This window comes from Mercenaria mercenaria, chromosome 8 (assembly GCF_021730395.1).
Source record: "Mercenaria mercenaria strain notata chromosome 8, MADL_Memer_1, whole genome shotgun sequence".
NCBI classification, from domain to species: Eukaryota; Metazoa; Mollusca; class Bivalvia; order Venerida; family Veneridae; genus Mercenaria; species Mercenaria mercenaria.
The window spans coordinates 27835580-27907668 of record NC_069368.1 but is presented as its reverse complement, the minus strand read 5'-3'; the positions used below and the strand labels follow the sequence as shown (position 1 = coordinate 27907668).

The 72089-nt window shown below is 34.6% G+C and overlaps 1 protein-coding gene and 1 long non-coding RNA gene across 2 annotated transcripts; both read left to right on the top strand.

Moving 5' to 3' along the window:
- Window positions 1–32205: 32205 nt before the first annotated feature.
- Window positions 32206–52215, top strand: LOC123566709 (uncharacterized). The gene is made up of 6 exons (XM_045361028.2): window positions 32206–32362; window positions 40730–41309; window positions 46145–46303; window positions 47660–47860; window positions 48321–48390; window positions 48835–52215. Coding segments are annotated over exons 1-6 (3849 nt in total). The 5' UTR covers window positions 32206–32360; the 3' UTR covers window positions 51672–52215.
- A 237-nt stretch (window positions 52216–52452) lies between these two features.
- LOC128558989 (uncharacterized) lies at window positions 52453–58658 on the top strand. The gene is made up of 2 exons (XR_008372008.1): window positions 52453–53383; window positions 54669–58658. It is a non-coding gene; the product is annotated as an uncharacterized LOC128558989 (long non-coding RNA).
- Window positions 58659–72089: the final 13431 nt, after the last annotated feature.

Here is a 72089-nt window from a genome sequence, read left to right as displayed (position 1 = left end):
ATATCTGTACTTGGTCAGGATTTTTATGGACATAAGTTTTTTGTGGACTAAGATTTGTTTTAGGAATTACTTCCTTTGTTGTTAAAAAAATTATTTTTACTTTGCTCCCATCCTCCTCTGATGTAACCCTTCGTGCGTATATTGCCCCGCTTGGCGGAACTGTTGTTCAGTTTGGTAGATCAAAACACTACGTACTGAAATGCCCGAGGAAGGAACGTTTTGTGTTATATTAAGTGCTATGTACAGTTAGTCAGATTACTTACTATACGCTTTCATGTTTGTTTACTATTTATTTCGGGTTTAACGCCGTTTTCCAACAGTATTTCAGTTATGTCAAGGCCGACAGTTAACCTAACCTGTGTTCCTGGAGTTTGTACCGATACAAACCTGTTCTCCGCAAGTAACTGCAAACTTCCCCACATGAAGTAGAGTCGTAGTACTAATAATTACAGAAACAATACCTTTTACCAAGTCGTCAAAAGATCACATACCCGGCCCGGGGATCAAATTCCGACCCTGCTATCAGTAGATCTGTGATCTCCTTATTGAGCTAAGCGTGCGGGAAGGAAGAGTAGCTTATCTACTGCATGATGTCCCGTTAGGTCATAGCCGCATAATATGCGCTCAAAACAACAAGAATACGATACTACATTGTTGAATAAACAAAATACGAAGGTAAAACGTCTACAATATGATGATAACAAGAACTCGTAGAACACGAACTGCCCCACCCCCCTTGATGCATTCAGTAATTGCACAAGGAACAAAAATTGTTTTGTCAAAAAATAGAGGTCATCTGCTGGTCATGATCAGCCTCCCTATTAAGTTTCATGATCCTAGGCCAAGGTGTTCTTGAGTTATTATTCAGAAACCGTTTAACTGTTCTGGGTCACTGTGACCTTGACCCTAGACTTACTGGCCTTAACATCAATAGGGGTCATCTGCTGATCATAATCAACCTCCCTATCAAGTTTCATTATCCTAGGTTCATGCATTCTCAAGTTATCGTCCGGAAACCATTTAACTGTTCTGGGTCACTGTGAACTTGACCTTTGACTACTGACCTCAAAATCAATAGGGAGTCATCTGCTGGTCATGATCAACCTCCCCATCAATTTTCATGATCATAGGCACGAGCATTCTTGAGTTATCATTCAGAAACTGTTTAACTGTTCAGGGTCACTGTGATCTTGACCTCTGACCTACTGACCTCAAAATCAATAGGGGGTCATCTGCTGGACATGAACAATCTCCCTGTCAACTTTCATGATCCTAGGCCAACCGAAGCATTCGTGAGTTATCATCCGGAAATCGTTTAACTGTTCCGTGTCACTGTGCCTTTGACCTTTGACCTATTGATCTGAAAATCTATAAGGATCATATGCTGGTCATGGCCAAACTTCCTATCCATTTTCACGATCATATGCTTAAGCGTTCTTGAGTTATCATCCGGAAACCATTTAACTTTTCTAGGTCACTGTGACCATGACCTTTGACCTACTAATCTCAAAATCAATAGGGTTCATCTGCTGGTTATGACCAATCTTCATATAAACTTTCATGATCCTAGTCCCAAGCGTTCTTGAGTTATCATCCGGAAACAGATTGGTCTACATAACCACCGACCGACCGACAGACATACCGACATATGTACTTTCTTCTTCGAAAGGGTGGGGGGGGGGGGGCATAAAAACACGAAACACCGATGGTGCAAAGCTGAAGTAACGAGTTATGATGGTGTAATCTCAAATTATTTCGTATTAACTTCATTGTACTTTCGACTTTTCAACATCGTTGTTTCATTGTTTCAACTTTCCAGTATTAGACTTTGAAAGTTTCATTATCAAACTGGTAGTTTCAAGATTTTACAATTAAACTGCTTTCATTATCGTAGTTACAACATTCGACCACTGAAGTTTCGACTTTTCCCCATCGTAGTTTCAATTTTTCAACACGTATCGCTCGCCTTCCAGATGCCCATTACACGAGGCTGAACGTAATTCGTCTGTATATGAAGTTTGTTTTGGTACATTAAAGATATACAATTGTTAAGGTAGATGTTTAGATCTTTATATATACTGAATAGAACTATAAAACATATGTATTCCAAGTCGCAATCATAAATCCCCATTATACATAGAGTGCTAAAATGCGTTTTATTTATCAATAATTTGACAATGAGATTAACAGAAATACACTTTGGACTTTGACAGATATTATGAAAGATTTTAATCTTTTTCAATTTTAAAATAGGGTTTTATTGATTTAAACTTTAGTTTTTAATGTGAAAAAAACAACATATTTTGCTTCGGGAATAGGGCCCTATTCATAACAAATATGCCCCAGAAAATGCACTGCTGATACACGTAAAGTACAGTCTGTTACATGCCCTACACAAAAATTATATGATAATCTTCCTAAAATGTGAGTGTGAGTCTGTTCAAGAAAGGAGTAGTTTGCTCCATCTAGGCGAATCAGCTGACTGACCTTGAAAATGGTTACTAACAGAGAATAAATAATTATGGATCAGTCACACATACATATAATTAAGGTCAGGGTAAGTATTTACTGCTGCAATTTAGAAAATGCAATGAGCATATGTGAAAAGTGTTACTCTTAAACCATGTTACAACTGAATTATATAAAAGCGCTATTAGATAATAAAGATTTGTATCTGAAGCCTTTTAAGTTAATCCTAACAGTCACCTTGAAGGATTCATTTTCGTTATTTTATTAAGGATAAAATTGTGCCATATTTTTCATTTAACGTGATTAAACGGAATATCTACCTAAACAATTGTATATTAAACCTTCATCTTCATCATGGGCATAAGTAAGGCGGTATTACGACGTTAATAAGTCGAAACTATGATGGTGAAAAATTGAAATTATCGCAGTTTGTTATTTCGTCCCAAACAGTACTCATGGTATGTGGCGATTGCTCTAACAAGACACCGTAATGTTCCGTTATTTAAGCACTGGTAATACTTACGTGTGCTATATGAGATCAATGCATTATTTGGTAGCTTACAGAACATGAACACGTGAATTAATGCAGACTGATCAACATTAGCTACCTCACCAGGCCAAAGAACAACAGCATCTAGCTGACCCGGACAATTAAATACTTAACAGATTGAAGAACGATTTCACGTGAATTAACGCGGACTGATGTACAACTTTTATCCCTGACAAGACCGAAGAAAAACAGCACATGAATTCATGCACCAGACCGAAAACCACTATACCACGTGAATTAACGTGGACTGATATATACTTTGCCACACATCAGGCGGAAAAACAAGAGCGCATATATTAAAGCAGACTGATACAAACTTTATACCGCACAAGGCCGAATAACAATCGTGGAGCAATATGCACTTTACCCTTCATCCGGCTAAAGAACAATATCACATGCTCACGCAAACTGATACACGCGTTTTCCCATACATGGTCCAAGATCAGCAGCACATTACTTAACGCGTTCTTATATATATAGACTTTATCTCGCACAAGATCAAAAAACAATATCGCGCGAAACAACGTGGACTGATTTACTCTTTCTGCCCATTGCCTGGCCAAGAAACACCAGCTCGTGACTTAACGCGGACTGATATACACTTTACCTTCCACCAGGCTGAAGATTTTTCGGCTGATAAACAAAAGAGGGTTTTACTAGTTCTGAACTTTTATATATCTTTCGCAAACCAAATAAAAATATTTATAATAACATGAAAAGAAGTCTGGATGTGAGCGTCTAAACTTGCCCACCCCTAACGCACAAATTTAGCAAAAATTTACAAATTGTCGCTATGAGACAAAGAACGTACAATACATCCGTTTTTATGGTATAAGAGCAATTTTGCATCATTTTGCGAAAATAAAATGTTCCCACTCCCTATTTTCCTATTTCATGGGGTCACCACCGTCCGAACATCCCCCTGATTGACGAAATGCATAACTGGTGGGCCAGATATGCGCTTTGTGGGTTAATAATGATAAAAATGACGTTTTTTACTGTACCAGAACCCTGTCAATGGTGCTAGAATAAATAAAAATCGTATGCGTGTAAACTGACTTTTATGCTTTTATGTGTTCTCACCGTAACATTTATGAGCTGCTCTGCCGTCAGGTAGCGTCTTAAGTCCCCAGAAATATCAATATCATACAGAATATTAAAGAAGAGGTTCTAAACTATGTGAAACCACACAGTTTTAAGAGTTCTTTAGAAGTTTAATTTTGGCAGATTTCCCTAAAGGTAGCACCTTAAGGTACACTTAGATTCGAAAATTTTTGGCACGGCCAGGCTTACATGTAGCGAGTCGCAATATTGCACTTCCCTAATGAACAGAATCAGAGTGGCCATTTTATAAATTGCATGCATGTTGTGTGCTTTTAATTAATGGCAAGATCAGGTCTCTCATACAAGAATACAGAAAGTTATTAAAACGAAAGTTTTACACTATCCATTAAAAATAGCATGCCAAAATCATCAATTTTGCAAGTTTTGAACAGCCTGCAATGATCCCGCTGCAGGAACAATGCCCAATTTTATTGCATTTCTCAATTTAAAAGCCCCTACTGAACTTTAGGATATAAACGGAATGGGGGCCCATCCAGCTCGTTGTTTTCACAAAATAGCGAAAACGTTCCTGAGTATCAATCAACAAGCACGGAACCCTTCCGTGATTTGAATTTCCCGCGCCAAGGTGACTCACCGATTCATACAAAGCTAACAGCAGTTAGTTTTACAACTTACAGCAGAATTTTACATGTATCGGCTGTTTAAATTTCTAAAGAATTAACAATCATTATTTCTCACCTTAATTTACAGACATCCAAAATCACGAAGTTTAATTATAAGAAATATTGACGTGGGCCAAAATTCGAAGTGTACCCAGCTACCTTAACCATGAACGTCCTCAAACATAAAGATACTATCGAATTGCTTGGCATTAGTATTCCTCACGTGCAAGCATCTTATTAAATGTTTCAATACATACAAGCATAAAACAAACACTATTATCAGCAAATCCAGTTTGATTATCAACATTCTAAAAGGGTGGTTTTATGTATGTATTTTTTCCTAACGAGATGTTAGGAAAATTGTGGTTAAATTATATTGCTAGTCCAACACTGTAATTGTTTCATTTAGGCAGGCACTGTGTTAGGCGTTGTGAGAAATGCATGTTTTATCTACTTCTTTAATCCGTTTAATTCCTAAAAAGATATATAGATAAATACATATTATTACTTTAGTTATTAAAACATTATGTGGCAGATAATAAAATGACAAATTCAATACATATTAACAAATGAATAGACAAATACTTCTATACATATGAAAAAAAAAAACAGATACGATCTTCTGAAATTATCAATTTACGAAAACATCTCCAAAGATAAAAAAAAATCCGAAGAAGACATAAATGATTATTTTGAAATGATTTATACATATGCTAAAACACTATCTTGGTTGGGCAACAAGGGTAGGAAAATCAAAATTTAGAAATTCTCCAATAAAATGTCTTCAAATGAACTAATGTACAGTTTTTTACCTTTTTCCGATATTCTGCAAAAATTCGCCCATCAATCGTCCAGTAAGAATGTATTTTACCATCCCGACGTGCTTGATTCAGTTTCTGAATAATTTTATGTCTCCTCCTCGTGAGGTCTTCAGATATGAACACTTTGTGATCGGTACGTTTTACATTTTTTAAGTTTTTCTTGCTCATATAAAAAGAGTTTTTAATCTTCCAGTTTCTAAATTTGCAAATAATCTGACACTTGCCGTTCTTTGCTTGGTCAATTGTCTGTGACTTATTTATCAGTTTATGTCATCTACTGTGATTTTCGGTTCTACCTTGATTTTATCATTACAAATCTTCACAATCAGTTCATCAGTAGATTTGTCTTTTTCAAGTAGGACACCATGAAAACGAAGGTTTGTTCGTCGCCCATGGTCATCTAAGTGATCACTAAGTACCTCCCTGATCAATAATCCTCTACCACAACAATAGATTTTAGTGATCCTTTTTTAACTGTTTTCTTATTGCCGCGCTCGCATAACAAAGACAATCTCACAAAGAAAGTTGTTTCTCGAAATTTTCACATTAAAACGTTTAAATTCAAATTCCGCACACACTAGTAAAGTGATTTTGTGTTAGTTATGGTATCATTTGCCACTCAAAATAGTGTATTATCAAAAATTTTCCCTGTCGTGAAAATATAGGCAACCATTGTCGCCATTGTTACCGGATAAGTTTCAATGGAACCTGAAACGTCAATATTTTTCCTCATTGTCCATTTAAATTTCATATCGGGTGTGTGACGTTATTTGTGGCGTCGGTTTCATGTATGTCGTCGCGTTTAATAGTTTTTGAACGACGATATTTTAATTTCACAAGGGCTTAATTACAATTTTAATCATTTATTTATCGTTTTAAGTGTAGATGCGTATGTAATGAAAAGATTATTAGATTTAAGAAATTCACAGAATAGTATGGCGCTCATAGAGTCGCTGCAAAACTCGTGTATATTTCTTGATACTAATCTAATAATCTCTAAATATTACAAGACAAAGTTTGTAACACATCATGCCCTCGAATTCCCAAATTCAAAATGGCCGCCATTTGGATAGCTGGAACAACGGTAAACTCGAACTAATTTGCACGGGATCCTCGAGTTCGAGCCATCGTAGTTTGAGTGTAGGCCTACAAAATTAGTTTACATATTTAGAAGAGTGGGATGTGAGGAAAGCGGAAGTGTGACAAAAATGCAGTACATCTTTCTTTGGTAGAACGGAAGCTTGATAAAACAGCGGCACATCATCGCCTGGTAAAACGAAAGTTTGACAAAACTGCAGCACATCTTCCCTTGGTAGAACGGAAGTAAGACAAAACAGTAGCACGTCTTGCCTTTGTAGAATGGAAGCTTGTCAAAACAGCAGCACGTCTTGCTTTGGTAGAACGGAAGTTTGGCAAAACAACAGCACGTTTTCCTCTGGTAGAACGGAAGCTTGTCAAAACAGTAGCACTTCTTGCTCTGGTAGAACGGACGTTTGACAAAACAACAGCAAGTCTTCCCCTGGTAGTAACATATCTTGCCATGGTAAAATGGCAGCTTGTCTAAACAGCCGCACATCTTGCCCTTTTAGAGCGGAAGCTTGAAATAACAACAGCATATCTCGCAAATGTAAAACGGAAGTAGCACATCTTGCCATGGTAGAACGAAAACTTGACAAAACAGCAGCACATCTTAATATGGTAGCACATCTTGCCATGGTAGAACTGCAGCTAGACAAACTGCAGCGCGTCTTGCACTGATTGAAAGTAAGTAACACATCTTGACATGGTAGTATGGAAGTAGCACATCTTTCCATGGTGGAACGGAAGCTTTGCATAACAGCCGTACGCATTGCCATGGTAGAACGGAAGAAGCAGGTCTTGCTATGGTAGATTAAAAGCTTGACATAACAGCAGCACATGTTCTCCTCGTAGAAAAGAAGCAGCACGTCTTGCTTTGACAGAACGGAAAGTTGACATAATAGCAACATAACTTGCGATGGTAGAACGGAAGTTTGACAAACAGCAGAAAACTTTCTTCGGAAGGACGGACGTTTGAAAAAAACAGCAGCACGTCGTCCTTTGGTTGAACAGAAGTTTGAAAGAACAGCAGCATATTTTCCCTTGGTAGAACGAAAGTTTGACAAAACATCAGCACGTTTTCTCTCGGTAGAACGGAAACTTTACAAAACAGCAGCACGTCTTCACTTGGTGGAACGGAAGTTTGACAAAACAGCAGCACGTCCTGCATTGGTAGAACGGACGTTTGATAAAACAGCATCACATTTTCCCTTGGTAGAACGAAAGTAGCACATCTTGCCATGGTAAAACGGAAGCTTGACTTTACAGCAACACTTCTTCCCTTTTTAGAACGAAAGCTTGACATAACAGCAGCATAGCTTGCCATGGTAAAACGGAAGTAGCACATCTTGACATGGTACTAGAAAGGAAGTAGAAAATCTTGCATTTGTAAAACGGAAGCTTGACTTAACGGCAGTATATCTTGCCAATGTTAGAACGGAAGAAGCACATCTTGCCATCGCACTAGAACGGAAGTAGATAATTTTGCATTTGTAGAACGGACGTTTGACACAACAGAAGCACGTATTGCTCTTGTAGAACGGAAGTTTGACGAAACAGCAGCACGACTTCCATCGGTAGAACGGAAGTTTGACAAAACAGCAGCACATCATCGCTTGGTAGAACGGGAGTTTATCAAAACAGCAGCACATCATCGCTAGGTAGAATGGAAGTTTGACAAAACAACAGCACATCTACCCTTAAGGTAACGGAAGTAAGACAAAACAGCAGCACCTCTTGTTTTGATAGAACGGAAGTTTGACAAAACAACAGCAGTTTTTCCCCTGGTAGAATCGCATCTTACCATAGTAGAACGGAAGCTTTACTTAACAGATGCACATCTTGCTATTTTAAAATGGAACTTGACATAACAGCAACATATCTTGCCGTGGTAAAACAGAAGTAGCACATCTTGCCATGGTAGAACGGAAGTTTGATAAAACAGCAACACGGCTTGCGCTGGTAGAATGGAAGAAGCACATCTTGCCATTGTAGAACGGAAGTAACATATCCTGCTTTAGTAGAACGGAAGCTTGACGTAACAGCAGCACATTTTGACATGGTAGAATAGAAGTAGCACATCTTGCATTGGTAGAACGAAAGTTTGATAAAACAGCAACACGGCTTGCGCTGGTAGAATGGAAGAAGCACATCTTGCCATTGTATAACGGAAGTAACAAATCTTGCTTTGGTAGAACGGAAGTTTGACAAAACTGCAGCACGTTTTACTTTGGAAGAACAGAAACTTGACAAGACAACAAGCAGAATGGGAGTCTTACAAAACAGTAGAACATCTTGCTTTGGTGGAACGGAAGTTTGACAAAACAGCCGCGTATATTGCTTGAGAGAATGGAAGTTTGACAAAATTGCATCTGCTGCCATGGTAGAATGGAAGTTTGACATAACAGCTGCACATCTTGCTTTGATGGAACAAAAGTTTTACAAAACAGCACGTCTTGCCTTGGTAAAACGGAAGTTTAACAAAAAGCAGCAAAAATGGTACAGTAGAACGGAAGTTTGACAAGACTGCAGCACGTATTGCCTTGGTATACCGGAAGTTTTACAAAAAACAGCAGCACAACTTGCTTTGGTAGAACAGAAGTTTGTCAAAAAAAGCACGTCTTGCCGTGGTAGAACGGTAGTTTGAGGTAACAGCAGCGCGTCTTGACTTGGTAGAACGGAAGTTTGACAAAAAATCAGCACATTTTGCTTTGCTAGAACAGAAGTTTGACATAAAACAGCACGACCTGCCTTGGTAGAACGGTATTTTAACAAAACAGCAGCACATCTTGCCAGGTAGAAGGGAAGTTTGACAAAAAAGCAGCACATCTTGCTTTGAAAGGTCGGAAGTTTGACAAAATAGCATATCTTGCTTTGGAAGAATAAAAATTTGACAGATTCAGCGGATCATCTTGCCTTTGTAAACAGGTATATAATTTTTTTCATACATATTTATTTCGGAATACATTACAACTTAATTTCAAAATAGGAAGACATATTTCAGGTACGAAACGAACGAAAGAAAACTGTTAAAGTTATATGGATAGAGCCTCAATTTTCACAGAATGAAAGATCATATCGAGTAGATGACCCATGCAGAATTGTGGGTCATTGGATCAAAGGTCAAGGTCAAAGGGGGTCAAATATCATATTCTTCAGCACTCAATATCTCGATAATCTTTTGATAGTGATACTTCTGTCCGTGTTCATGATTCACACATCGGATTGCAAATAACTTGGCACAAGTGTTGGCAACATCATGACAATGTGTAGCGTGCAAGACCTAGGTCCATAGCATAAAGGTCAAGAGTACAGTGCATTTTGAACTTTGTTAATTTTCACTGTGTAAGAATGATGATGGTGTTGTTGGTGTCTGGGACATTACTTTATCATGCAAAGTGGGATTACGGTATAGAATGGCTTGGCAAAATGTTAACAATAAGACCACTTATAGCCCGATACTTTGCGGAAGGGTTGCCGATAAAGTTTGCTAGTTTCGGGAACCTTTCGGTATCATAAATCAATAAAATAGGCGGAGCCTTGCCATCGGGCTCATTCGGCATGTATTCGGGAAGTGGCATACGAACGGTTGTGGTATAAACACCGAAACCTGTCCGAAGTAGCTGAATGTCGACAGCTCCAGAATTTGCTGCCGAATGTTTCCCGATCATGCGGAATGGTTGCGGTAACATTGCAAAACATGCTGAAGAGTTTCCGAATCGTTGCCGATAGAATATTTGAGATTCGGGGTAAATAAATATTGCCGCACTATTACTTTCTTGTTATGATAGCTCCGTGGTAGAGCGCACGACTTTGGATCTAATGTTCCCGGGTTTGAGCCTCACCTGGGGCTGGCGTCTTCACACATTGGGGCTAAGTACTGGTTTTTCCAGGAAAGAAAGAGTTTGTGTATCGGTGGTATAAATCCTGCACGTTAAGGAACAAAGGAAGACTAAGTATTCGAAGAAGAGCTAGGGCCTGGTGCCCGGATTCCCTTGTATATTCATTTTGTCTTAAACTGCTCTCCCTTGAGCAAAACCTGTGTGGTAAGTCACCTACTCATACATCGAAAAGACCGCTCGGGATCGCTATAAAGATTTCGAAGCCATGCAGAAGGCTTTCCGAAGATGCCGAGTAAATGGCAACGGGTTCCTGAAGTTTTTACGAAACTGACTTGGCACCGAAGTGTCAGAAGGGTTTCCAGAAGGACACGGAAAGGATCCTGAACATCGCAAAGACATGCCGTTTTATCCCGATTTTGCGAATTCCGCCTTTTGAAAATCTTATGGGGCCTAGAGGACGCCAGGTCTAACATGAAAACGTGTCGCCTATAAGACCCAGGTCCGTAATCAACAGATAAGATTATAGCATGCTTTTGAACATTTTCAATTTTCACTATGTAAGTATGGCGGTCGGCCTGTGACTTTGTTTAGTTTTTTTTTATTTTTAAAATGGCTTAAGCATAAATATTGACCCACCATGACATCACAATGGGTCGTATGTAAAAACTGCACATATACTTTTAATGTCAAGGTCAGTTTACTTAATTGTAAAGTGTATTGATGGTGCCATTGGTCTGGCGTTTAAATCTTGGCACCGGCTTTCTATTTTTCATGATTTTTAATGTTTCTTTATTTGTATTGTTTTTTCTTCTGAAAATATAAAAATGCTTGCTGGTCAATTTGTCAATAGCTTAAGTTTGCATTGTTTAGTGGTAATATAACTAGTTCTCTTGAAAATCTAGCCAGCGTTCTGTATCGGCCAACTTCAGTGCTTGCAGTGCTTTGCAAAAGAACTCCAGCAGAATAGCAGAACCATTTGCCAAGATGTTTACTTTTGACCTTGACCCCTCTCCCCCAAAATATGTCACTGAAATTTGCCGTTCTGCTATTCTGCTGGAGTCTTTCTGCTATTCTGCTGGAGTTGTTCTGCTATCTTCAAATAGACCTTCTGTTGAACCGTTATTTTCACACACGAATTCGTACGAATTCCTCACACATGTATGGGATATTTCTAAAAATTTCGTTGGTACTAAGAGGTGGTTAGAATGGGGCTCGAAAAGTTCACAATACCTACTTGTGACATATTCGTACGCAATGTGTGAGGAATTCGTTCACACGTGTGACGAATCCGTTTGTGTGAAAATTACGATTCAACAAGATTTGATAGCAATAATTTAATGTGAAGCCAGACGGGTTTAACAGAGTGAAGTTCCGAAAAGACTAGATGTAGACTTTATATTTAAAATTAACAAGCTATAATGGAGTGAAAATCATTCAGCCATTTTACTCGTAACTGCATGTTACTGATCATTCCCTATGAACTTCCATTCAAATCCCACTGATAGTATAGGGAGAAGTAGTCTGAACAAATTGCATTTAAACTAGAAATACATTATGTCCATATTACACGGATGCGTCTACTATAAGATGAAAAGACACAGAAGTATGTGGTTTTTAGTACCTCTAAGTAATCTTGCAAGTGACATTAAGCCTTGTTATAATGAATGACCTTGATGGACCTAAGTCACTCATAATAGTTTCACAGCTGAAAAAGTTAGCACGTGTGACAGAAAGTCATGAAGGAGTCATTTCTGCCAAATTACTTTGTACTTTGGCCTGCAAATTCACATGAGAATATTTTCAAAGTATACTATATAGCAAGAAAGGGAAATATAGCCATGTATTTTACTTGTAAAGGCCACTTAAATTTTTTTGGTAAAGGTTCATCCAAAAAAATATCTTTAAACCGACTTTAAAATTTGGCCAGTTTTCGATGATAAGAGTTTTAAAGTTTCGACTATGTATGTGTATAAAGGGAAATGTTAATAAACTCTGCAGGCCATGTTTTTTGACGATTCGGAATATTTTTAAATTCTTTGTTAATGGTAATCTAATGAACAATGTCTGTATAAAACTATTTAAATCCTTTTTGCAACAATAAAAATCACTTAGTCTAGTATCACGTATTTTTGAAAACAGTCATGCTTTATACAAACCCAACACACATCAAAGAATATTAATTTATTTTTTCTACATGGATATTAAAAAAAGATCTTGATATAACATAGAGTAATGTTTTCTTATATATTTATTACAACCTGTTATTGTATACACAAAAATACATAGACAGAGACATGGTAAAACATAAAAACAAAGATGACAAAACACAATGGTCACCGCTTTGGAAATGTAAGTGGCCAAACACCAAGGGGAATTTTTGTAGCCGATAAATTGTTCAATGCTCTCATTTTTTAATGTGTTTCAAAATCGTAGGGCGATGCAGAAATAACTAAAGCTAGCCCTTAACATACACAACGAAAGGCGGGATATGTTGAATATAACAAATGCTCGGGTAAATGATTATAAAAGACAAACTACTAATTATTATCATTAACAGAATTGCGATTAATTAAGAAAATATGTACAATTACTCAAACAAGAAACATAATATAATATTGTCTGTTTATTTATAACAGTATACTAAACTGTTTATATATGTATGTGTAAAATCAGATAAGTTTAATGGTACTCACAAGTGAAGGATATTTATTTATTGAAAGACAAGCATTAAGAGAATATGCTTTTCTTTGTTTTTGTCGCAGCAAGCCGTATGTTGTAGGGTTCGGTTCAATAAGAATACCAGTCCAGTTGCGATACCGTTCAAGGAACTGTTTTATAAATGCTCACCATCGAAAGCTCCACAGTCGACATAAAATCCATTTCGCTGAAGTACAAGACTTATTTCGATAAAAATAATTCATAATACTTAACAAAAATTTAATTAACTACACAGGTAGAAACAGGTAGACTTCTCTAAAGAAATATATGTGTTGCACATATCGCTATCGTTCTTACTTGATTCAGATTTATATATATTATATGATGTCTTAAAGAGCTAAAGTTTAACATATTGCTTTTTCATATACTAGTAAGCATTTACAATATAAAACTATGTAAAATATTTTAATTGGATTGTCTTTTCGTAAGTTTACTTTTCTGTTTTTCTATATGATTGAAAGATCAACGTTAAAAACTTACCTTATGATCCAAATACTTGTCTGTAACCTGTGTTTGCCCGGATGACGGATTATGTATTTTAGGATAAGTAAGGTTTTACGGAAGCATAGACGGAGGTTGGACATAATACTTCTGCACGATAGATATCAATGTTCTATCGTTAAAGACAGCCTTATCTGTATTAAGTTTTGACACTATGTCTATATAATTAGCAAATAATCAAGGCCTTCGAGTTGTTTATCATCTGATTTACCACGGTTCAGAGTTCAGATGCGTAGGAATTGAACCACGAGGGCGTTAGCCCGAGTGGTTAAATACTGAAGCATCTGAACGATGAACCGTGGTAAATTAGACGATCAATAACAAGAAGGCCTTGATTGTTTTCATTCTGACATGCTCATTGATATATTTTAATAGATATTATACTGGACTTCGTTTACGCGAGGAGCTATGTATCGAACGTCATGCGGCAATATGACGTCATAATTGACGTCATAATGCTCTCTTACCGGTCCGCGCGTCAACCGTTGTTTATCGCAGAATATATACAGCTTCATTTTCTTCTTCGTTTAACTGGAAATCAAATCGAGCCATGTTCGAATTTATATTTTCCAATTGTACTGACACTTTCATGTCTCCATGATTTATATTTTCCAACTGCGATGTTTCCTTTAGCAGATGATTCCGTCTTGATATCATAAATTCTCTTGTAAAGACAGATCAACTGCCCCCTGTAATGTTAATAACGAAGTGAAAGGTGAATGTGTATTGTGATTATTAGGTATTTGTAAAATTGTGACACGCACCAGAGTGTATAGATTATTTAAAAAAGTAAGGGCCGTATCATTTACCCCCCAAAAAAAGAAAGAAAAACGATGGCGTTCGGCTGAAATATCGACCATTTGCACTTGAAATGGACGCCGTGAGAAAATATTGAGAAATACAGCGACCATATATACATATTTGGGTGTTATTTTTTTCCAATGTATTTCGTAGTGTAGCCACATAAACCTGAATTAACACAAGATATTTATATCCATGACACTAAAACAAAGAAAAATATCACTTAAATGTGGTAGTCGAGATAATGCTGTTTCTGATTCATACACAGTTTGAAAACGTAAAATATATTGAGATAATATCGATTCTATTATTAAATCTATTAAAATCAAATACTTAATAGAATACATACCCTCTCCCTCAGACAGGCAAATGACAACCATATAGATGATGATCAGTCATAATGGTAAGTTTTGGTGATAAAAAATGAAAATGGTCTTAAAATAGATCTAAGACATTGAACGGTTTTTGAACCCCAAATGAAAATACAGGGTGAAAATGTATATGCAATGTCTGAAAAATAAAAACTTTAAAGTCAGAAAACATCTAGCGGATTTCTATTAAAAATAATTATTACAAGATTCCTTCGGTCCGTACATAAAAATTCTTTAGTCTATATACCAATTTACCATATCATGTAATAAATGTCAAAACGGCCGCTATAATTAAAGGCACGTTTGTTTGGGAGAATACTGCATTTCTTGTATTTAAATTCAATACGCCTTTTGCTTGTAACATTGTAAAATATTTCACCATGTGAACCTCTGACGCAGTTTTCAAAGTCCTCTCTTTCCGTTTGGATATCATTTATGTCCAGACAGACATACATTTTCGGTGGGAGCTACTTGTGCCTAACTTATCGTAAAGGCTTTTTATGGTTAAGAAAAGCTTTAATGTTTTACACAGTCAGATGTGATTTCTAAATCTAAAAGGATTCATGCAATATTGATAATCACTTGTTGCTAAAATATTCGAAATTTTTTATGCTGTGGTGCTGCAGTGAAATAAAACATTCGATTCGGACAATTCTACATCGCTTTAGAAAAAACGTAGCTCTGTTGTACTCTATCTTGGGATATTGCTCAGTCTATGGATCCCAATTTCAAAAACATGCGCACAGTAGGATCAATTTGAAGAACTTTGTTCAGTAATTAGCACTGTGTCAGATCAATCGTCTTATAAATTATTTCTGGATTAGTTTTTTTTCTGTGTAAAACAACATTATTATTGCTAATATTCTTTTTATTATTTTCTCTTAATAAATTTAATGAATGTGAATAATACAATTTTCGGGGACTATAGGAATGCGCTTTTCCCTCATTCCTTCTGTCCATCCGTCCGCAATTTCTTGTCGGGTCCATAACTCTGTCATCTATGAAGGCAATTTGATATTACTTGATACAAATGTTCCCCATGATGACACAACATGTTAGGCGCAAGCCCGGACCCCTAGCTCAAACGTCAAGGTCACAGGGCTTTTTTCCTCTCCGGTCCATAACTCTCCCTTCCATAACAGACTTTTAACATTACTTGGCAGAAATGTACCTCATAATCAGACGATGTGTCATGCACAACTTTTAGACCCCTAGCACAAAGGTCAAAGTCACAATAAGCAGTCAAATGTTAACATTGCATGAACAGGTTCGTGTCCGGTCCATAACTGTCATTCATAAAGGGATTTTAATATCACTTGGCACAAATATTTTTCATAATGAGGCAACGTATCACGTGCAAGACCAGGACCCCTAACTCAAATGCCAATGTCAAAATTATAGGTCAACGTCAACAGGGCTTTTCTCCTGTCCGATCCATAACTCTCCCATCCATGAAGGGATTTTAATATTACTTAATATAAATGTACCTCATAATGAGACAATGTGTCATGCAGAACTTTCAGATCCCTAGCTCAAAGGTCAAGATCACACTTAGCAATCAAATGTTTACATGGAATGAACAGTGTCTATTTCGTGTCCGGTCCATAACTCTGTCATTCATTAAGGGATTTTAATATCACTTGGCAAAAATGTTCCCCATGACCAGACGAGGTGTCCTGTCCGAAATTCAGACCCCAGTCTCAAAGGTCACGGACACAATTGGGGGTCAAAGGTCAACAGGGCTTTAACAGTCACTAACTCTCCCGTCCATAACAGGAATTTAATATTACTTGGCATAAATGTACCTCATAATTAGACGATGTGTCATGCACAACTTTCAGCGGGGCTTTTTCCTGTCCGGACCATAACTCTGCCATCTATGAAGGAATTTTAATATTACTTGGAACAAATGTTTTCCATGATGAGGCAACTCTTCATGCGCAACACCTAGAACACTAGCTCAAAGGTCAATGTCACACTTCGAGATCAAAGGTCAATAGTTTTCCTTTTTTTCTGTCCGGTCTATTACTTTGTCATGTAAGACAGGATTTAAATATAAGTTTGAACAAATATTTCACTAGATGAGACAACATGTCGTGCGCAAATCCCGGGCGCTTAGTCTAAGGTCAAGGTCACACTTAGAGGCCAAATGTCAGATATAAAAATGACTTTTTTAATTGCGTTTCTTCTTCGTGTATGGAGGGATTTTGATTAAACTTGGCACAAATGTTTACAACCATGAGACGGAGTGTCATGCGGAAGAAACAGATCTCTAAGTCTAAAGTCAAGGTCGTACTTAGAGGTCAAAGGTTAAATTTAAGAATTACATTGTTCAGAGTATTTTTTCTCCATGCGTGGAGGTTTGACGTAACTTGGCACAACTGTTTATCGCCATGAGACACCTTTGTTTTAAAAATTATCTCCCTTTGTTTTACTTTAAATAGATTATATCCTTACTTCTTTATTACTGGCCCTACGAAAAAATCGAGACCACGTTTTTGTGGTACAACATGCAAATTACATTGAATTTTTAGATGGATTTTGACCTATCTCAACCTGGTAATGAGTTTTGTGTGGTCTTACAATAGATTTGTTTTTAATTTCCCTTTGCTGTTACCTTAAATAACTTATATAATATTTTTTATAATTGGCAAAAAACGTCCATATGAAAACAACTTTAGGATTTTATGTATGCAAGTTTTAATCCAAGTGATTTGTTATAACATATGGTATATAAAGACTAAGTACAATATTGTTTATACAATGTACATCATATTGACATATATCAGCTAATTATGTTATACTGTAGCAGAAACAATTAGTAGCCTTCCAGTAGGGGACTTTGTATTGCATGGCAATACTTTATTCACTTTTTTTACACTATTTCATATTATGTCCCAGCGATCGACGATGTCTAGGTTTAAAACGCGACCAAAGTCTTCAAATATTGGCGAAAAAATTATGTGACATTTTTCCACAGGGATAAGAATGTTTACTTTGACTCTAAGCTGTTAGATCGATGTAATGCAATCCGAATAGAATTATATCAGTGTGAGTGGTATATTTGCGCATCTCTGGATACTGATTCTGTGCATCTGTTTTCATTTAAACTGACTTTTAATGAATTATATTATAGGCAACATTCAGTATAATTATTTCTATTATAGAATCGTGAAGTAAACGTGATAACAAGGACATCACGCGCTGTTAAAACCTAATTAATTTTGTGTCAAAACGTAAACGAATTACAACCCTTTAACGCACAATTAAAAAGACGTCATATTCGTTAAGTATTATTTTTACACGTTATTCTACATGAAGTAGTGCGTTACAGAAATTTTCCTGGAAACTTTGGGTTTTGTTTTTTTAACGTTTTTGAGTTGGTTTTACAGTGGGTTTGTTTGATTACAAATATTTGTCTAACATAAACGTGACCACAGCTTTTCGTTTGATTTTAATGCTGTGTTCTTCGTGAAAATCTTAATTACAGACGTATCAAAAGTATCCTGTTGTATACCGCAGGCACTGAAAGTTATATAGAAAGAAGAAGGCAAGCTATATAGTTTGAGTATGCCTTGAAATCCTTTAGTAAATACCTTACTATAAATAATAACAAAATAATCGGCTGAAACAATTATGACACGAAACCATGAATGTCGTCAGTCTTGTGCTCACCGTTTCCCCTGTGGGAACGCTAAATTATACAACTTCGCTAAATGATACAACTGACGTTAAATGATACAAAACTGACGCTAAATGATACAACTAACGCTAAATTATACAAAATCGAGTCTCGCTAAAAGATACAAAAGTAGGTTTACCGAATGCAGTAGTGTAAACACTCTAACGTTGTTTTCCTAGTAGCGAAGTTGTATCCTTTAGCGTTCCCACAACCCTCCGTTTTGTTCTTAACCTACCATGCTATCATGACGGTTTTCAATTTTGTTTATATAAATTAAATCAGATAAGTCTCGGTAACTTGGTATTATCCGGAAATGGCATATAGACACGTTTCACAACGTTAAGCTTTTTTCAACAATTTTAAACATGCAATTTAAGCTTCTCAAGTGTTTTGCTCTTTAGTTTAAGACATGAAAGACCTGCGTCGACATAGAAGAGTAGACAGTCAACACACAACTAGGCGCGCGACTATATGACACAACATTATATACAACAATGAGACACGACACGCACCAGGAACGTCGAAATGACGTTTCGTATTATCGCCTGTCGTGCTGTTTGTCGACCGTCTACTCTTCTATTTTGAGGCACGACATACGATACGGCGCGTATTTTTAACAATTTTAAACGACTTTGGCCACGCAGTTAATGTCGCACGACGTAGCGCATTTTCATACATGGTGTCGTATTTCAACCATTTTAGGTTGACGCATGTCACTCAATACAATACACGATATTACAACATTACAGCTACATTTTACAAGAAATCTCAGCCCTATATATTGTTTCTATTCCATTTGAATGTAATTGATCGGGATTTTTAAAACGGTTAGTGTATAAATCGTGGTAATCTGCGAATATCTTAATATTCAACCATCGCCCATCGCCTAATTATCAAAGCGCAACGGTAGGAGAGTAGGATGCAATAAAAATAGAGTTATATTCATTTGAATTTACGGTTTCATTCTATGATTCTTACGTTATAATGTTTCTTTCATATCATTCTATAGTCCATCTCTTAAATATGAAAGCACGATGTAGGATGGCAGAATAGTATGATGTATGGTGATAGGATGTTGATAGTAGGATAGTAGAATGGTAGTACATTCATATTGATGGTAAGACGGTAGAAGATTTTGTTTGTTTGTTTGTTTTGGGTTTAACGCCGTTTTTCAACAGTATTTCAGTCATATAACGGCGGGCAGTTAACCTAACCAGTGTTCCTGGATCCTGTACCAGTACAAACCTGTTCTCCGCAAGTAACTGCCAACTTCCCCACATGAATCAGAGGTGGAGGACTAATGATTTCAGACACAATGTCGTTTATCAAATAGTCACGGAGAACATACGCCCCACCAGAGGATCGAACTCACGACCCCGCGATCCGTAGACCGACGCTCTACCTACTGAGCTAAGCGGGCGGGCAGACGGTAGAAGAGCGCTAGTAAGATGGTAAAATATTATCCAATCATCGCCATCCGGACATCCGATCCTACCATCTTGTGATCCTACTATCCTACCATTGCACTTAGATAATTAGGGAATGGGCGATGATATGATATGAACAAAACTGAATTCCGTAGTAATCAGTCAAATCATGTGACATAAATGATGTATTATTAAATTTTGTGAAAGCATAAAGAAAATATAAATTTTAATGCTTTGGTTCAGTTTCGAGGTCAGGTAATGTTTTTGTATTTAACTTTGGAACGGCATGTTATTTACGTACATATCAGTATGATAAATAGACTTTTGTCTTTGTTTAAATGGAGGCATATGGCCACTATAAGAGGTCCCTAGAGCTAAAAGTAAAAACCAAAAAAAAATGACTTCTTCTCATTCGTTGAATCTTCATGAAACTGTATAACATCAATGTAAGATTCCCTCCCCAATTTACTCAAATGGTGGCACTTGACTCCTCTCAGGGGCAGCTAGTTTATACTTAACACAGGTATTGCCATTTAGGATTCAGTGTGCAATTTTATATGGATTTTGTGCATAATAAAATGTCTCGAAAACTGAAATAAAGCAACAACTACATGATCTTAGTATCAATTGTTCAAAACACGGTTCTGTTCAATGATTAACGGTTTACAACAACCTGTTAGAGATCGTGCACGTGGTTGCTAATTACCAGTAATGATTATGGTGTAGTCGTGATTACCAATTAATTTAATCGCTATGGCCAATATTATTGATAAGCTATAGATTTCCGAGAAAATCACTTCAATGTTGATAAAAATGACATCAATATGATTTTAAAATTTCATATCTTTAGCAAAGATGATTTTAAATTTTCATATATCAATTAGCCGCTTAATTATTTTTTTATTTCACGCCTTTGCGGAGACTACACTTCCTAACGAAATGACATGGAACATGTCTTAACAACATTACAAATAGAAATGTACACTCGAAAAGGTCTGGAGAAGAAAAAAAAACACAATTTATTTTAGCTTTTAGATATACGTATTTTACATTTGGCATGAAATTGATACTTCAGTTGGGGTATCAAAATTCTACTTACACTGTCTGTTTAAAATCTCAGACATTTAATAATACCAAAAGTATTAAATCGATCCAATATGTAAATGCTACTTTAAAGCTTTAAAGCTTTATAGTTTGTAGCATGTACGACATTGGTGTTTAAAAACAACTGACTTTTATTTGTGGAGGCATGCGGAACTTGCTTTTGAAGTCACTTTGGTTTGTACTTGAAAATGCAGCACTCTTTTTTGCTAATGCCATGTTAAAATTATGAATACTTCAATATGCTATTAAAACATTTGCATTTAATGTGAAGAGAACATACTATACGTTAGGTTTTTCATGAAGGCAGATCAATAGCGATTGAATCTAGGGCAAATAACCTCAAAGTAATAAAAACATTTATTGATAGAGATACTCGTAAAAGCAAAATTATCTTACGACAGCAAGGTCTTATCTGTTGAGCAATGTTGCTTTTTGAGGAGTCCTAAATTGTACCTGCACTTTTTATCCTAGATTGGGTACAGCATCTCCCTATTCAAGGTTAATTAAAGTAAACAGATTTACTTGAGTGTTGGAAACTTTCACTATTTAGAGGGAAGTGTTCCCAATACAATTTTACGAAATCTATAATGTTTTAGCAAAACTACCTTTATATTCAAATGCGGAAATATTCTACTGAAATGATACTATCGTTATTCATATTTTAGCAATTTAAAGCCACATCTGTTCCAAGGTATACCAAAAACACGGCCATTATGAGTAATTACTCAACAGCTGTCGTAGCAAGTGTCCCTGCTGATGTTTTTGTTATAATAATATTTTTTTTATTGCAATGGATATGGCATTTGTGGATATCGTTCATGTATGATGTTCAGCCTTATAACTGGCTACACTTTACACTTTGATCGGTCTAAAGAAGGAGGCTGGAGATGCCATGATAGATAGTTCTTAAAGCCCAATGGAACTGAGCTGGTCTAATATATGTCCGATTCGTCGGGTCCTTAATGTTCTACTGTTTCTCAGCTTTCTGCATCGGTATGGAGTACATGCTTAAATAATCAGTTAATAAAGGCTTTAAGAAGATCCTCTGAATGCAAAGCAAGTAACTAAGAAAAATAATAGGACTAGGACAGACTGCGTTCGTTCATGAGACGTACAAACATGTGAAATACCCTTCACACCCACTAGCCCAAACTTAAGCGGAATTCTTTAATGATAATATTAAATGGATTCCATAATCCTAAATAACCAGAAGTATTTACACCAACAGTTTTGCGTTTGACATCAGTTCTCGAGTGTAATTTTTATGAATACTGTTCTATAACTTTGGAACATGTAAGGGATATATAGTTTAAGAATGTTTACCGAATACAGTAGTGTAAACACTCTAACGTTGTTCTGTGGGCGGTGTGGCACTATGAACCTTTATTTGTACGTTTAAGCTTGTTTTCTATATAATTTACCATGTTCTAAATTATAATACGCTACTGTATTGATAAGGTTTGAAGAGGCAGCATTCTTGAGACGTTGCATTTACTGACATTTGCGAAGCATCACTATAACTTATGGAATATATGTGGAGGGTCATCCTCATTTGAAAGGATGGAAGAAATGATATGACATAATTGCTTTGTTCCAGTTACGACAATATTTTCACCTGCCCCTGCTGCCCTTCTGCAATTTAGCAGCGGAAAGACTCAGTATATTGTAAAAACGGGGGTAATAAATAACAATATGTATAAATAATTATGTTTTTGTGGAGTATAGGACGAAACTCGTAAATACATGTGTTATTGTGGGGTTGAGGCAGACTGACAGTTGGAAGTCAAGTCAGCAAAATAAGACCTATTATGGACATTTTCATACTGAGCTGAACATTTCTATAAATCTTCTGACCTAATTGTTGATTTTATTTTGATCTAAAGAGTTATAATGGTTAAACATTACATGCAAATTGCACATGATGTAATATTAATAAATATAAAAGCTGCTCGCTCGTACTCATATTAACTTGTACTGAATTTTAATCAAATTTCTTTCATTCTAGGTACTGAATATAAAGCAGATTTCGGTAATGTGTGTTCGCTTATTTTATGTTATATTTCTTGTAACTTTCGGAAATAATCGTATTTAAAATTAAATTTGGCAAGAATATTCGAACAAAATGAATATCAAGATATAATAGCGACATGTAAAAATGTATTGTAAATTAGGTGAGTGGGGTACAAATAAAACTGGTGAAAGGGATGAGTAATTTTTCTTTTAAGTGTATATATGAATATCTAAAAAAATACGGATTAGCTTTTTTCGTGGCATAATATCTGGTATTATAAACCTTACTTAAATTTTCATGTTTTACGTCAAAACAACTTTTGAAACTTCTCACTGAATACTTTTACCAATCTATTTCAGCAATACATAACTTCATTAAGTTACAGACATTACCATATGATTTGCCTAGTCTGTCCATTATTTTGTTTCTAGACAGATCGCTTGCAACAGTGTTATGTAGAATACTAGTAAACTTATTACTCTTAACAATATCACACGATTATGATATACTGCACCAATTTTATTGTTATTTATTTTATTAGTCTCAAATCTAAAAATAGTACTGCAAAAAAAATACTGATCACAAAGAAAATTAAATTGCTATGTATTTTTTAAATCAGTACGCCAAATGGCAAATATGTAACTATCCTCAAATTACAATATGCACAAAATATTTTGCATAAAAGAATTCTACTACGTGTACCTTCATAGAAACTGAATTTTGCAACTCTGTTATCATTGATTGCTACAAATATGGCGGCTAAAAATGCAAAATTGACATATCTACTGAACAAGACTTTTACACATAAGAGACTATTTTGTTTGTTTGTTTTTGGGTTTAACGCCGTTTTTCAACAGTATCTCAGTCATGTAACGGCGGGCAGTTAACCTAACCAGTGTTCCTGGATAGCCCCGCCGGAGGATCGAACTCACGACCCCGCGATCCGTAGACCAATGCTCTACCTACTGAGCTAAGCGGGAGGGCCATAAGAGATTATGACTAAATAGCTAATGAATAAATAATATTTGCTATTAGAAGTAGAAAGATAAACAATAAAATGTAGTTTTCAAGGACGAAAATCTTTGAAAAATCCAACATGTCAAAATGGCCGTCAAAACGGTAACTCGATATAATATTATTGCATTCAGTACTCTAAATGTGCAGATTTTCATTCCGTTTATGGGTACTTTAAATATTGGTAATTGAAAATGTTTATAATTCTTTAAATATTATTCAGTAATTTTATAACAGAGGTGGATAGAAAAAGATGCAAAAAAAGCATAACAATCGAACACAAAATATATATAAGAACGTGGTATGATTTTTTTATCAGTCTGCTACAAATAACAGTAATGATAAACTCAATGACTTACAGAACGCCCCATCACTGCATTTGTGAAATTTGATTCAACAAGAAGATTATAATACATAGATTTATGAAACATACATGGTTGATACGGTAATTAACATTCATTCTGCTAAAGTTCTTAAATGGACTGGTCCGTCTTTCAGTTAGGGCAATACAATTTATTATTTGAAGGGGTGTTCACTGAAAATGTATGACTGATTAGCGAACAATGCAGACGAAGATCAGCCTTGGCGGACGTGCAGGCTGATTTTGGTTTGCACTGGTCGCAAAGGCAGAATCACTTGCCGCCAGCAGACTGAAAGTGGTGACTTGTCGGTGCTAAACGAAGCGTGACTACCGCATATGCAACTAGTTTTATTCAAATATCGGTTGTTGTCTATATATAGCAGTATCTGTTTAAGTCGTTACACCGTTAAAAGATTAACAGATGGACCTTTTTTTTTTTTTTTTTTTTTTTTGTATTTTTCAATGATAAAATGATGTATAATTTAATTGGTCATTACGTTTTAATACGCCAATATAGGTGACTTTGACGTAATGTCGTAATGAAAAACGTTCACCTTAGGTTCAAGGAAAGATTTTGAGGAACGCATATTGTTGAGAAATATAAAACTGAATACTGATTTTAACGAATTGGTCTTTGTTTAAATAACATTCGAAAAATGTGATAGAAATGTTGGTCCTTTTTTTTTATGGGCTTATTAGTTGTTAAAGATAAACGATGCACTTTGCTAAAGGTCAGGGTCATAACTCAAGGTCAAAAGTTTGAGCCTTCCATTTTATGTTTGCTCTGTCTCTCCTAAACCCCTAGAAGGGTATCAATTAAGAAATGAACACCGAAAAAAACGTTTCATATCTTATATTTACATTATATTTCCTTTTCATTTGTGAACACGATTATATCATAAATTGCACATATTTTATTGCATTTAACATTAAAATCTGCTTCCTGGGCCTTTTGTCCACCAGACGGAACAACCGCGACGTCATCTATGAAACGTTCTCCCTGACTATACTCGGTCGACGTCAAAAAAGCGGCCCGTTATCACTAAGCAGCGTTGACGTAATTTTCGCGCATTGCTTTTGCTGTTTATACGAAGTGAACGTCATAAATTTCAATAGAAAAGAATAGGGCGAATATAAATATTATGACTTGGCTGTAATATTCCCCTTATCTAAACAATGTGCAGAATTCGAAGCTTAAGGTAAATGTCACAATACGAACGTTTAATGGTTCCACCCAGTACCATCAGCCATTTCACTATTCATTGGAGTGGCGGGGAATAATACATCAAGTGCTAACTTGACACTTACCAAAAAAAAAAATCTATTTTATAAGTCAATACTTTAATATATAGTAGGATGGTAACAGTGCGTTCTCTAAGACATATACAAAGACTAGGTGTTTGGTAAAGGTCAGGCACTGCTACTGTTTTTCCATTTACTTCCGCTATAAGAAATGACCCTGTCACTTACCCCAAAATTGAGAGATGACCATTAAAATGTCATTGTTTCAGTAAGACATCATTTCAGCCTTTGTTGAATGGTATTTGAGGCAAAATGGCCACTGACAAACGAGATAATTAGAAATCCATGCGTTCAGTCAGACACTTGTAAAATATCCCAGATTTCACAGAAAATATTGTATTGATTACTTTTGACACAAATTGTATAATTGTAAACTTTACCTTTTTATCAAGTTAGCTTATGTCTCATTGGGTCTTACGGGTTTCCCTACACTTTCTTCTATCAATCAAAATTTTTTCACTTCCAACCTCTGATTTAAAGTAACGAAATTACACAAAATAAGGATTTTCTCAGAACTTATAACTCAGTTATGAAAGTTTATTTACTTTGAATAACTATGTCATTTTCGCTCATGATATTGTATATTTAAGACATTTTCTTTTGAAACCTGGTTGAGGATCTTAAAATGTACATAAGCTTCGACAGATTTGATATTCGAATCACGGCGAACAAACGTCTCATCCGGTATTCAAACCACGGCAAACATACGCCTCATCTGACATTCAGGTAAAATGGCGGCGAACATACGCCTCATCCAGTATTCATATCTTGGCGAGCATTCCCCTTATCCTGTATTAAAATGACTGCGAGTATACGCCCCATCCTGTAAAAATCACGGTAAGCATATGCCTTATCCGATATTAAAATGACTGCGATCATACGCCCCATCCTGTATTCAAATAACGGTGAGAGCATATGCCTTTTCCGATATTAAAATGACTGCGATCATACGCCCCATCCTGTATTCAAATAACGGTGAGAGCATATGCCTTTTCCGGTATTAAAATGACTGCGATCATACGCCCCATCCTGTATTCAAATAACGGTGAGCATATGCCTTTTCCGGTATTTAAATGACTGCGAACATACGCCCCATCCTGTATTCAAATCACGGTGAGCATATGCCTTATCCTGTATTCAAATCACGGTGAGCATGGTGCCTTATCCGGTATTTAAATCATGGCGAGCGAGTTTACGCCTTATCCAGTATTCGAGTCCTACAATCTTATGATTGTAAGTTTATGCTCTACCTATTTGAACGAAACTGGATCGACCGCACACATTTAAAAGGGACTTGTCGCAAAATGTAACATCAGAGTGTTATAATTTTTAAAAGATATGTAAAATGTCATTGGAATATCTTGAACTAGAATCTAATGCTATCTAATTCGATGTTTTATAATTCTAATTCGCGACTCGCGCGCTTAGTGTATTTTCTATAGATGTGTTTTATCAACAACTTACTGAATAAACTTATTTCTCTAGCAAATGAATCTACAAAGAAATGTATCATTAACCTGGAGGAGAGTCCCTTTAAAACACTAGTCCTTGTCTGTGAAAAAGACTTAAGGTCTTTACGGGTCATGCAATGATGCAACAGGCATAAATCTGGAGGCTTGTCTCCATTAATGCATTAGTTTCTGTCCGTTTAGAAAACGTTAAATTCTTTGCCTGTCATGCATGCATTAGGCACATACCTAGACGTTTGTTGTCTTTAAAGCACGAAATTCTGTTTGTGTAGACAACGTCAAGGTCTTTACCTGTTATGCATGCAACAGACATCAAACCTGGAGGTTTGTCCCCTTTTAGACATTAGTGTCGGTCTGTGAAGACAACTTCAAATTCTTAACCAGAAATGTATATAGCAGACATAAGCCCGATGGTTAGCCTCTTTTGTATGTTATAAACATTAATTATTACCTGTTAAGTAATTGTCAAATTCCTTTTAATTAAGGACAGTTCATTTAATCTTTTTCACCTTCAAAGCTCAAATCAAACGACTATACCTGGTGTTCAATAAAAATTATACAGTTTAGCTGGATAGCTTAATCAAACCTATATCAGTATTCTTACAAATACGAAATCAAACCACTCTACCGTGTGTTCCATAGAACTGCTATATTTTAGCTTGAGGAAGGAGTTGATCCTACATCTTATATAAAGCTCAACTCAAACTATATAATACTTTGTGTTCAATAGAATTGCTTTAGTGTGGCTTGAGCTTTGAGTCAAATCTACATCTCTTTCAAAAGTCATCTCAGACGTGTATATAAATGATGTTCTAAAGAGCAGCTATTACAGTTTTAGCATGTGATGAGTCAACATCCTTTACACATGTCATAGCAAACCGTAGAAGTGTTATAATTGAGTTTGATGGCTGAGCAGAACTTACATCTCTAATGAAAATCAATTTAAACCAATATACCGGGTGTCTCATAAAATTTCTGACACTCAAGATTGCTATAGTAACTTGGATTACCATCTTTACAGTCGTATCTAGTTGTGTTGTCTCCGTTTGAGTTAATCTAAAACAATGAAGTGGTAACTAACATGTTATGAGTTTTTTCTTTCGCGTGAGGATATCCAGTGTTTTTTTTGTTATTATTATTATTATTATTATTACTTTCATTGAATTACATAAAGTGATAAAACCACGTAAGAGAAATACAATTTCTTCAGTTCCACGTAATAATAGCATAATAGCTATACTCATCATAAAAACTATCATGGCATTTCTAATATTCCGACGTTGGTAATACGATTAACATTTTGTTTATTAATTACATCAACAGAAAAGACCAAAACACCAAAGACACCGAATTAAATGGAAACATTTTATGCTTCCTAAAAGGGATAAGGCCCTGTAAATCTAGCTGCCCACATTTTTAAATTATCTGCCCTTAATATGTTAAAAAATGCTTGTCCAGAGAATAACTTGAAAACTATATGGGAAGTTTTCAGGTTTTACTTGAAACATATGCAGTTGTTTGAGTCAATACTTAACACATTTATGGATATCAGTAATAGGGCGTGCAGTGACAAAGAACCGTAACTGATGCGGGTCTCATTTTTTTACGGTCTTCCTTTGTGTTTTCCATGTCATCTCTCCTTCACCACAAGAGACACTTTTTTCAAGCTTTAAATTTTTACAGAACACATTGAAGGGGAGAACAGTACATGTGAACAATAAATCTAGATTACACTATTTTCATGATTTCCCTTATAAAATGATATATATATATATATATATATATATATATATATATATATATATATATATATATATATATATATATATATATATATATATATATATAAGATTGTTTGAAGAATTACTGGATATCTATATAAAGGATTGACTTTATACACATGTATTGAGGCCATTGAGATCTAATACGGTAACTAAGAAGCAATGTCCCTGTTTTTGAATTACCCCCCTTTTTGAATATTTGTATCGGGGAGCATCCATTGGTGTTACCGTTTGCATTGTTTCACTTTGTTTGCAAATGCCTTTTTGAGATGAGAACTATTTTTCAATATATAAACACAAACAGACCCTTTAAAATGAAAAAAAAGTTACGATTTTGTGTAACTGTTCGATGGTATGCTAGTATATGTACTTCAAATATCTTTCGGTCACAGTTGTGTTGAATATATTACTGTAATAAACGGGTTACTGACCAGCTTTTATAAAATGTTAACCTTGTAGTTAATTTTGGCTAGGACAACAACAGGAACAACTTTTCAACACAGCCGATAATCATTTAGTCTTAGATTCGAAATGAACGAAAAACGTTACGTCATGTCTAACATTGATGGAACATCTTGCCTACTAGGTAAAAACAAAAATTTGACATACTCAGCTGCACATCTTGCCTTGGTATAACACAAATTTGACACAGATGCACATCTTGCCTACTGTAGGTAGAACAAAAATGTGACATAGATGCACATCTTGCCTAGGTAGATTTGTACATTTTGCCTAGGTAAAACAAAAATTTGACAGAGATAGAAAATTTGACAAAATCTGCTGATCATCTGGCCTTGTTAAACAGAAATATAAATTTTGTTTTAACATATTTATTTCGGAAATTACAATATAGATTCATTTTACAAATAGATAACATATTTCAAAATTGTTAAAATAATTCTCCCTGTTTATTAAATTTGTACAGCAAATTGCCATACAGTATGTACAATTAAACAAAAGTATAAAAATATCATCATTTAAGTAAAATATCTTCTATACAAAGGCACAATGATAATATATCACATTATCACTACGAAAACTCGCAGACAAACATATACCATAAAAGCGTTTTACTTAATCGCACAATTTATCACTATAATTTATTGTGTACTTGATATAATCACCGACCTTTTTAATTGTGCTATTATTTTTTCTTACTAAAAATTAATTACAATGTATACTGATGATGTTGCTTTGAAAACCCAGAAAAGTCAAAAGTCCACTTCAACTTGAGTCAATATAATTTAATGTGAATAAACTATCACATACATGTGCAAACAATGCATATCTACTTGTAATGCTTAAAGAGACACAACGTTTTCTTCCGGTAGATTGTTGGGATAACACTTTCCTATTAAACTGTGTCTGTAATCTGTACATTAAATCAGTCGCCAAATGTACAGATTACAGACATAGTTTAATAGGAAAGTGTTATCCCAACAACCTAATGTCTATAATATTTTTTTGAAAAACAAATTATGCTGAAAACGTTTCGGTCTGTTTATTTTTTAGGCTGACCTTAGAGCGAAATACGCACGGCGTTTGTTTTAGCGTACATCATTTAGATAAGTTTCGGAAACCAGCTCTAAGGGTCGAGAGATTGGGTAATGTGTAAGGCGCTAGGTGTCCGTCAGGAAAGTGAAACGAGGAAGTACTCAGCAAAGTAATTTAGGGTTAACTGTAAAACGGTTGAGAACTTCAAACATTTGTTCACAGAATATTTTATCGACCAAACCATGAAAAGTTTATTTCCGGGTATAATTATATATTTTTTGCGCACCTCCGTGGCCGGGTAAGGTCATTTACTTCAAATCGCTTGCCTCTCGCCGTTGTTGGTTCGATACCTCGCTTTGGATGGAGAATTTTTTATATGAGGAAGTAATCCAACTGGCTTGCGGAAGCTCAGCAGTTTTTACACAGGTACCCACCAGTGATGAAAATAATGCCTTGAGGGGCACATGAGGTATTTATCAACCAACAAAGGCTAGAAAGTCATCTATAACTCGGTCGGTGTGACGTTTAACCCAACAAAAATAATTTTGTCATTTTTCAATGTTCAAGTCTTATTCAGTTATAATTTAAAAGCGTTTATTAAATACCCGCAGTCCAAGAATAAATATATCACTAGTAATTCCCAAAAGGCCATGGACCTTTTTTTCAAAAAATACTTAATACTTTTTATATGTACTTTTTCGTTATATAGACTACCTATCTTACCACATCACTTCACTCTATTAATCATTTTATGAGCTTGAAGCACTAATCATTATTATATCTAACAAAAGAAAGGACGATTTTTTATTAAGCTATCATTCTAACAGGGACAGATGCAACAAAGTTTCAGCAGAGCAATTATACAATTAGGTATACATTTAAATATATAACAATCATATCTTATAAACTTTAAGCAGGATCTTTTCATTTTAATTAGTCCTTTTCCCCCACTTCTTAATAATATAATTATGTCATTATAAGAAGGAATTTTTAATATGATACCAATTACAACTGTAAACGTTTCAAAAATAGTAATAATGTAACAATATAATCATGATGATATTTTTTTCAATGAAAGAAATGATATTGCCGATTCACCTTCGTATGTCTGACATTATGTATTGAACTAAGATGGTCTTACTGTAACAAGGCTAGTATGTTGAACATGCTACGGTAAATATAGGCTTGATTTTATTACAGTATATTTTCCGTTTCACTGTACTAAGGTCAGTGAAATATCTTTAAGATATGAGATATGATAAATAGTGTAAGCCTTTAGGGCAAATTTAAGCAATATGTGTCCAGGTTACAAAAGTTGTCTGGTAGGATAGACGCAATGGAATAGTTATATTAATACTGCTACACCAAAAAGACAAGTTAGTACCGTTGCCATGTGTCAGCGATCTTTAAGCGTTTGAACAGTCTTCAGGTATTATAACCCGTTCATTGAACTTTTAATTACCAACTTTAAATTATTTGCCTACTTCCATAATACAACAAAATAAAGCTTAAACTATTTTGAAAAACAGTCTTAGTCCATACTTTATAATAACCTCCCATCAATGGCGATATATATTGTTTTTTGTTTTGTTTTTTTCAGTGATATATAAATTAAACAAATATATCTATTCTTGCTATGTGAAAAACACACCAAGCTACTTCCCCGTCTAGAGCCTTAGCATAATTGTTTAAATGTGTCATTCGGAAACGGACATACGCAGCGACAAGTTAAAACATTGACGCATGCGCTGTAAGGAGTTATTGTGATAATTCTCGAAGGATAAAGATGTCGGCCATGAGTCCCGGAGTACAAAAGTAGAAGAAAACTACACAGTTGAATGTAAATACATTTTTTATACATTGTTTTTAATTGTATTACTGAACAACTCACAATTGATTATGCTGTGTTAGGAAAATAAATTTGGGGAATCCAAAATTTGACAGTTGGCAACAATACTATTATATTATGCATCTTTGTACTTGCGACGATGAAAATAAAGTCAGTAATAAAATTTATTTAACCTACATGTATTATAGAATTAAACCAAAGGAATTTTTAGGCCATTGCGACTTAAGTTTTAGGTATGTTGAAATGTAATGGCTAGTCTCCCCTATTCAAACTTCATATCTTTATCATTTTCTAACATTTCATTAATTCTTTTATACCGGAATCGTTTTTTAAGAAATTATACAGGAATACAAGATAATAATGCACAATTTGAATAGAAGTAGATTTTCGTGTGAATTATGTTAGGCTGTATTTAAATAAAATCTAAACCGTCTTACTAACTTGGGAGTTTTGTTAACAGAAATAAACTGAGACAACTGCTAAAAACAACAAGTACTACCTATTATCGTGTTGAAATATATTAGGAAACAAAAGATCGTATGTTTTAAACAAAGGCAATATTTTTGTTTACAGTAGTAAATATTAATCAAAAACATTTTGTGATAGATAGAGTCAGTCATTTTACCAAGCAGTCATATTTTTTTCTGCTACGCTGCTGAGTAAAGCTTATGTGGTCATTTAGAGTGGGAACCAATAAATGGGATTTAAAATTGATTTGTTTTGCAATATTTTCTATATAAAACGTTTGAACTGACAAAAAAGAACATTCACTTTACTTTAAATCTGAATAACAAAATATAACAATTTGAATAAATTAGGTTATAGCATGATTAGTAAATGAGTAAAATAAGATCTGTTTTAACTGACAATAATACGAATAGTGAACTAGATTTGTGTCCATTGGACACAGGTCCCCTAGGCCTGTCACTGTGTAAAGTTTTATGATCCTAAGTGAAATACTTTTGCAACACAAATTTTGATGAAACATTTGTGTGTTTTTCACTAAGTGAAGGACCATATCTCTGGCCAGCTGAGTGCAGTCCCGAGGAGAACATCAGGTGCACCACTATATACGCTGTAAAATAGTCTTCTAATGCTTTCTGACTTTACGCCAGGTATATTTTGAGATATTTAGGACACAAAACAATTTTGTACTTATTCAAGGGTCATTACTCATAAATTCAACATAAAAAATATAATTCAAGTGACACTGTACAAATTCACATGATGGATACCATGCTATATAAAGTTCCCGTAATGTTTTATACTTTTTGAGATATATACTACACAAACTTATATTCCATTTAAGAATATTCTTCTCATAGTTCTGGTCTTGCTGACAGACAATAATAAAAAATCCCAGGTGCATAACCCGACATGTTGAATAATATTCCAATGATGTTTCATGACCTTTTGAGATAAGAATTTGTATGCCTTTTTATGCATATCTATGACAAAGTCAAAGGTCATAGCTCTGGTTTGAGTGACAGAGATCAAAGGTCATAATTTTTGTCTCACTGAGTGATATCTCCACCAAAAGCCCAGGCGGACAACTACACATGCTGAATATTATTCATGTACTGTTTCATAATACTGGGTCAAATACTTTCTGAGGCACATGCGACAAAACAATGCCTGTTTATGCAATTTGTCCTTTCTGTTGACGTTTGTACATATTTACAACTTACAGAGTATTTTTCTCATTTTTGGCATGCCCTTTATCAGCTTAAACACTTGAAGATTGTAAACATTGTTTTTATCAAGCTGAAACAGACTTTTCAAACGACCTTCTTCCGTTACTTTTCACTTAAGACACTTCGAACACTTTAATGAAGGCGCTATCCTTTCTAAAAATCTATTTTTCATTGTAGGCGATGCGGAAGTAAATATCATAATATCTGTCACAGTTCTGTTTTAATTACAAAAGCGCATTGGTTATTGCTTTATATTGATGATGATGATAATCATGGCTTCGGAATGGGTTTTAAAGCGACTAACCCTCACATTGTGATTTGTGGTTTTAAAAAAAAGTCATCGCCGAAAGGCAAAACGTCGCACTGGTTCAAATATTAACATTTACATGACACTTAATCAAGTTAATGGTTGATTGTTTTCTAGTTTCTAGAATTACAGAAACATTCGAGTTTTCACAATTTTTCTCATGCACTTTTATGAACTGTTGAAACACGTTATTTTGTAAATATTGATATAAATTGATATAAATATAGAATGAGACGCGACAATATTTTAAGACACTTTCATTATGTGAGCAGCAAACCAAAACTGATTATATTTTGCATCCTTCACTAATAATAGGCGCACACGTATAGTTCGATTGCGAGTTTTGAACCATGACGAAATGATACACTTTTTCATTTCGGTTATCTCGATATTCGGTCCGTACCTGGCTGAAAATTCTCTAAAGGGTAAGTTGATATGTATGTTTTGTTTTCAATGAACTTGATTATATCGCTGGCGCAGTTTGCTAGAGCGTAATGATTACAAACCTTGAGGTGCGAGTTCAAGCCCATATTACGGCCGCAGTTTTTCTCTAGTATACATTATTTGTATTTTATTTTAGACAAGAATCTTTGAAGACTCTTTTTGAAAACACCATTTTATATATTTTGATAATAATGTTTGTCTTATTTTTTCATTGTTTCTATATATATAATCATCACTATATTTGTAACGTGTTGAAGCCATTACACTTTAACTAAGACTGACTGGCAAATTGTTTTGACTAGCTAACACATCATTAACTAATCGTTCAATGAACTGCACAATTTTCTCGTGCAATGTTTATTGAAAAAACGATTAAAAATATTAAAAAAGTGTGAACTTACCAAGGCTCGAACCTCGAAAAGCAAGTTTGTTAAGCCATCGCCATATCATTTGGGCCATGCATTCGATTACGTTCATGGATAACTTGTCCAATTTCGAGATACGTAACTCGAGATTTCGACTTAGTAACTCAGAATATCGACTAAGTAACTTGAAATTACGAGTAAGTTACTTTAAAATAAGAGTATGTAACTCGAAATTTCGAGTTAGTTAATAATATACACCTGGTACTAATGATCTTCCGTACGTAACCGCTCGGCAAATGAGGAATCACTTACTGCATACTGAATTTTGTTTAATTACATTTCAAAACGCCACAATACTACTCAATACCTATACGTATGTGCTCTAATGATTATCATATTCTCACTGTCACGTGATGTTTACAAGGTGTTCGCTGAACGGAATTCCTTTTCAAACCGGGAAACCGTTAACAGAAATAGTAGAAGAAGTAAAGGTGAATACAGGGAACGTTTGATTTCATAAAATATCAAACCACGATGTGTGGAATAGTCGCTTTAATAAAGAAGGATGCAGCTACGTTGCTGTCTGTTTAAAATGTAAATGTGATCGGTGAATGATTTTTTACTGTCTTGCCTATGGGTAAGCATTTATGTGTACAAATTTGATCACCTACGTCTTAGTCAGTCACTTAAACGTTGAAAAAGCTCGTTGTAACAAATCGACAAATTGATACAAATGTACCTTTTAAACAAATGAAAATATAACAAAAACCTCCACAGGTCGCACAACACGACGGAAACGAAAATGTTGCAGGCTCGGTTTGGTTGATCCTTTTCATGGACGGTAGTGAAAATGCATGCTACTGTCCACGCCCTCTAGCCCCGGATTGAGCAGAACTCAACAATTACACATGTTACAAGTACAAAAAAAAAAACAAAAAACACATTTAGAGACATAAACAATATATAAAGTATATCGGATGTTGCTTATGACTACTTAAGACTTTAAATGTGACACTTGATTATTATTGTGAAACCACCAGAAACGCTCTTTACTCAGTAAATAGTTTCCGATACTCTTTATAACGTAGTCTGGGTAAAGAAGAAATAATAAAATTTATCCTATGCAGTGATTTCTTTGTCAAATAAAATCATTGTTTCGTGCATATGGATTGCGTCACGATTGTTTCAAAATATATTTTAATGGGGTTCACATAACACCGAAACAACTATAGGGCACATGGCGAATTTCCAGCTTTTGATGATAGAGGAAAACCCCAGGTGTCCCTCCATATACTATTTCAAGCTCGGGTAGAACTATCGACATTCCGTAAGCCAGCTTGATGGCATCATTTAAAGACAGAATATTATACCCAAAGCAAGGTTCAAACCCAGAGCAAATAGGGTTTGGGTCAAATGGTTCGAAGTCAGCTAGCTTAACCACTCGGCCGCCGCGGAGACCTCTGGTCTCAGAGCGTAAGTTGCTCCAATTGTTGTAAATTATTTCATATGCCTTAATACACTGATCATTTAGGTCACACCCTTGATTCACCTATCTTGAACACACAAAATCGAAGCGGGGCTAATATGATTTTGCTTGGTTGCTTTGTAAGGATCTTTTGACTATTAATTGCCACAAATTCAGTTGACTGTCTTTAAATTCCGTAACGTTCTGAATTTTATTGTTAGAATAGGACAACTTTTAATATTTCATACTTAAACAATTAGAGTCATAACAGAGGTAAAACTAAGCAATAAATTCAACAGTACTTGATACTATCTTAATCAATATTCAAACCTATGACAAAAATATGAGTAAACAATGATTGAAAATAGGATTTCACAAGAAATTATTACGTACGTATTATGTTCATAGATAAAAGGAGACACGTTATAAATCACAAAAGCATAATGCTCCTTTAAGTACCCTGAGGCGACCTTAAATGTCTACTTTGACTCCTTCTTTCTATATTTCCTGGTCTTTTTGGACTATGGTGTGAATCCAGTTTGCATGTACATATATACCTTCCTGCACGCCTACCTGCACCTATCTATATATCTATTAGCTTGTCTGCTGTCTGTCTGTCTGACTGCATGCATGTCCACTTCTCTCTGCCCCCCCCCCCCCCCCCCCCCCCCCCCCCCCCACATCTGTCTCTGTCAGTCAGTCAGTCAGTCAGTCTCTCTCTCTCCCTCTCTCTCTCTCTCTCTCTCAAAATGAAAAAAACATTCTACTTAGCATATTAGAACGATCTACTTCAAATACTCTTAATCAAGACATAGCTATACTTTACAACTCTTTATTCTCGGAAGTAGAACAAACGATCCCTCCGTGTTTAAAGATACATTGTTTGAATCAGTTTCCGTCCTGACTGTGATGAGTAGGTGAAATCTTGTTCAATTATCTTTATTTCATCGAAATATGTTGTGGATGATAAAGATGTTAATTTCAAAGAAGTGATTACATTGTAAAAATTATTCAAAATATCTATTTCTGTGTCTGTCCTCCACATTTACATAAAACACTGCCTTGTATTTCATAGCAAAATATCAACACGTAAGTCAAACAAACCCCTCGTATATCATACAAACATTTCCACACACAAATCAAATATAGACACACATACATCGTGGTATTTCAATCCCAATGCTCCTCTTATACATGAAACACGGTCTCGTATTTCATACCAAGACTTTAAAACATGCATCAAACACAACCCTGTATGTCATTACCAGTTCGCCACACATACATCGAGCGCAATCCTATATGTAATTTCTAATTGTCAGCTCATACATCGAACGCAACCTCGTATTTTATACCTATACCTCAACACACACATAAACACAACCCTGTAGGTTATTTGGAAACCTTCAAACCTGCATCAAACACAACAGTGTATTTCATAACCAAACCTCCACACATACATCTAACATAACCCCGTAATTTATACCCAAACCTCCACACATACATCAAACACAACCTCGTTTCTCATACATAAACCTCCACACATACATCAAACACAGTTTCGTATTTCATACCCAAACCTGAAACATCCACACATACATCTAACACAACCTAGTATTTCATACCTTAATTTCGACACACACAACAAATACATCCCTTATGTCATACCGAAACCTCCACACAACTTCGTCTTTCATACCCAAGCTACTATTTGTAATTTTCATTGCAAAAGTGACGTATGCAAATACTCAATTGCAAAGTCAAAATAGAAATAAAAGCATGTAAGTGCTTTTTGGCCTGGTTTTTGAAGACAAATCCGGCTTGTAGGTTAGGTCTGTTCGGGCGGGCGGGCAGATGAATGAAAATAATGAGTCGCATGTTGAACTTTTTGTTCACTCAATATCTAGACAAGTATTTACCTAGTACATTGAACCTTCTAGGTTTGTCCGAATTTTCAAAGAAAATTCAGGCTTGTAGATTAGGTCCATCCGGGCGGATGGGCGGATTGGCGGGCGAGCGGATGAATGAAAACAATGAGTCGCATGTTAACCTTTTTGTTCACTCATATCTGGACAAGTATTTCACCTAGGACCTTGAAACTTCCTAGGTAAGTTGGTCTTGGTGTGTATATGGCCCCTATTGCAATCCAGCTTCTAGATTAGGTCTGTCCGGGGCGGATGGACGGATAGGCGGGCGGGCTTACAGATGAAAATAATAAGTCTCATGTTAACCTTTTTGTTCACTCAATATCTGGACAAGTACCGTATTTCACCTAGGACTTGAAACTTTCTAGGTATGTTGGTCTGGTTGTGTACATGACCCTAATTGCTTTTGGAGTCACTTGGTCAAAGGTAAAGGTAACAGGGACTTGAACATTGAGAATAGCTTCCGCTCAGTATCTAGACAAACATTTCATCTATGACCATGAAGCTTCATAGATATGTTGGTATTGATGCTTACATGACCCTTGTTAATATTGGGGTCACTGGGTCAAAGGTCAAGGTCACATGGAACCTTAACATTGAAAATTGTTTCCGCTCAATATCTGGGCAAGTATTTCACCTTGGACCTTGAAAATTCATAGGTATATTAGTCTTGATGTGTACATGATCCCTATTGATTTCAGGGTCACTGTGTCAAAGATCAAGGTCACGAGAACCTGAACATTGAAAATTGTTTCACCTAGGACCTTGGTCTTGATGTGAACATAATCCCTATTGATTTCGATGTCAAAGGTCAAAGACACAGGAATATAAACATTGAAAATGGTGTTTTTCAAACTTTTATTTTCTACACCAATTTCTTAAATTTCATTTTCTATCCGTTGATTTCATTTTTCCCCTTTTCTTTCAATAGTGCTTTTTAATTTTGGGGTTATTTATTGTGTGCCTTTATTCGAAATTGAACTCACTATCACCTAATTCAGAAATCCCGGCCAAAATGCCGTCAGGCGTTAGCTGCTTGTTTCTCATAAACCGCGAAATGAATCTTTACTAAAGCTGATAAGAATCGTTCTTCTGAGCTTTTCAGATAGTTTCGCTTGACTGCATTAGGGCCAACGGAGTTAGAATCGGTAGAAACATAAGAGTTCTTCTCATGAACCGCTGATTGGATCGTCAACGTTCTTTGTTAGTTGAAATGTTTGATATATTTGTTCACACAGTTTCGCTTGACTGCAAATACGAGATGGCTAACCAACTAGATTGTTACTAAAGAATTTGTCACAAAATTTCAACTTTTGCAATTTTGACAAACGACAGTCCTTTTTAGAGATTTTCTAGGAGAAATTATCATTGGATATCGGATATAGACCAGCTACAATCACACTTTTAAAAAAAACAAATATAAAAAGATAATGTATAGATAATCATAGTCTCTGACTAGTATAAATAAGAGCCCAAAAAGTTGGTCAGAAATATTATTCTGTGTACCTAATTCAGGTCTGTAAAATGGTTCCTCTTCACTGCCTCTTGACAGGGTATTATATATCATGTTTTGGCAGGACAACACCCCTACCTTTCGCCCACTCTACCCCCTGCACCCCCCGCCCCCTGCCAACTGTTAGCCAGTATTTTTAAGCATTAAACTGCGTATTGAGCTTCGGGTATGATCATAAAACAGGATCGGAGAAGAGAAGGGTGTTTCCTTGACCCCAAATGCACTAAACACAAACCATTCGGTTATTCATAGCATATATTCAAGATCTAAAGATAATGTCAGTTGAACGGTCAGTGTGGGGTCCTCACTGGCATCTTGTTTTCTCTTGAAGGCTATTGAGTGTAATTGTTTTGTAAGATAACAAAGGTTCTTAACGTAGATAGACAAATAAGATTGCTAACCGTTACAGGATGATAGGATAATTTAATCGTACTACTTCAAATACTGTGACAATGTTTTCATATTGTTTGATGATTTCTGTGTTTATATTGAATACAGAAAACTCGCAAATATTTTGTAGTCATAATCTGTGTAACATAATTTAGCTATCACAAAGAAATTTTTGTGTCGAATGTTTACGTTAAAGGATTTGAAAGAGATTAAATGAAATTGTTACTTTCATAATTAGGTAATATTTGTCACTTTTAGGTTCCCATCCATCCTCGGGATGGCACATCAACTTCAATTAGAAAAGAAAAAGTACAGACAATGGGTGAAGGCCGGACTTGGCTTGGGATACTTAAAAGAAGGACTTGCGCCTTTTTGTGACGATGTCGCAAAACAACAACATAAAGACATATTAGATAACATTAAGCAAACAAAGAATCTATCTACTGTGACATGTGGTCAGTGTACTTTGAGAACCCTTAAACCAGACCATGTTAAAACCGGTAACAAACAATGTCCTTTAGGTCAAGCTAATTGTAACTGCTGCTATACGAGTGGTAAAACTGTCTGTCCAAACAACGTATGTGGCGCCATATATGACAACATTTTAACTAACCATGCGTCCACACCACCAGCTCCAAACTGGAAAAACACCCTAACTCAGCAGTGGATAGGAGATCCATGGAGTATAGCTAAAAGTTTCATCAACGCCCCTGGATATGATCGGAAGACATCAGCAGCCGAAATTGATTGCACGGGATTACTGCATGTGATTATCAACAACAAATATTTTCATAATCACATTCAGTGTAATTTAGCCGGATCTAATGTATTTTCAAAGGTGAGACTACAATAATTATCCTTTTTTCGCGTAATCCTCTGCTTATCTTAAATAAAACTATAGTTGACTATGTTACACAAGACTGGTAAATATTATACTTACATACAGAGTGGGGGTCATTGCAAACAGTAAAGATACAGTTACAACATTTGGTCCTGTGACTGTAATTGGCAACATTCAGCTCCAGATAACAACAATTGGTTCTTACGCATAGCTAAACAAGTTCTATGAGGAAAGTCAATCGTATTTACTTTCACAACTCATCTTGGGCCACATTTTCGAATAAAGTAATCATATCAAAATCATTGACTTTGCCTATCAGACTAAAGCGTGTATATTTATTGTTTCGTCTATAAAAAGTATTATATAGTTCTTATTTTTGTCAGTACGAAAAGCGGTTTCTAATAGCTAGACGCGTACTCGTATTTCAGGCAAATCATTCGGAAAAGGACTTCGGACACTTTCTATTTGGATTTGCCTACTCCAAGAGTGAAAAATAAACAACTCAGAAATAGATATTTAATTACAAATACCATCAAAATACATACTTGTGATTATTTCTTAAAGTCAAATGTTCATTATTTGTTTCATCAAACGGTGATTGTTTGCTCTAAATAGAATTACGTATCCAGTTATATACATATAACATCTATTTTTCTTTATACAACATTGTTCCCTCCCTCCCGTGCATCAAAACCATATTTGGCCAGCATATGTAGATATTAATTATACACATTTTCTGTTACTATTGTGTTGATGCAAGAGGGGAAACAGTACTTTTAAACAAAAAATATAACTACAGGGTGTTCCCAAATGTAAACTAACCAGTACTTTTTATATTCAATATAAATAATTTGATAGTCACATAATTTTACATCTGTTTGTAACTCAAATATATATAACATACAAATGTTTGCAAAGCGTGCACATAGGTATGTTATACATGTATAGTAGGGAGAGATGAAATTACTATGAATTGATTATCATTTGTTGGGTTAAATTTTCATTGAATTTGACTCGTCCTGGTTGTTTGTTTCAGTATACTGGCAAATGTGTGCTGTAAAATACTAGCAACACACCAGACAATCTACTGAATTCCCTCCTCGCGACGCGCATGCCATTAGCGATGAGAAAGTAATTTGTTTTCCATTTGTTTTTTTTTTTTTTTTTGTTTTTTTGTATTTTAGTTCTTATATACTTTTTATATATTTTTCACTTCTTTATTTTATCATCTTTTTCTATGCGTTTATATTCATTTCATTTAGACACCTACTAAATATCACACGCATTACTTCATGTTTTCCTCTTGTGAAAACTGAACTGAAGATTGTTTTTTGTGTCGGGCTAGGCCTAAACACCTAAACAAAAAGGCAATATGTACACAGCAGTTCATTTGATCCTCACTATAGTATATCCAACAGAAATAGTGCTTGTCATTGATATGCCTGTGATGCAAAGGTCAATAACAGTAGCTTCTTGGCAGGTCATATCAGTAGCGGTTCACATGTAGTGTGATGGAAAGAAAGTGATGTGTCTTTTCCATGCAGATGGCATAATAGGGTTATTACAACAGTAGCTAAATCTGGGATGCTGCATTCGGCTCGAGTGGATTTCTGCAAGATCGGATCTTTGTAAAATCCACGAGAGCCGAATACAAAATCCCAGATCTAGCTACTGTTATAATGACCTTTTTATTATATACCTCTACCTTTTTGTTCGTTGTTTTGTCATTGAAAGAAATCTTCAATGTTTATCGATAGATACTATAATGGAATTAAGTGATGATTTTATGTTTGCTGTTTATAGAACTTTGTCAGGTCATGCATACTAATGAAAGTAGTTAGACAGCATACAATACGGAAGGTACAATACGGAATTTAAAAGGTACATTACGGAACTATTTTCTGGCTGTTAATATTTAATTGTGAAATACAAGCCGACATTTTTACAGACTTTATATAGGAATATAGGTATATAATAAGTACAAATACGGCTAGACTCGAAATCGAACTAAAAGGTCAAGCCGAGCTCCAGGTAGAATTTTTATACAGCGACCTGCTTCTACTTCAGCACTACAAATGACACATTTCGAATGTGTTTTGCCCAAAACTTCAGACCTGACTGACACAATATAATCTTTAGCAGGGTTGCAGTTAGACTCATCCTGAGTTAACTTTTTCCAATACATTTTTATTACATGTTTTAGCCAAATATTGTCTGCTTCTCTGGTACTTATTCCCAGCGAGAATCAACACTACGGCCTTGATATGATGACTGTATTTTCTTAGTATTAATGTTTTACAGCACACACATATCTGTCATCACTTATACAGACATGTACATGTACATAAATTACCAAGTGTCCACTGTAATAATACTGACCAGTCACTTATACATGTATATCTGTAGCATTCTCATTCACACATGTAATGCATCTATAACTTTACGTTATGAACAGTGTATAGATATGAAAGTAAAGCCAGATTAAATCAAGTACAGGTTGTTTGCAAAAATATCGTTCTCTTTGTTATACATTTATAGGATTGTAATCTTAAAATGTTATTCTTTCCTTTAAAAAAAAAACAGATTTTGCCACTTTTAGCAAACGAAATGCATATATTTGAAACTACCGTAAAGTGAGGACATTATGTTTCTACGGCAATTAAACATTTTATTTTTTTTTCAAAAAATATACCCTGGCCTAGATTAAATAAGAAAAACATCTTGATAAGAACAAATACAAGAAAGTTTCTGCTGTAATATGTTAACTAATACATTGGTTTATATGTGATTCGAAATGATTTGGGTATTGTTTAAATACTTAATGAGTATTTTGCATACAAAGTGTAAGCTAGAAGCATATGATAGTGTCCGAAGTCCTTTGTAAGTTTCCAGTAATTCTTCAATTCAGTAGTTAAACATTATCTTTAAATTATATTTGGTGATAAACGTACCTTAAATCATATGAAATATGTTTTTGAATAAAGCGTAGTGTACCATACTGAACTTAAGTTATCAAGGTGATGTTAAATATTTTCAACTTACTTCAACGCGGACAGTGCATCGAACTGTGCTTATTACAGAATTAACGTGACCCGACCGTCACGTAAAGATTTTTTCTTTAAGTTCTATCAAAGCTATTTGGAAAAAGGTAAAGAGGAAAAATGAATAAAAACTTGAACCTAAACAAGTGGATTTTTCACGAAATAGTAAACGGAAAAGATCGATTAACTGATTCATGTAGTTTAACTTTCAATGCGGCCGTCATAAGAATTTTAAACGCGTGTAAATTACATTTTGGGATCCCTAGCTAATGAGGCTAAATATAGATATTTTGGACTTCTACTTTCACTTTCAAACATTTGCGTTGATTGGTTAGTGGAAAGGTCGTGAGAAGGTGTAATCCGTCGGCTCGCTGAAGATCCTCATGCGTAGCGTCATGCAATGTTAATACGGTGTTAGTGTATGATACAGAAGATGCTTTATTTCCAGAGGATTTCCTTGTTCTTTAGCCTGACAGATGTAAAGCTACCATAATTGGGACTCTATCTCAGTTTAAGTACTTATTAGGTTGAGGAGCAGGGGCTTGACCTCATGAGCCCTTGTTTCGTAATTAGACAGTGTTATCACTGTACCACTTCGTCTGCTCTAACAAAGAATAAAAATGGGTTTTATATAAGAAAGATACCCTTTATTGAATACAACCATCTGAATTTACTCCATTTCGCTTCTTTCAGTGTCCGAAATAGAAACAAGTTCTTACACAGCCATTTTTAAATAAACTGCGACAGGAACATGCTGATTTCGAAAGATACGTGCACATACAATCTGACTGGCAGTAGAGTAAAATGCATCTTAAGTTAAAAGAGTTAGTTCAACCAACACTTTGTCTTCATATAAAATAACCATGTATTTTTCATTTCCATCGGAACGAGTTCAGAACCATTACTATAGTTTGTCTAAAATATGCTTAAAGAGTTATTTATTAGCATGTCTGAGAATAAAGTACAACGATTTGGAAGGAATAGCCACCTCGTATATATCAGATTTTGAAACATGATCAAGTTTATCCTACACTGAACCCCTGGCCTTCTGTTATTAAAACATTTTAGTAATGAAATGTTATTTGTCATTTATAAATAAATTGCATGTTAAAAATTTTAATTTTATCTTATTGATAAGTTCAATACTATGATAAAGTGACTATTCAATATAAATGCTTAGTCTCAACTGGAATTTACTCAATAAGTTCAAGTAAAGTAAGCTTTCAAATGTTTAGTCTCAAACTCAGCTAGAACCGAAAGTTTTTAGCGAATATGTGGCTAGGTCAGCATCCAAGTCAGCGTCCGAGTTGGTACTCTAAGTCCGATAATATTCAAAATAAAAATATAGCATAGAATTTTCAACGTAGGTACACGTTGTGTCTCGCATTGTACCTTCGCGCGTAGCATGTCCTAATAATGTGCGTCGTAGAGTAGAATTTTACCATCGCGAGCGCAATAATACGTAACCAATGACCCTAACATGTTTCCATATGCATTACATACTTCTTTGATACCAGATATTTAATTAAGTAACAACATGTAATATATGTTGCTGTGATACATTTCACTTAGCGGTCGACTGACTGAAAATAAGTGAACTTCATACGGAGCAGAAGTGCAGGGAAAGAGCATGTATAATATAAAATATCACTCATGTCTGTAACATCTTTTCACATATCTGAGAGGAACCGTTCAGACTTAAACAGTTTTGATTTCTATTGTTTTCTACATTCTCGTGACGAAGTTCACCACAATCAAAATGAAATGCATTGTGTTTGATTAATAACACAGGTGAGACAATATAGAAACAAAATATTCCACTCGAGCACCATGGAACTAGAGGAGGAAGATGCCAATACTTACATAAATGATATGATAGCTGTGCTACAAGATGGTAAGGAACTGATCAACCTAAAAGATGCTCAGGAAGCCGTAAAGAAACTTGACAAGGTTTGTACAACAGTCTGAACTTTTTTGAAGGTTTTTTTTCGCGTAGATTTATATTTATTATATAAATAAAAATTATTTTAAGTAAACTGAATTCGTATATACATGTACATGTATAACAATCCTAAACGTAATGAAATTTTAAGTTCCCAAACTAAATTTGATTAGAAAGTCTTTCCAAACTTTTGTCATATCAAAATCATGATTGATATAGTACAGCATGTTCTTTTCTTTATAAATAATGAAAATGTTCTATTTGACGTCAAAATATACCGTATGTTAGTTTTGTCACACGTATATATACTGCCACTTATTTTGTCTGTGTTGTATTAATTTTGTTCTAAATGTTTAAACGTAAGATGAACATCTGACCGCAAATAGAGTAAAATGTCTTCTAGGTTTCGCCGTGTAAGTATGTTAAATGTACATTGCTTAGATTTTGTTAATATTATTAACTACACTGCAAAGTTACTTAAACTGAATCTGTTTATATTAATTTGTAATATTCATACGTTTTCATTTGTTAATTTATGGAGGTTCAGATCTTATCTTAGGTTTGTTTGTTATCGAAATACGTTTCTACATGTATTTGGTACTTTATGAGTTGTTTCAGTAGGCGCTGTATAACTTCATAAGGACCAATGAGCAGAAATGGGCGCTTTGACTTAACTTTGAGTAGTATCCACATTCACTTTGAATGGTATATACATAACAAGCCATAATGTAAATAAGCCACTGGGCTAAATAAATATCAGTTATGCTGCTCATTTGTGAAGGTAATCTTTGTTTCGATCTAGATGATATTTTTAAACAAGCGTAATTTCTATATGGTTATTTTAAAGAGAACTAGCCTGTTTTAAACCGAGGACTTATCATTGCTATCAATGTAAAAACATACACAGCGATATACTATCGAAAGTTAGAAAGTCTATGTGAGTTCACTAGGAAAGTTTAGCTGGTTCTGATTTGTCAATTGCTTATTGCACAGAAAGCTAGGTAAAGAAATCATCAATTGTACTCGAAACCTTCAGTCTTTTGCGTTGTTTTAACGTAATATTTGTGTCGTAATATTCAGATCAGTGGAGACGGTTGGAAAAAAAACTTTCAAACCCCGAAATAAGAAAAATTGTACCTGATCAAAGATCTTATAACTGTAAAAAAGAGATAGGCTATAAAGGGAATAAGATGTCTAATCCATCGTTAAGTTTAGAAAACGGTTTATTGTTAGGATGACCTTAAAGCCAAGGAGGAAATACGTCTAAATTGCAGTTAAACTTTTTCGTTTACAAGGAGATTTCTTTCTAAGATTTTTTTAACCATTTCAGCATATTCCTCAAAGCTCTGTTTAATGTTTTTCAGTTGAAGAAAGACGATTTGATTATTACAACAAAAAGTGAAGCGGATGTGATTCATACGGCTGTGCAGTCAATAAGTGATACTATAGATGAGGTCGAAAACAAATTACGGAATAAAACAGAAAACATACCTACCACAGAAGTTGTGGAAGGTTTAGAAACGAGAGTAACACTGTTGGAACTGGACATGGCTGCGGTAAAGGAGGTACATTTTATTGATAGAATATTTGAATTTTCAAATGTACGTTCTCCGCATTATTCTTGAACATCTGACAAACCTGAATGCAATATGCCAGGCTACCTAAGACCACATATTCACTGCTGTAAGATTCAGCCGCTGGAATTGATAGTTATCTTTGTATATCTAAGTATCTGTAGGATAGTTATTTCTTCAGCAGTTTCATATAAGCAATCGGTGTGAAATATAAACACGTTCGACCTTTTTATCCTGAGGCTCTCAGAAGCAATATGCTACTGATATTCAGAAAAGGTAAAGAATATAAACATATCAAACTCTAACACTCTAACAAATTTTTGTTTCATGTATATATTTGAATTGAACAATCCAGAACAACTTAGTGACGGTCAGTACCTAAGATAATAGGTAAGGGTAGATTTCTCGGAAGCACAGAGCACCAAATGTCATATTTGCTTTATATTTCCAGGAGATGAAAGAGCTTAAGACAACACGGTCAACTCAACGAAATCAATATAGTTACATCAAGTCCAAATTAGGTACTTCATTCTTACGTATCGATCTATAAATATTCTTATGAACTATAAAAAGCGAGTTTCTGCACCGGTCACAAAAAATTTATGTCTCATGTCGATTACTTATACGTATGTTTGGAAACGCACAATAAAACAGAACTTTACGGTATCTGTTTCTGTCTGCTTCAGAAGTTTTGTGAGCGTACACAGGGATATTCTTGAGATGCATTTTACTTGAATTTCATAAGCGTTCATGTGAAGTTTGCCGCAATGTATTTTTACGACGTGTCCCGTTATTCTTTGTACTACTTTACGTCATTGTATTATTTCAAAATATAACTGCATGGAGTTATGTACAATTGAAAGTGCTTTCCGAGGAAAAACTAAAATTATTGAAAATAACCTCAGACGTCTATTGCTGATTTTCTCTGGAAATTGAACTTTTTAAATTTATTTATATTTGTTTAGAATTTCAAGAAAAGCTGATGAGCCTTTACAGACAGTCCCTGTTACAAGTGTCGGCAATACCATTGCACCCAGAGCGTAAACACTGCAACTTCAGCGAGGTGTATGTTAGACCAAGAATAACCTATGAGATAAAGGATGTAAGGGGAAGGCCATTGGAGACTGAAATTCAGTCCATGTCTGATATCTTTACAAAAGACGGAATCCCCCAGAAATCCATTTATGTTCTTGGAGATGCTGGATCCGGCAAAAGTAGTTTCTGCAAACGTTTGGTAAATGCCTGGTGTTTGGCACATTCTAAAGACCAGCATGAGGAAGATGAAGATACGTTTGATGAAGTCAAGGAAATGAAGAAATTTGAGTTTGTGTTTTACATTTCTCTTCGTCATTGTAAATATGACGTTGGAATTCAAGAAATGCTAGAAAGACAATTTAAGGAAAAGATGCTTCAAAACACGCTTTTAAAGGAGGAATCAGCGAAGGTTCTTATTCTTCTTGACGGATTAGATGAATGGTCTCCTAATACAGTATCGTCTTATCAATTCCAGACGGAAGGCCTTCCAGAACGTGATCTGTATAAGGAATATGTTGTCATTACTACATCACGACCGTGGAAACTTGGAACGTTGGGAATTACCGACAAAGAGATCGACCAAAAATTGAAACTGAAAGGTTTGGACGAATCGTCTGTTGAAGAAATGATCGATAATACAGTTCTTATTTTGAACCATACATTTAAGAAAGACAAAGACTCTAGGGATTGTAAAAATGAGATGGCTGACAATAACATAATAAAAGATATTGACGATACACCTATCATCATCCAACAACTGATATGTCTTTGGTTTGACGACAAACTGCATGAACACTCCAGGTGTGCAATATACACTGGAATGCTAGATCTTTTCTTTAAATGGAACGTTAAGAAATATCCTGATTTTATTGGCATGCGGAAAAAGTCATCTGAACTAAGAGATGTTCAACTTCCTGAAATTCTTATCAAGACTGAAGAATGTAAATATTTTAAATATATCATTCAAGGCGTATCACGGCTAGCGTATGAAACATTGTTCAGTACCTCAAAAGAAATGTCTTTGACATTTGGCAGCTCTGTATTTGAAAAACTGCAACTAGACAGTGATATAAAAGAATGCTGTTTGAAACTAGGAATCTTTTCTGAAGATAGATGTCCAAGTTTGTCTGCAAGCATAAGTGACAGTTTGTTACTTTCCTTCGTTCACAAATCAGTGCAAGAATATTTGGCTGCATTGCATATTACTATTAAGTTTAAAGCATCTGCAGATTTGGAAAACGCAGAATTGTCTGGTCATTGTGAACAACTTATTAAAGAGTTGTTCAGCATGTGCACGACTTTGGATGAAATATTAGAACAAGCGAATGTGTTCATAATGCTATGCGGTCTGGAGCCTCGAATAGCTACATCCATTTCAAAGTATATATACGATATTGTTACAAGGGACAAACGTGTTCTAGAGTACAGACGAACGATAGATGATGAATACAGACATGAAAACATTATATCAAATACCCAGAAATGTATTTTAAACTGTATAGAAGAGGTCCAAGTATGTCAAACAAATATTATGCCTAACTTTTATGTAGGAGACCTTATCGTACAGAGTGAGTCAGATTGTGATCATTTCCGTACAGGCATCGATAAGCAGTGCATTTCTGCTGACAGTGTCCGTTCGTTTAGAGTAGATCCGGATGAGGTGGAAGAGTATCTAAAGACAGTATTGCAATATTTGCCGAGATGTCGGCAACTTGAAGCAATACACATTGATGCTAGTATAGGCAGCTATGAGATGGATGATGAAGATATCAAGTATATCTGTGGAGCTATTGAACATAATACTTCCACGTTGAATTCACTGTTTATATGTTTTAAGGAAAATGATAATTTGAAACCTATGTATAAAACAATAGTCTGTTCTCTGCCTGATATGAGTCATCTTGTTGCATTACATGTAGAAAGTTTCTCCATGCCACATGAAGACTTGACCTCACTATGCAGTTTCCTATCAGGTAGCAGTCATCTTGAACAGATATCGATTTTCGATATACGCTGTGAGACTAGTACAGACAGTATGCTCAGTACAGACGACGAGTTGAGTAGTGACAGTGAGTGCAGTCTGGACATTGAGTTCAACATAGCCAGTGAGTGCAGGACGCAGCATGTAGTAGATTTATCCAAGCACCAGCAACTTCAGTATCTTCGGCACGACGACAATGTCATGGTGACTGGCTTTAACACTTCAAACTTGGACATATTTATATACAAATCATTGAACAGTACACATTTTTTGAAAGTATTTGATATCCTTAGTACAACTAAAAAGTTAACAAAACTTGAGTTGTGGTATGATAATTTTAATATTTCAACACATATAGTTGGTTCAGACAAAAATCCTTCCTATCATACTGTAACAGACAAATTGATCACATTGTTACCATTATTGTACCAGCTCCGCGATCTTCGTTTAGAGGAATTAAGGTTGACTGACAATATAATAAAATGCCCCAATGAGATGAAGAGTATGAAGATCATTGATCTTGGTGGAGTCAGGATGAGCTTGACAACATGGCGGCAGTTTGTTGATAGTCTTCTTCTAATGCCGCTACCTGTAGAGGTGAGAGCATGGAACATGTGTATAACATGGGATGGAGAGGAATATCACCCTGAGTTAGACCAGGGTAAAGAAGGAGATGGAGTAGCTGCGTGGCAGTATGTTAGAGAACAGAAGGCGTTGTTTAATATGAAATATGAAAAAAGCAATTCAATTTATTTTTCAACAAAGAAGTATCATTCATCGGTATAATTCATTACTGTAACGATACTCATGACTTTCCTTTTCAATCGTATTGTACTGATAATTGAAATAAAGAAAGTGAGCCATACGTGGAATCAGTTTCTAGTATACAAAGTTTATAATTGCCATGAGACAATGCTTTTTACTGTTTGGTTTTTATATTATTTAATTGTGTGTGTTTAGTTGAAGAATAGAATATTGAAACATATTAAGGAATGTAATTTTAAAACGGTCTTTAAAACCAGGTAGTCTCAGTTCACGTGTTGTCTTCAGCCCAAGTTTATTTGTAACCGTCTTTATTAAAAACAATTTATAATGAAATGTCTAAAATTATATACACATCACCAGAACAGAATTACTACAATGTTTCTTTTTTTTTTACTAGACAGGACTAAGACTAGATGGATGTTTGTGAACTAAAACTATGAATAGCAATTAGGATAAAGAAAACATTTCATATGTTATGATTTAAACAAGATCAAGATATATGTTATCATTGCCAATTATCTATTTGTATATAGCATTTTGCACTTAATAAAAATCGTATATTTAAGTCAAGATATTTTATGTCTCTAAATATTACAGACAACTCAGTTTTGAAATAAGGGAGAGAAGACTTTAGCATTTAAAAACCTTCAGTGGCTTCACAAATCTTGTTCTTTTGGATACATGATGGTAGCTTTTAGTTTGTTTGGAGTTATGTGATATTCATATTTTTAATATTCAAAATCACAACGAACATTAGCCTCATCTGGTATCAAAGTGGGGGGGGGGGGGGGGGGGGGGGGGGTTTGGGTCCCAGTTAGGTGTCTGCGCAGAATGTTTTTTGATTTTATTTATACTTTGTGGTAATATACCTACATGTATTAAGTTTCATTAACAAGTGTTACTGTTACCAGTTTTGACTTACTTTTATAGATATTCACATTTAAAGTAGGTGGAGTAATCTGACATGTGATCAGCCAGGAACACAATTTCTGTTATCTTTTTTAAAATGGTTCTAACTTTTTACCTGAAACTTTCATGGTAAAATAACTAAGCAATGGACATTCACCATGTTGCATTTTAAATTGTACTGACTATTTTTTTCATTACAGAGCCACAGAGTGGTCTAATCAAATTTACTGATTTTCAGTGGACAAACTTCACCCAAAAGCTAAAACACTTTTTATTAGTTGAGATATTAAGGTGTTATTTTCAGCAGATATTGTAAACTAAATAAACATTAAAATGACAGTATATCAGTACACTCTGATTAATATTGCAAGAGTGGTATACTCTCAAACTAGAAAAAAGTGGGTGGGGTAAATTCATATTCGAAGCAACACTACAAAAATTGTGCAGTTGTTAAGAAATGGCCACAGATTGTCTATTACTCTCTTAATTTTATGAAATACAGCATTGACTGATAAGTTTTAGCAAAACATTTCCCAGTTTATGCATGTGTGTCATGGAAAAAGCATGGACCGTGAACATGACATGTAGACAAACCAAATTAACCCTAAAAGCTCAAAGTATTTAACAAAAGGTTTTGCCTGAGGCAGTATATTTTGAGGAAAGCAAGCTATTGTTCATATTAAGATTAAATTTTCTGCATTCGCAATTTCAATGTAGTTTAGAATATACAGGAATATAGGTCTTCTACATGTACCTGGTAGCTTTGACAGTCTCTTTCAGGTAGCCGTAGTGCAGGTAGTTTTAATATTCTATCTAGTTTGTCAGTAGCTGCTGAAAGTTGTGAACATAACACATAAATTATCAATTCATAGGTAGAAACATAAATCTGTACCAAGCCTCAAGTACTTTTGTTCTACGAAGGAACAAATACTTATACATGTAATTGCAATTAAATTTCGTACTTTGACACTGTTAGTTCCAGGAAGGAACCCATATTGTAGGTTCCAGGAAGGAACAAACACATTATCTACACTTGTTCCAAGGAAGGCACATACAGCAATCTAAGTATTGTAAGTTCCAGGTAGGAACATATACCAGTTGCAATCAGTAAGCCACTTTAAGTTCCAGGAAGGAACAGACACTGTAAGTTTCAAGAGAGAACAAACAGATTGTTCCAAGCAAGTACAAAAGTTACATCACACATATAGCTATCCTTGTTAGTTCCAAGTAGGAACATATTCTTATTTCAGTGGAACAGTCTTTATCTGTTCCTACCGGGAACTAACAGTACTAACTATATACAAGATCTAAGTATGTGTTTCTGCTGTAAACTATCAAATCATAAATGAAGTCACTTGTGGTAATCCGTTGTTCCCCCTAGGAATTTAAAATCTTATACAGGAACACATACTTATATCCTGTATATAGTAAATACTGTTAGTACCCGGTAGGAACAGATAAAAATTGTTCCGTTGAAATATAAGTTTGTTCCTATTTTGAACTAACAAGACTAGTTATATGTGTGATGTAACGTTTGTGCTTGTTTTGAATAATCTCTCCGTTCTCTCTGGAAACTTACAGTGTCTGTTCCTTCCTGGAACTTATAGTGGCTTATTGAGTGCAACTGGTATATGTTCCTATCTGGAACTAACAATACCTAGATTGCTGTATGTTCCTGCCTGTTATGTACATGCAGGTAAATGACCACTGACTGCAGTGCCTGAACTGTATATTATTTGTTAGTTCCCGGTAGGAACAGATAAAAACTGTTCCGTTGAGTTATGAATATGTTTCTGTTTGGAACTAACAGTGCCTGTACTGCATATTTTATGCAGGTATTGACAAAGCAGATAGAATACTAAAACTACATGCACTGAGACCACCTGAAAGAGACTGTCAAAGTTACCAGTTCGAAGGCCTATATTCATGTATATTCTAAACTACATTAACATTGGGAATGCAGAAAATTTAATGTTAATTTAAACAATAGCTTTCCTCAAAATATACTGCCTCAGGCAAAACCTTTTGTTAAATACTTTGAGCTTTTAGGGTTAATGTGTTTGTCTACATGTCATTTTCAAGGTCCATGATTTTTCCATGTATAAAGAGGAAAATTTTTTGTTGGATTTTTTTCGTACGTTCGAACAAATAAGAGAACAGAAAAAGAATTAATTTCTTAAAAAAAAACACAATTTGAATTTTGTTCGTACGTACAAACAAATCCAGGGTCTATATACAAAGATTAATTTTCAGTTCTGACATTTTGTTTGAACAGCCCAGATTTGTTCCTACGTACGAACAAATTTCCAAATTGCATTCAAAAATTATTTTTCTTTTCTTATAATCATTTGCTTGTATGTACGAACAACCTGGATTTGTTCGCACATACAGAACAGAAAAAGAATTATTTTTTAAAATATGCAATTTGGAATTTTGTTCGTACGTACAAGCAAATCAAGGGTCAGTATACAAAGATTTATTTTCAGTTCTGACATTTTGTTTGAACAGCCCTGATTTGTTCGTACGTACGAACAAATTTCAAAGTTGCATTTAAAAATTCTTTTTCTTTTCTCATAATCATTTGTTCGTACGTACAAACAGCCTGGATTTGTTCGTACGTACGAACAAATGAGAGAACTAAAAAGAATTTTAAAACAAAAAGCAATTTAGAACTGTTTTCATACGTACGAACAAATCCAGGGACGTGCTGTATGCAGAAGATTAATATTCAGTTTTGACATTTTGTTCGTACGTACGAACAATCTGTGGACTATATGCATTTGAAAAATGCTCAAGACATCAAAAGAATTTCCATATCAGTCTGAGTTGTACGTACGAACAAATATGAAAACTGAAAATTAATCTTAATGCAATTTGGAAAATTGTTCGTACGTACGAGTATATATGAAAATTGAAAAAGAGCCTGTATGTTTTGTAATATTGTTCGTACGTAACAACAAATCTGGGCTCTGTATGCATTTGAAATATATTCAAGATGTCCAAACAATTTTTATAAGAGCTTAGGTTGTTCGTACGTACGAACAAAAGTGCATACAGTCCCAAATTTTGTTCGTATGTAGGAACAATATTCCAAATGCTTACAGATTCTTTTTCAGTTCTCACATTTGTTCGTACTTACGAACAGCCTAGGCTGTTTTAGAAATTGATTGGATGTCTAAACATTTTTCAAATGCATACAGTGCCCATATTTGTTCGTACGTACGAACAAAGTATCAGAACTGAAAATTAATCTGCTGCATACAGTCCCTGGATTTGTTCGTACATACGAACCAAATTCCAAATTGCATTTACAAATATTTTTCAGTTCTCACATTTGTTCGTACGTACGAACAGCCCTGACTGATATGAAAATTATTGGGATGTCTTAGATATTTTTCAAATGCATACAGTCCACAGATTTGTTCCTACGTACAAACAAAATGTCAGAACTGAAAATTAATTTCTTGCATACAATCCCTGGATTTGTCCGTACGTACGAACAAAATTCCAAATTGCATTTACAAAATAGAGTTCTCACATTTGTTCGTACGAATGAAAAACTTAGACTGATATGAAAATTTGTTTGGATGTCTTGGACATTTATAAATGCAAACAGTCCACAGATTTGTTCGTACATACGAACAAAATGTCAGACCTGAAAATTAATCTCTTGCAAACAGTCCCTCAATTTGTTCGTACGTGCGAACAAAATTCCAAATTGCATTTTCAAATATTTCTTCAGTTCTCTCATTTACAAACAATTCCAGTCTGTTCGTACAAATGACTGTGAGAAATGAAAAATAATTTTTACATGTAATTTGAAATTTTGTTCGTACGTACAAATCTGGGCTGTTCGAACAGAATGTCAGAACTGAAAAATAATACGGAAAATGGATTATTGTTAGTACGTACGAACAGCCAGGATTTGTTCGTACGTACAAACAAAATTCCAAATTACATTTACAAATTCTTTTACTGATATGGAAATTCTTTGGATGTCTTGGACATTTTTCAAATGAATACAGTCCACAGATTTGTTCGTATGTACGAACAAAATTCCAAATTGCATTTTACAGATTCTTTTTAGTTCTCTCATTTGTTCGTACGTACGAACAAATCCAGGCTGTGTGTACGTATGATCAAATGAATGTGAGAAATAAAAAAGAATTTTTAAGCAATTTGGAATTTTGTTCGTACGTACGAACAAATCTGGGCTGTTCGAACAGAATGTCAGAACTAAAATAATGCGGAATATGGATTATTGTTTGTACGTACGAACAGCCAGGATTTGTTCGTACGTACGAAAAAAATTCCAAATTGCATTAAAAATTTGAAAAAAAGAACAAGAATATGTGAACTTAATTTTGAATTTTGTTCGTACGTAGGAACAAATTTTGATTATTTATTGCTATGGTCTGCGATTTCTTGAATTTTTGCTGTGATTTTCACCGGTAAAAAGTCCATATAGCGGCAAAAAAGAGGGACAGACCGGAAGATCCTCTTTTATTCCGGAAGCAGATATTTTATATATCCTTTTTAAATACCATTTCTCTCAAAATCTACATTAAAATCTGACCACCTTATAAAGGTACATGTTGTCATTTCTCAACATAAAATTAGTTCAAGGCTTAGCCAAGATTTCACATCTATAGTGTACAAAACTGCCTAAAAGGATGACAAGTCACAAAGTGAACAAGATTTAGCAATAATCCAAAGTTCCTTTTAGGTATTTCCAAATTTATTAGCACTGCTTAGATACACTGGAAATGACATTTTCCGAACTTTCCGCGATAACTACCGAAATTGCAAACTCCAACGCAATGATCTCCCTTGCCGCTTCGCTCATTGATCACTGCCACCACAACATTCACGTGACCTAGGTTCATCACGTGATGTCAGATCGGTTAAAAAAATAACTTATGTATTAATATGTCATTATGATAACAATAACATATCGTGGCCAGCAGGAAAATATTCAAAAGCCTCCATCTGTTTCGGCCAGGGTCAAATGGCAGCATTATAATAGTGAACGGCGTCAAAGATTAACGTCGATATACTCGTTTGTATACTTTCAGTTTCATTTCAAAATACTTAACGGTCGTGTAAATAAATACCTATTTTCATTCGGAATCATTATTATTTTCATTATGGAACATTCGCCTGTGCTAAAAGAAGTGTAAACTTCGAAAACATTGGGGAAAAAATAACTAAATAATCATATAACTAAAAGAAGTCCACTTAGCTAAATTTTAGCTAAAAACATTGTGTTGGCAGTGATCAATGAGCGAAGCGGCAAGGGAGATCACTGCGTTGGAGTTTGCCGAAATTGCTAACATATAATTGATTGCATCATAGAAACTTTAGATAGGCATTATCCCGATACATGCAAATATCTTCCGAGCAATCGTGAAACAGCAAGCCGCGGTATTTCCGCGCCCGCAATATACATTTCAGCTTGTGCTGCTAATGACATATTCGTTACTTTCTTAGTGTGAATGAAAACACTATTCAATTAATATCGTATTACTGGTCCGCGGACTTAGACCTTACTAAAAAACAGGGTAGTCAGATTTTCTAATTTTAAAGCTGGATGTTAAAAGGAAATGAAACACCAAAAATGTCCTCAAAATATCTTGGCACATTTTGGATATCGCACAATGCATTAGGTTGAAAATAGTACACGCTGTATTCATGCATAACTGAACACAGGACAATTTATAAACAATCGACAATTACTACGCGACAGTTAATTATAGTTGAAGCTGCGCACACAGAATTAATTTATATATTTAGTGAAGTTAGATATATCTTATGAGGAACTTCTACAATTGAGGAAAATATCTAGATATAAAATATTGTAGTGGATATTTTTGATGTATTATGTACCGTTATATGCATGCAATTTTGAATTGTTAGATATATCATTTATCATCACGTTTTACATCAAATTATTGACCCGAAAATGATACATAGGAAACTATTTAGTACATTTGATAATGTATTGTGAAATGTTGATCGGATCGCTTTTCAAATGAAACGTGTCCATTATTGTTTTTGTAGCATTTTGAAACATTTTAATAAAATTACAGAGCACATGTATTATTCAAGTTTGTTTCCATTTTCATTTCTTTTATTTGCCTTTAGCGTCGTTATTTAACAGCATTTCAGTTGTGTAATAAAACGCAATTTATACCAGCGTTCCTTGAAATGGCAAAGCAAAATGTTCTCACAAGTGAAATTTATCTTCATTTTTTATAAAAAGACCAATACGTTTGACATTTTTTATACGTATTTGTTATGTAAACGCCCCACAAACGGAATTTTAGTTTGGGAGATCAAACCACTTTCTACAAAGCTGTCCGTGGAAGAAACATTTTGTATTATACTTAATACAATACCAGATTATTGCACTGTGCATCCTACACAGCTACACGGGCAGTTGACCTGTTGCATGTTCCGTTATTATAACAGGATTCATTTTTACAGACATGTGCTAGAAATAAATATAATAAATGCCATACTCTCTGGCCGGAAGAACATGAACACGTGTTTAATACATGTGCTAAAAGAGTCACATTTCCCTGCAACAGGCGGATGAACAATAATAATCGAATACACGCAGACGGATACACACTTCACACCGCACGTGGTTGATAAACAACATCACGTCAATTAATGCTATTCCGTGCTAGGCTGAATAACAACAGCACGTGAATTAACGCGGACTGATATTCACTTTACCCTGCACTAGGTTGAAGAAGAACAGCAAGTGAATTAACGCGGATGTATATTCACTATACCCCTCACTAGGTTAAATAACAACATCATGTAAACTAACGAGGACTTATATTCACTTAATCCTGCACCAGGTTGAAGAACAACATCATGTTTATCAACGAGGAAAAATATTCACTTTACCCTGTACCAGGTTGAAGAACCACATCATGTCAATTAACGCTAAAATATAGTCACTTTACCCTGCAACATGTTAACGCCACTATCACTAGAAACAAGTACGAAAATTGCTGCAAGATGCAGCAAAAGGAAACTCCGCGACAAACGAAGAAGTGTACGTAGTACTGATAGAACAGGAGATTACATAACCATACTGGTGTCTTTATTGTAGACCCTAGGCAAACAGTCAGTCTAATGGGGTGTCATGAATGTTGGAGAAAAAACATTGCCTTTGTAGTGTGAGCAGGATTTTTTTTGTTCTATTTAGTGACCTAATTATTGTCTGATCATGACCGATATGCGAAACTGACCTCAAAGTTTAGGAATATGGGATGAAATGTATTGCATGCACAATGTTGTGCTTAAATTCAGACTTCTAATCAGGAATTTGGGCTCTATATGGTACTTTCAAGTTAAATGATGAGGAAAGACCAAGATGTACATGAATGAAACGCAACAAACATCATTTTATCCAGCTCACAGTTTAAAAGGAACAGGGAAATTGTAACCCAGGTATTATTTGTTGACTATTACGTTGGTGTATTTACTTAGAGGGAATTAATGTTGTTGTTTTTGTCTTCGCCTCCTCCTTAGGACAACAGCCTCTGAATACGCAACAATGAGTATTGACTAAAACAGTTCACTGCTATAAACACCTTTTTAATTACCACTATATACAGACATATACTGATCCACTGGTATTTTGGAAGGACAAACAGTTAATGTTGTGCAATCAGCAACCTCTCAAGAAAGACCATTGTTCTGATATTGCTAAAGGTAAGCCTTTAAGAAACCTACATTGAGTTAATAAAGCAAGGATACTTTGAAATGCAAGTCACCTTGGTTCAAAAGCCAGTTTTTGCCTTATTGTTAGGTGACATTTGTAAAAACTTTGACTATACTTAAGCATATCAAACATTAAGCACATAAATACTTAACTTGAAAAAAAAATCAAAAGATAAAACTAAACATATAAGACACTGTTTATTCTAGACGTACGTGTTGTGTAATAGGTTTGGTGTTGATTACGAGAATAGGCATAGCCATGCCTACATTAACATGACAGAGCATTGAACCTTAATACATAGAAACAACGAGATAGTAACAACACGATACACAACATACAATCCTTAACAAATGCACAACTAACCTTAACAAATGCTTATACAGAAGTAGTAGTATAAAACTTACTTGTATAAAATCCGTTAAAAGTAACACAATAAAAATTAGCATCAGTTAACTTTACAAAGCAGTATTCGGAATTTTGGTTGGAATAAAAGGCCTATACCGTATGAAATCAATGTGGCAAATAGCAATGCCTACAATATAATAAATCAATATCTAAAATAAAAATAAGATTAGTACACACGAAAAAAAACGGTAACCTTCTTCCTGGCGCATAAACTAAACTGAAAACGAAATGATTTTTCCACATGATGTCCGACACAAATTGCTTTCTTTTCCTCTCATGATTTCTTTCCTGCTTCTTTTTTGTCTAGTGAAACATATTTTTCTCGTTTGTGTTGTTAAATCTGATGCCATTATTACGGCCAGATCAGACATTAAAAATAATAATAAGAAAGTTTGCAAATCGAAAAGAAAAAATCGTCATTTATGACATACACTGCACAATGCACTCACAAATAGCTATCACAAATATTCCGCGCCCGCGGGCGTGGAGAATAACGCGGACTGATATACACTTTACCCTGCACCAGACTGAAGGACAACATCAAGTGAATTAAGGTGGACTGATATACACTTTACCCTGTATCAGGCTAATTGACAACATCACGTGAATTAATGCGCACTAATATTCACTTCACCCTACACCAGGTTGAAGGACAACATCACGTGAATTAATGCGGACTAATATTCACTTTACCCTGCACCAGGTTTTGAGGACAACATCACATGAATTAATGCGGACTAATATTCACTTTACCCTGCACCAGGTTGTAGGACAACATCACGTGAATTAATGCGGACTAATATTCACTTTACCCTGAACCAGGTTGGAGGACAATATCACATGAATTAATGCGGACTAATATTCACTTTACCCTTGACAAGGTTGTAGGACAACATCACGTGAATTAATGCGGACTAATATTCACTTTACACTGTATCAGGTTGAAGAGCAACAGCTCGTGAATTAACGTGCATTAGTACTACGTCAGTAATGTGGGTAATTAAAGTATAAGTATAGTATTAGGCTGGCTTTTTTAACTATTAGTGTAATTCCAGCATAAATATTTTAATGTAGAATAAGTAATATGTAAGGAAATCAAACATCTAAAAAATTCCTCAAATATATCATGGAACATTTTTCAGCTATCGCATCTGGAATTCTCAAGTAACTTCTAATACGTCAGCCTACTTTGCCGTTGCTTTAGACCATATGCAAAATTGTACCACTACTGGTATACTTTAGCATAAACGCATCATTAAAAAAATATTTTAAGATTTCTAGCAAGTACTGGTCAGGTATGTTTAGTATTTTCTTAGTCAAAGAGCATTGGGTGTCAAAATTCAGAGCAAATAATTTCAAACCAAATTTATATATACATATTTTTGAAACACACGCGCCGGCATTGACGTTAACAGGAGTTGAACGGGCGGCACGAAAACCCCAAATATACCCAAATCTTACCCAAATATACCCAAATCTTACCCAAATCTGGTCATATATGACTTATTTAGCAATGAATAAGATCAGTCTTGTTAATAATGTGTTAATTGAAAACTTTTAAACTGATCTAGACATATTTTTTCAAAGATTTAGCTATTTTAAACAGTTATTATCGAGAGAAATGAATGACCGGAAACACCGGATAGCGCCGAAACATCGGGAAGCACCTTTATAAAACATAAAAGGGATGTTCTGATCAGGTTTTAAGTGCTATAAATCGATTGTTCATTTAAAAAATATATAATTTGATAAATTTTAGGCTAATTAGATTTCATATATTACGGTAGTAAGATAGTTTACATTATGCGAGTGCTTTCCGGTCCTGCGATCCTTTCAATTAGACATAAGAATATTTGAAGATATTTTGAACATTTAAGTGCTCCTGAATTTCAGAGTGTAATATTTCATATTTTATGAATTGATTATAATGTTTCCCCAAGCGGATTAATCAATAATTACCGAAAAAAGTACTAACCAACGCACAGGAATGTTCACTTCACGAATGTAAAAGGATATATATATGTAAGAAAATATGATAAATATTTGTCCAATTAGGTCCCATCATTACGGTCATACAATAATATACATTTTGTGCTTTCCGATCTCGAATCAAAATAAAGAAACATTTTTCTAAACGAAAATCAGAGCATAACTAAAACATTTATCATATATAATTTTGCAACTGGAGATATGTCAAAATACGTACAAAAATATACAAACACATGATACATATATACATACAAACATAAAGCAGATGACGAACTAATAAAAATTACCATAGCTGTGTTCAGCTTTAACTAAACTTTTATAAACACAAATTAAAGAAAAGACTGATTTGTAAGTGTTATGAATACGACGATCCAGAATTTCTATACATGTTTTCTTATCATTATTTAACAATCGTCTTTATTTGCTTATCGGAAAGCTCTTAGCGCATAATGAGGTGCTAATTCAATCACAGCGGTTGTATATTAGCGATAATAGGTGTTAATTCAATCTCCAGTGATTGCTGTGGTGTTTATATATTATGACAACCGGAAAATATAGTTTGATTTTGAGACTTGAGAGTTCACTTTATAAATTTGTCTGCTGATGAGGGAAATCAACATAATTTATCTTGCCTTATTTAGGCAAGAACCAGCACTGAATAACACTGCCATAACGGACCTTTAAGAAAAAGTACAAAAAAGTCGCTGACCTCAAAATCGAAGTATAATAACAATACAATAATTTGTGTCAAAGACTTATAAAATGAATTATCATTTTATACTTCTTTGTTTGTGTTCATCTTTTATAAAAACAAAAAAATAAAATATTAGAATAAGTTTTGCTTTTGTTAATTAGATAAGTACATAAGAAATACACAGTACATTTTCATAACCCAAGTAAACCCTGTAATAACGTCAGTCAACACAGTAGTAGCTTTCGGACTAATAAACACAAATTACGTGTCATTCCATGTATCATGTGCATGTACAGCATCAAGAGGTTGATATGTGTAAGAAACATTGTGGTAGTTTGGGTAGTTGAAGTCCTCTCAGTCTCACACTGTAAACATGCATATAAATACAACATTCAAAAATACAAACGGAATACAATGATAATTCGGCTTGATACAAATGCACTGAGGTCGCGGCCAAATCCACTTTCGGGATTCAAAACCACGACCCTAAGATCAGGATATTGTTTTATCCTGGTAAAATCTTCTAATCCTATACCAGTGTATCAATTATAAAACGATACAAAACGATACAACTGCTCATGCTAAGGAAAAATACGTCAGCAATTGATAAAAAATACGTCATTAATTGACAACGCAAATACCGCAAAAATTTAAATTACAATATATAATAACGTGTCAGCGGTATGTATACATACAGGGATATATATTATTAAAATACACGTTAAAGAGTTGGGTGAGATTAAACCCATGAGGTTACCTCAAAGTTGGCACGGAGCCCTCATGAGGCATTCTGAACCACCAGCTGTGGTCGGACACCCGCAAACCCCCTAAACAACATTTTTTTTGGATTTAACGTCGCACCGACACATATGGCGACTTTCTAGCTTTAATGGTGGAGGAAAACCCCAGGTGCCCCTCCGTGCATTATTTCATCACGAGCGGGCACCTGGGTAGAACCACCGACCTTCCGTAAGCCAGCTGGATGGGTTCCTCACATGAAGAATTCAACGCCCCGTGTGAGGCTCGAACCCACATCGATGAGAGGCAAATGATTTGAAGTCAGCGACCTTAACCACTCGGCCACGGAGCCCCTCCCCCCCCCCCCCCCCCCCCCCAACCTCCCGCCAAACAACATATAGAATGTCATGATGCATTACTGTTTTAAAAATATAAAAAAGGTGATTAAAAAGGGTCGTCATTATTCGTATTGATCGGTCAAAATTTCAATGTCCCATGTTACTTTTGCTTTAAGCCCTCTGTGAAGATACGTCTGTGTTTCCTTTAAAGGCGGGAAATTGCACACATGTCGTCTGCAGTGTTGACGGAGAGTCATTTCCGGATATTATGCGCAAATTTGTTTAAAAATACTAAAATAACAGAGAAGGAATGGAGGAAACTTTAAATTTAGAGAATTTGTCCCACGCGAGACAAAAATCTGTATGTACTGTTTTTGATAACATATTTAACATCTAAAGAATTATCATTTGTTCACATGTTATTTTGGAGAATATACACTTTTGGTCCTGTATTGAAATATTGCGTCTTTTCAAACAACCCATTTTATTTATTCCTATAATCCACAAAATGGGTTGTCCACTCAAATGTCCTCTACAAAGAAAAAAAAAACGTTATATATATTTAATCCGGAAAACTGCCTTGTTTCATTTAAATAAAAATGCTGAGTTATATTTTAGAAATATCTAGATGAGAAAAGTACACATTTTCTTGCAATTATTGTTATATATATAAATTATTGTACTTTTCAGTTAACTAATTTTGTAGTTTACAAAACAAATTGTCCTCATCAAATGTCCCCAGACGCTAATTTATGCACATTAACGTTGACGTTCGAATATTTTGATCACTTAAAACGTTTCTTACATTTGAAGAATTATAAGAAAATCAACAGATATGAAATTTTAATTTTCGCATAATTTGACAGTCTCCTAAATTTCATTATTTTTGTTGAATTTGTTCTCAACGAACTTTTGTTTCACATTCTTATGTGTTCAATAAAAAATCACGACGAATGTCAACGCCGGGGTTAGTAGAATAGCACCCCTATTCTCCAAATAGTGGAGCTAAAAAAAAAAAAGCATGGCTGCTCCCGTAAGTTACTAGAGACTGTGAAAATATGTATAGAAATATTTCTTTAAATCCACGTGAATTTATTACCATCCTCCGAGATAATAAACAAAAGTGTGTCACCATAATTGCTTAATTAATTGTTCATTGTATAGCGAACACCCGATTAACATACACGTGCGGTACATCAATAGGCAATTAAGGACGGTGGGATAATCCAGTCAAAGGTGATACCGTGATCACTACTTTGTACCTATAAAAAGGGAAATAAGGAATGAAAACGTAATATTGTACAGAATTATAATAATTAATTTATACGTATTATAAAATGATATTTCATATAAAAATGATAGTTGAAATTCTTAAACTGTAAAGTTATTTCGCCAATGAAAGAAAATTATGTGTAATTCTAAACAAAATATATATGTGCCATTTAAACTGACAGAATATTTACACAGAATAAAAAACATAGGCTAAAATTGATTTTGACTCTAAATGCATATTTCATCATCATTGATGCAAAATTATTTTTAGCTCGATTAATTGAAAAATATGTAGAGCTATTTGACTATAAACCTGTGCGTCCACGTTTAGTCTATGTTCTGCTCTTTTTTTTTTTTTTTTTTTTTTTTTTTTACAAAATTATGCCCATTTTCGACTCATACTTATTCAGTTAACAACGCTGTGTAATAGTCTAGCGTTGCTGTCCTCCGACTGCTCTTTTTTGTATATATAAATGATACCAATATTGTCTTTAAGTTGCAAGAAAGATTAATGAAAACAATATGAAATAAACAATATATGGCTTATTTTCGCAATTATAAACAGTATTTTCGTTACCGCTTGTTTATTTCATTATTACCTATGCAAAATCGCACGCGTATTTGACGGGATTTGATTAATAACTACGGCTCTTTCGCTTATTTATATATTTGAATTACTTATGATTCGCATTATATTGTTATTTAGAAGAACAGATATCTAAAGATCTAATTGTTATCTAGTAATGACTAGTTGAAAATTACTAAATCTTATTTTTTATTCATGTCAAGCAATCAGATCTATATAATCAATATTATCATTTAATTCATTTCTTTGTTACTGGTTATAAGAAACTGAAGCATTTATGATAGTAAAATCTTTAAATTATCGAATATAACAGCGAATTTGTAGGTTTCAGATTTCATTGTAACTATCCAAACGAAATTGTGTGTACACAACCACATTATGGTGATCTAAATTCTGTTTAAGTTTCATAGTTCTAGGTCAAATATATCAGAAGTTATGATGCAGAAATTGCCATATTTATAGTACCCTATAGAGTTAATACTAGAAACTTCCAAGGGCCATAACTCTGGTGTTACTAGTGCAATCTGACTGAAACTTGACGGGCCGCATAAACTCATAGTGATGAACATGTTTATAAAGTTTTATATCAATATTCCCAACCACTTCCTAGATATGGCTCCGGACGGACGGACGGACAGACAGACAGACAGACGGACAACGCCAAACTATATCCCTCCGACTTTCGTCGGGGGATAATAAAAACTAAAATAGCAGCAAAAAGTGTGTCATTTATAGAATACTTTTCGGACTAATAAAGTTATTTTTGACACAGGTAAATTAATTTTGCTATTTTCTTATCATTGGTGCGAGATTATTTATTTTTCGTTTTTACGAGTGTATTGGTATGATTTATTTTGTTATATGAAATAAAATCAAATTAGACATAAAATAAAGTAAATATGGCTTATTTTCGTAAACATTTTTATTTTCGCGAAAGTAAAAAGAAAAATAACCTTATGTTCGCACTTTATGCCTACCGGTGATAACTTGACATGATTTTAATAATATACTTTTATCATACAATTTCCAAAAAATATGAACACCGATTTTATCTATTATTATCCAGTTTTCAGTAAATTCATATTCTTTCTTTCTTCATACTGGCATACAGGTTACGGTAAAAAATCAAAATTGAATTGCATGTACATAAAACAATTAGAATCTTTTGATAGCGATTTCGCCTTTTCTCTGTAAAGAAATGTATCAAATAGTAACAGTTAGAATAATGTTCAAATTTTAACCAATAAGGAAATTATTTTGCTCATATTCATCATATTTTTTAAAAGAAAACAATTTTGCTTCTAGTGACAAACTGTAGCAAACAGGTCGAGAATGACCAAATGGATTTTTTTTCTTTGTTTCAGTATTAATCTATGTCCGTTTTATAGTTACAGTATTTAACTAGGTCCGTTCACAAGTTTAAATTTACAGTAACAGTATTAAACTATGTCCGTTCACAATTTTAAATTTTGAGTTACAGTACAACTTTAATGTTTTAATTTCAGAATTCATCTTTGTCAGGTTTATAGATACATTACTCATCCATGTCCGTTCACGTGTTTTAATTTAAAGCTTCAGTATTCAACTATGCCCGTTTACAAGTTTAAATCTATATTTACATACTATTCATCGACGCTTGTTTACAACTTTAATCTTTAAGTTTTAGTATTCATCTGTGTCCGTTTTATAGTTACAGTATTCATCAATGTCCGTTCACAATTTTAAAATTTAAAGTTACAGTATTCACCTAAGTCCGTTTTATAGTTACAGTACTCGTCTATGTCCGTTCTTAAGTTTAAATTTATAGTAACAGTAACTATCTATGTATAATCCATTGTTGTATGTTTTTGTAGTTGTTGATGTTTTTATTGAGAAAAAAAAAACATAAATGGCTGTGACAATCGGCGATTACTGCCCCTGCCCGTGTATACAAACTACTAGCACTCTTGTCGTCCGTTTTATGTATGTCTGCAGTATATTAAATTTAGATAATATAAAAAAGAAAAGATTAACCACTGTCCCCACAAATATAAAATGTATTTATCACCAATACCAATACCCGTTTGAGAATTTCTTGCATATATGTTTTGCGCACATGTTATTGCAAAATGTTATTTTGTAATCTGTGCTTCTTCAATAAAGTTCTGTTCTGTTCTGTTCTGTTCTGTTCTGTATTTTCAATAGCATAATGTGAATCACATACACATGATTGTTATACATGTGCATAATGTATGTAAATTCTTCAGTTCATTTCACTGGCTGGTAGGTGATATTAAAAATACGTACTTGAAACGAGTTGGAACGCACGTGCGATTTTCCCACCTAAAACTGAAACTAAACGCCTTACAGGAAGTATATATACTTTCTTCACATAAATTTCATACATTTTTATTATCTTGCAATTAGCTATCCCACAGGTATTTGATATTCAATCAGAAAATGAAATAAAACTATCGATGTATCAAGTCACAGAAGCTTCATATTCAAAAGAACTATCTTCCTTCTTAAAAATAACGATCTCTAAAGAACACATTTGTTTATAGAAGGGGCCGGGTGCGCGGGGGAAGGGTTGATTTTTGCGGAAGATGCGTACTTTATCGTCTGATTGAATATCAAGTTCATGTGGCTAGAAAAGGTGATGATATCAGTTTTCACGACCGTTCTTCAGGCTCTTATGTGAAAGAAGGCAGTGAACAGCTCTGTTTATCAAGTGAAATAAATAAGAAATTGGTCCTAAAGTTTCATTTTTTACAAGGATCGTCAAGCGAAAGCAAGTCACATTACAAGGTGTTATCACGGACAGTTATTCTCATGACCACCTCACTGAAATCGTTGACATGAATACATTGCTCAGTAATATGGTCATAATTCAATATTTTTGAATTATTTATAGGAAATAAATTACTGAAAACAGTAATAATACGTTCGTTTCACATAATTATAAGTAGATTTGCTCTAAATATAATGTATTTTGAGAAGATTTGGGTAAGATTTGGGTGTATTTGGGTATATTTGGGTAAGATTTGGGTATATTTGGGTTTTTCGTGCGGCCGGAGTTGAACACCAAACATTTGTAACTCAAAGAAAAAGAAAATACACCAAGAAACAAATACTCATAGGGAATTAATAAACCCGAAGTGCACATACAATGTTACTGCAGATAGATAAGGTACTTGATACCATCAATATTTGCTCGAAATTAATAAAAGCATTTATGGCAATAATTCATAAAATGCTTTTTACCTGCTTAACATGTGAATAAAGAAATTATACTAATATTCCGTTTAATTGATTTTGTTTTATATCAATTTGCAATACTTTGTTTAATTAAAATCTAAATGGAGCTGCACTGAAATATAATGTTAATTTTCAGAGTTACTGTAACTGTGGTTTAACAGTGTTAAATTACGAGAAATAACACGTCACGCGGAATAACATGGGAGTGCGTGCATGTCTAAAGGGTTATTTTTCGCGTCTAATAACTTATACACCTTTCTGTGATAAATCTTTGATAAATCGATGCACATTTCCGTTAAAGCACAGAAATTTGACGACACGTCTACGCATTATTTGGCACAATAAAAACGCAGAGAAAGGGTGCTACCAAATTTAATCTACTACTTTATTATTCCTTCTCTTGAGAAGGAATATTATAGTTCAATAAGTCACACTTGATTGAGCTACTGATACCGAAAGCTGTTGTCATTACAAGCTGGCCAATAAAACTCCGTGACCTTAGAAATAACCTCTGATGTTAGACTATTCTTTCCTAATTGAGGCGTCTCTCTGACTGGACGCGTTCCGTGGATTACATTTTACTAAACCCGAGGATGTTATTTCCTCCATTCTTGAGGAACATAACATACATTCAGTCGACCAGATAGACATATATCAGCAAATTTAAATGTAAACAACTAAATATTATCGTTACCTTGAAATGCATAGTTAATATATGAAAACAAACCCCACTGCGACCCTCTAATTATGCGCAACAAATTCAGGCATCGAATCGTAAATGATTAACCGGGTCAATGTCTTATTGCCGTATTTACTCTACTGAAAGTGGTAACAGATTTAATTTGTTGTTGGATTTAACAATTTATGTTAAATAACTAGCGTAAATACTTACTTGAAATTTTTGGCAGTATAAAACAGACATTGCAATTTATATAGATATGCCCTAGAAGGAACTTTTGCTATGCTTTCACTTGTATAAAAGACGTTTCCGATTCAAAACGGTCAAAACATACCGGTGTTACACTTAATTCACTTATACTATATCTATTACAAGGTACAATGAATAACTCATTAGATATCTGCGCACTCCTAAGTTATTTCGCAGGATGTGTTACTTCCCGTAGTTTAATACTGTTAAAAATTGTCACACGTTGACGTCACGTCGAAATGTCATATTTTGCGCCATACATGCGCAATGAAATAGTAATTCACTATTTCATCTACTTGATTACATAAAAGAGATATTAGAATCGAAATAAAATATAGAACAACCATGTCTAACGTATCTGAATAATACACACTGCGCGGGCGACGCCCTCGTTAAATTATTCCGCGAGCGTATAGCCTCTTCGTATTGTTTTTCTTTGTTTGAGAATAGCTCTTCAGTATAATAATAATAGGTTATTTAACATTGTTCTGCACAGTGCGAAGATATATGTGGACGAGTACCCAGCTGAGAAAACCATATTCGACGAGCCGTTAGGTGAGTCCAATATGGGTTTCCCCAGCTAGGTACGATTTCAGATATATCTCATATTGTATAGTACAATGTTAAATAACCTTTTTGTTCTATATCTATTTTAGTTAAAATTAAAAATAATCCACTAAATATTGTATTTCTACCTTTTCATATTTCAAGACGCATAATCAAACTCAGTACACAGAGCGCCTACTTCACCCGATTTACATTTGGAACATTTTCACGCATTTCGGGCTTTATCGTATGTTTAACATTGGACTGTTGAACCGTCCAAATACGGAAAAACAACTTTTTTTTCGACGCACGTACGTCAAATACGGTAATATATTGTACGGTCACGTGTTGGAAATAAACGTTCACGAATGGATAAATAAAATAGATATAGAATAATTCTTAAATAATGAACGGAATGATGTTTTAGAAAACCCATGAAAACCAACAGTGTTCATTTTGCTGATAATTTCAAAACAATTTATATCTTTCAAATATTGTTTGTATGTATAAATGACAGGGACTATTTGCAAAAGTGTATAAAAATAAGTGTACGAAAATCACATTTCTTTTTTCAAGACCATTCAACTTCACTACAAGCAACATAATTAGACGTTAGACAAACACATTAATTTCTCGCCATTTTGTGTTAAGACCAGTAACCGCGTCTGAGAAAAAGTTATCCTTCACAATACATCCTTTCGGCTTCATTCCTCTAACGTATTTATCCTGACTTAATGTTCGCACTTTTTTTTTGACAATTATGCATTAGGCGGACGTCATGCGCTTCTAAATGATGAAGAACTGTACAATGCTAAGGCGATAATCATCCTAGAATCAGTCGTGAGGTCAAAGGCTATTAGTTTGCTTTGTTTGGTTGTAAGTCACTACTGTACACTATTGAAAGTATTTTTCTATCCCTGACTGTATTTCAAACAAACAGGATTAGGGACATGCGTACGGCCACGAGCTGCCACGAACATGTCCGATCTCCGTATTTGTTGTGTATATATAACATTTTGATAATGAGCAAAACCAGTTCATGCTGCCATAACTGCA

Excerpts from the sequence above, each read along its gene's own strand:
- LOC123566709 (XM_045361028.2), top strand. Across the intron at positions 46,304-47,659 it reads CCGTAAAGAAACTTGACAAG|TTGAAGAAAGACGATTTGAT; the intron begins GTTTGTACAACA and ends AATGTTTTTCAG. Across the intron at positions 48,391-48,834 it reads TTACATCAAGTCCAAATTAG|AATTTCAAGAAAAGCTGATG; the intron begins GTACTTCATTCT and ends ATATTTGTTTAG.